Source organism: Cryptomeria japonica, chromosome 10, assembly GCF_030272615.1.
Source record: "Cryptomeria japonica chromosome 10, Sugi_1.0, whole genome shotgun sequence".
Lineage (NCBI taxonomy): Eukaryota > Viridiplantae > Streptophyta > Pinopsida > Cupressales > Cupressaceae > Cryptomeria > Cryptomeria japonica.
This window is the reverse complement of record NC_081414.1, coordinates 516821685-516893773: the sequence shown is the minus strand read 5'-3', so window position 1 is coordinate 516893773 and position 72089 is coordinate 516821685.

The window sequence follows — 72089 nt, the reverse complement described above, 5'->3', positions numbered from 1 at the left end:
AAAAATAGATGAGGTGTAGGGATCAATAATTTGGTTATGAAGAAAGCTAAAAACCTAGCTAGGTTGAATCTAGGTCCTTTGATTTAAGATTGGATTTGCATTAGGTCTTTCATAACTTAGGATAGAATAATTTCTTAAGAAAGGTTAGATACAGATAAGAGTTTCAATTGACCCTAGACAAATAAAGCCAATTAGGAATAATACTTGAGATAGATAGATTCTCAAGCACTATACTAGTTAGGGATTTTCAAAGGATAAAAGATCTAGATTAATTTTTTCAAAGTTTTGATCTTGGTTTAAGGATCAATGATGACTAGATATGATTAGGTAGATTTGGGTTGTAAGGTCAATTTTGGTTGATTTCAATCAATCCACATGGATCATGGAAGATTGGATTTAGAATATGATGGTCTACAAATGGATTGAAATCAAAAGATGATTGTGAAGGGTGACTAGTAGGTTATTTATGGATCAAGTAGATAGGACTGTGAGATGCAACAATTTCTATTTAGGTACTGATACAAGGCTATCCTTTGACCGTCGAATATTGTTCTTAAATATTTTGGTTCACACCCATTGGAAATTCCATGGAGGGAGTCATGATACTAGTGTAGGAATATGTGATGTTTTAATAGGATGTCACAATTTTTGTATAGGAAACTTCTTCACTTTTGGATGACTGTAGGACCAAGTTTCTTCTTCTTGAATTTGTGATGAATGGACTTCTTGAAGTGTTTGAGAGACATGAGGATATGATGCATTCAGGATTGAAGTGTTTCGGTCAACCTTGGACTAGGTCTCAGTGGATGGCGGTTTATCATGATTGATAATGATGTTGAATTTACAGATTTTTGGAATTCAAATCAAGGCTTAGGATTTATTTTACAGTAGAAAGATCAATGATAGAGAATCATTGAGACAAGTTGGTTGGGAGATAATTGCTCAACAGGACTAAATTGATTGGCAAGTCAACTGATTTGACTGACTTAATTAGTGGATAGATGAGTTAGTTAGAAAAAATGGTTTCGAAAAAGGTGTATTGACTAACTAGTTAGAAAAAGTGATTGATGAGTTAGAAGACAAGTCAACAATGGAATTCAGAGTTAATGGGAGTTATCCATTTTTGAAATGTGATGTAGGAAAATAGATGAAATTAGCATTTCAATTAATTTGGAGAAATTTGGTTTTTGAAATGTGAGGAAAATTAAATTAAATAAATTTAAAAAAATATTTAATTAAGAAGACATAATTAGCTATTTAAATAATTTGGGATAATTAATTAATTATAAGAACATAATAGAAATTGATTTAATTAAATAATAAAGATCATTTAATTAAATTTAATAAAGAATTAATTAAATGATAAGTATTTAATTAATATTAGAGAAAACATAGCTAATTGTATAATTTAAAATTATTTGATTATAGAGTTTGAGGTAAATCCAAATTTTGAATTTGAAATGGAAGAATAATACATTAATTTAGAAGAATAAAGTCAAATTAATTAAATAATTATAAAATATTTAATTAATAAAGAGGAATGATTAGTAAAATTAACATTCATAGGTGAGACAATTTTAGGTGTCTACAAGGGTTATAATTAGAAATAACTAGAAATAGGGGCATGGTTATAATCTTAATTGAACATTAATCCTAATCATAATCAAACCATAACATAACCTTGACCCTAACCTAACCTTAACTCCAACCCTAATTAAAGTGTAACCCTAACCATTTTTAAACATTAACCATAATTAAACCCTATTTCAAAATTTAACCCCAACCCCAACAAAACCTCATCCCTAACCCTAATCCTAACCTAGCTTTAAACTTAATTAAATGCTACCCCACTCAATCCTAACCATAATTAAATTGTAACCCTAGTTCTAATTGAACATTAATCCTAATTATAAATAAACCATAAATCCTATATTTCATTGAACCCTAAATACTAAATTTATTTGAATGCTAACCTTATCACTCACAAAATCATAACCAAACTTACCACTAACCTTAGCCCTTACTATAATTCAAGCCTAATCCTAATTGAAACCTCACCCTAATCATAACCTTAGCTCTTATTCTAATTTAACCTAAACCCTAATTCTATTTCTAACCCTAACTATAGCCTATTCATAATCTTATTTTAATACTAACCATAACCCTAATTAAATCATAATCCTAAGTATAACCTTATTAAACCCTAATCCTAACCCTAATTTAATGTCAACCATAGGTTGCCTTCGGACATGTAGTGTCGTGGTTAAAACACTTTGTTGGTGAAGTGGCCACCATGGTTCAAATCCCTATTGGGCCTTTGTGCTCGCAAGGCCTTGTGCCTTCATTGGGTCGTTGTGCTCACGGATTTGAACAAGTGAAGTGTGGGGATGAGTTCCCCCATTTGTGGCCTTTGTGGCCTCACTGGTTCATAGCTCCAGGTCAAAAAGTGTTTACCCCCTTTTTTTTTTTTTAAATGTCAACCATAGGTTAGCCTTAACCCTAACTCAAATATTTTATCTTAATTGAACCTTAACCATGCAGTGATATAAATTGTATCTGCATACAATTTCGTCCTCACCTAGACCTCACCTTGGTACTTCATCTTTTGATGTCCGATGATTGTATTGATTCTTCTCACATCACCTCAAAAACCTACAATCTCACCACTTTCCATTCTTTCTCCTTGAATATAAGTCCTAATTCTCAGGACTAGGGCCCAAATTTGGTCCTTACAATAGTCACATCAAGTGAGTGGGAAATTGCATATTGTGTCGGCCTACTCCAAAAATTCATATAATCTTCGGGCAATCAAGTATAAAAGGAGTTCTACCCCTCTCATTTGAAAGCCTAATCTAAGAACTTCTAAGAGCCTCATTCAACATTTCAAATTCAAGTGAGAAAGCAATTAGACATTTATCAATCATTGGAGAAGAAGTCAAGTCAAGTTTAAGCATTCAAGATGGCATCCATGATCAACCTTCTATGAAGACATTCTACAAGACATCCTAAAACCCTTGCATGAGGATTCAATAAAGCTTCATCAAGATATATATTTCAATTGCAAGCATTTCATTTTAGATCCATCCTTTCCCTCAAAAGGAAAGCATCTTGTTATAATTTTTCGTTACAATTACTACTTTAATTTCAAGGTTAATTCATAAACCAGGGTTTGACCTAGGGCAAACCCCTATCCATAATTTTTTTCCTCTCTTTCTATGTCCAGGGAATTGATCAAGAGCTATACTCAGATATTTTGATGGACTTGATAACGATGAATAGGTTTAGCTTTCAATAGAGTGAAAATCAAAGGACTGGGGTGAATCTCTACTACCTTGTCCCAGAAAAATAAACCCAAACTTTTGAGTACATATTTTTATTCTCTTCTTTTCACTAGATCCCTATCTATGGCTCTATTGGGTTCCCGTAGCATTTTATTTTCCTCAATTTACTTCAATTTCTCAAATACTTTCCCTAGATCCAACTATACAATTTCAATTGCATTTTCAACTTAAACAAAAGGGTAATGATACTTGAATCAACATTCAACCCTTTTCAACATTCAAAAGGGGAATGAGCCCTCCAGTTGTGATAATTGGAAAAGTGAGTGGAAAGTTTGGAGGAGACTCCATCGATATGGTTTCACACACTACATGGAAGAATTGTATGACAGAAAAAAGTCAGCATCTCGTGGCTTTGCTAAGGGATGGAACAACAACAAAGTCACTCTGTTTGGGGAGAGATGGAAGCTCGATGAGGATTTAGTGGCAGAAGTAATAGGAATATAGAAGGAAGGCACCAAGTTCTACAAAGATCGAAAGTTTACAGCTGAAGCTATTAAAAAATTCCCTAAAACTGATGATGAGAATGCTCGGCTCATCAAAAAAGACAATGTTTCGTACTACCTCCCTCATCAGGTTAAGTCCTTCTGGCAGAAGATGTTAAGGGTTTTGATGGAATTCCTAACTATTGATGGTAGATTCACAGAGGTTTATAACTATCATTTTGCTATTCTTAACCATTTCCGCCATGGGGTTAAGATCTCTTTGCCTTTCTATTTAGCTTCTTCCTTGAATGAGAGTTTGGCTGACCACACCAAAAAACCCAATTCCTATCCCATAGCTCATCAAGGGCTCATTCTTCTTATTTATGAACACTTGAAGAAAAAAGCTAGGGTTAGTAAGGATGATCATTTGGTGGCTAATGCACATATTTCAGATAGTCGCGTTGATTCTGAGTCTGATGATGATTTGTCAAATGTTCCTCCCCATGAAAAAGGAAGAGTTGATGATGTTGATAAAGAGGAAATGGAAGTTGAAGCTACAATGGAGGAGGAACAGGGGAAGGAGGCTGATTATGAAGCAGAGAGTGAGAGGAAAGAGGATGTTGGAGAAGAGGAGGAGGTGAAGAGAAAAGTTTTTGTTGAAAAGCCTGACTCAAACCCTATTGCTTCGGATAGTAGGAATGTTGCCTAGAATACCATGGAGGAATCCAACCCTAATTTTGTGAGCTCTAAGCAAGGAAGGGAAATGGCAGACTCCATTTTGAATGCAGCCAGAAACAACACGTTGGAATTTTTCAATTTCCAGAAATGGGTAATTGAAAATATTACCAATATTCAGAATAAATAGAGGGATTTGGAGTATAAGATTCAAAATTTGATTAAGGATGCCAATACTGGGAAAAAGGATGCGAAGGTGGAAACCAATGAGGCAGAGGATGAAATTGAAATGCAGGATTGGTCGGAAAAATATTTGATAAAGGGAGACTTGAAACATTTGGAAGATGTGATCAGAATTGTCAAAGATAAAGCTGAGGTTGAAAATGAAGCCATCATCAATCAGGTTGCTAAAACTAAGAAGGCTTTGAAGAATTTCATGAATCGCAGTCTTGAGGTCTGGAGGGTTTCATCCCAAAATATGAACGCCCTAGTGGATTGTCTGGAGAGGAACCAACAGAACAAAGAGATGGTGATTATTGATGATATGCCGACCTCCAGCTCTACTCCCCAAACTTCCAGGCATAGAACTAGGCAGATGCCCTTTGATTTGGAGATAAAGACTAAAGACATTAATCTAGAGCAGGAGAACAAAGACCTGAGAGAAGTCGTGAAGGCTATGATGATGATGGTCAAGGATGCAGAAGAGTCCATAAAAGTTTTTATTTGAACTGTAATTCTGGTCTTTGTTTGCCAGTCTCTTGCTGGATCTATGTTGTCCCTTTTCCTAGCTACTATTTTCTCTGCTGGTCTTTTGCAAGTTTTCTATCTTTGTTATATTTTCTCTTGCTTCTTTCATGCTTATCTTTTCTTAATGTAAGCAGGTATCGGGTCCCTTAAAACCTGATTTTCCTTAATCAAAAACATTCAACCCTTTTCCTAATAGAATTGAGATTGGATCTATTATATTCATCCTCCTTTTAATGTGACTCATGTGAAAGTTAGGTCATTTCCTAGTTTACAAAGCATAACTTGTGAAATCATAATTTTTACACCATTATATTTTGGTGAACCCGTCACTATTACATTTGCATTAATTCTTATTTGTGGTCTCAAATCTAATTTATATGCATTTTAACAGTAATTTTTGCACTCATAAATCATACTTCCAATTGAATTACATAAATTTAGTGGTTAATTTCATAAAAACCCCTAATTTATTGTTCCAAAATCAATTTTTGGGTTGCGAAAAAATTGAATTGTGTTTTTAGATCTGATTATTTTGACATGATATGTTCAAATTGAGATGCATCTAATATCCAATATCATAATTCACATTGTTTAAATTATTGGCTAATCAGTCATTTTTACAAAGAATTGCATTACTTAATCATAGTTTCCAATTCCTTGCATCCAATTTTCCCTCTTTTCTACATGATTTTTGTTACCCTTAGTCCTACATACAATATTCTAGTGAGAAAAATTTGTATACTTAAGGCTTCCCAAGGTTTAAATAATAAGGATATTGAGCCTCAGTCGGATAATGTATTCTATGTGAATGTTGATCCTTGCTTTGATCCAACAAATGACATCACTTCTCCCCATTCTCCTCATAGTTCTCATGATGTGGCTCAATCATTAACTAGGGTTGCTATTGATCAATTAGAGAATATTGATAATTAATTTGAGAATGTTCAACAATAGATGGGTTAACAATACCCAAATCGGAACAACGTTTGCATGTGGAAATTTGAAATTGGGAAATGGAGGGAACAACGAGGCTGGATCCTCTAGTTCTGAATCCACTGCAGCTCAAGGAAAAGCAATGGATGATGAGGATGGGAGATAGGATGGGGACCCATGGCTACGGGACCCTCCCCTTGACCACAAATAGTTGAAAGATTCCCAAGAATCAAGCCCCGAGGCAGTGAAAGTTGACTCAGAAAATATCAAGCAGGGGCAAGTTTCCAAACCCTGGAGTAGTCTTTTTGCAAGGAAAGCATCTGGAAAACTGACTGGTAAATCATCTTTCCCCTTTGTGAAAGATATATCAGATAATAAAATGGGTAAACTTGCTATTGAGATTCCTGATTTAGTTATCGATCATAGCATCTCTTTAATGGCTTTTTCTCTGGTGGGGAAGTTTGTTGGACCTCGACCTAATATTGAGGATGTTAGGCCTTTTATTAAGAGAAAATGGAGAATGAAAGGTCAGGTTGATGTCTCTGCCCTGCCTAGAGGCTTTTTTGTATTCTCATTCTCTTGTGGGGAAGATATGGAAGCTGCTTTAAGTGGTGGCCCCTGGATGTTTGGTAAATCTTCTTTATCTGTGAGAAAATGGTCTCCTAACATGGAACTCAATGACTCTTTCTTTGAAACTACTCTGGTTTGGGTAAGGCTGCCAGGGTTGCCATTGGAATACTAGGTGGAGGATGTTTTCTTAGGAATTGCCAACTCCTTTGGGGAGCTTGTTGCGATAGATCCAATAATAGCAGCTCGCAAGAGATTGGTTTATGCGCATATCTATGTCAACATTTCGTAGAATATGGACCTTCCTAGCACTATTGATATAAGCTCCAAACTTGGATTATGGGAATAGTCAATAGAGTTCGAATCACTCCCCTTTGTATGCTTTTCTTGCAAAAAAGTTGGTCATAGGGCTAAGGCTTGTCCCAGCAACCCTAAAAAATCTGTGATAACAAATACCCACAAAGAGGTCTGGAAAGAAAATAATAATAACAAAGAAGGTAACAAGTTAGAAGGAAAAAGATGAAGCTCTGTCAATATATCAAAACCATCAGAAGGAGATAGAATTGACCTTCCTAAGAATCCCCCTATGAAGGAGAATAAAAAGAATGAAATCAGGGAGTTTGAGATCAAAACAGTCAATACCTTTGAGGCTCTACAGACACAAGAGAAGGAAAATGAAATCAATGAAGAGATACTTGAAGATGGTGAGATTGAGAATATCACTAACTCTCATCATGAGGTCTTTCAAGATTCTATATCAAAAAAAGATGAACAGTGCCTAGATGAATTTGAAGAACATGAAATTAAACTTGGAAGGAGCAACAAATTTGGATCGCCTGAGGTAAATTTAAATGCATTATTCTAGAATATTGGAGTTGATACACCTACATCATCCCAGAAAAGAGGAGAACTATGGAGTAATATGCAAGATGAGACTAGAGCGGACCAAGAAGAAAACATAACAAGAAATGGAAAGAAAATAAAAACTAAGAAGGTAGGGGGCCTTAATGGGGTGAAAACCAGAACCAGGTCCAAGGCTGATTTTGGTGCTTCAAGATCCCCACTGGGACGTAAAAATATGAAATGGCATAGGGACCAGGAGAGCAAGAAAAACATAGCTGATGGGAGGCAGCGAACTATAAAGGAATCCTGCCCTCAGGCTTCCAAATGAAGGTAATATCTTGGAACATCAGAGGCCTAAATGGTCTCAATAAATAGGATATATTACGGAACCTCATTCGAGATCAAAATCCGGATATTATCCTGGTACAGGAAACCAAAATGAGTAAAGAGAAAGTGGAGAAATTAAACTTCTTTAAAATTGGAGGAGTTTGTGGTAGTAGCTCGAATGGAGCATCTGGAGGGGTTGCAATTTTCTAGAACAAGAAAACCATCTCAGGAGAAATGATTGATATAGATGGCAATATTTTATTCCTGAAAGATAAAAGCATCTTTGATGGAAAGGAATGTGTTATTACTAATATCTATGCCCCTAACTCCAAATCTGCTAGAAGCAAATTCTAGGATAAAATTCAGCTAAAAAGAAAATCTTTCCCTTTGAATAGCTGAGTTGTCATGGGAGATTTCAATACTCCTCTGCAAGACATTGATAAATATGGGGGTATTCATGCTCAACCAGATAGCAGATCTAACTTGATGAACTTTATTAATATCAATGCTCTCATTGATATGGATCTCAATGGGGCATCCTACACATGGTCTAACCGAAGGGATGGTGAAGATCTCATTCAGGTAAGACTTGATAGATCCCTTGTCACTAATGATTGGATTATTTCCCATAGATGCTCCCTTTCTGTTATTAATAGAATTGGTTCAGACCATTATCCCATCTCTTTTGTTGCTAAGAATTTTAAGAATAATTAGAGCTTCCCTTTTCAATTCGAAAAGATGTGGATTTCCCACCCTAATCTTGAAAAATCTATTGCTAACTGGTGGAATATTGATGTAAATGGAACTTCCATGTATAAAGTTGCCAAAAAACTTTAAAATATCAAAGTCAACATTAAGATATGGAACAAGGTCTTTGGTGATATTTTTGATTCTAAGAAAAAGCTAAAGGAGGAGCTAGATCAGATCCAAAATTCAATTCAGAAAGATGGCTATAAAAATTATTCCAAAGCCATGGAATATGATGTTCTAGTCAAACTCCACAACATTATTTCTAGGGAAGAAATCTATTGGAGGCAGAGATCCAGGGCGATCTGGCTGGAGGCTGGGGACAGAAACACTAAATTTTTCCATATGACATCTTTAAAACACAAAGCAGTGAATAGAATTTCAAAACTTATTGTAGAGGACAAAAATCTTCTTAATAAGGAGGAAATTAGGGATGAAGCTGTCAGTTTCTTCAATCAGCTCCTCACTAGTAGCAAGGACATTGATCATACCCACCAACACAATTTGGTTAATATCATTCCTAAGATCATTAATCCTATTCAGAATAAGGCCCTATCTGCTATCCCATCTGCTAGAGAAATTTAAAAAGCTGTGTTTTCATTTCAAGGGGATAAAGCCCCGAGTCCTGATGGTTTCCCTATGTTTTTCTTCCAGGAATTCTGGCATATTCTGGGAGAAGACACGGTTAATGTGGTCAAAGAATTTTTTGGAGCTAGAAGAATCCTTAAGGAACTCAACTCCACGTTTATTGCCCTAATCCCTAAAGTTGTTGGGGCGGACTCTATGGGAAAATTTAGGCCAATAAGTCTATGTAACTCTTTCTATAAGATCATATCAAAAGTTTTGACCACTAGAATTTTGGCTATTCCCCCCTTCATCATCTCTGAGGAGCAAAAAGGTTTTGTTCCTGGTAGGCAGATTTTGGACTCTATCATTCTTGTGCATGAGAACATTCATTCCCTCAATTCTACCAAACAAGAAGGCTTCTTGATAAAGTTGGATCTGGTGAAGGCTTATGATAGAGTTGAGTGGCATGTTCTTTTCAGAATCATGGAGGCTTTTGGATTTGATGAAAAGATAACCAAAATTATTAGAGAGTTGATCACCACTCCTTTGTTCTCTATTCTAATTAATGGATCTCCTACAAAATTCTTTAAAACGTCAAGGGGGCTCAAACAAGGAGATCCTATATCTCCTCTTCTCTTCACCATTTTGGTTGAGAGCATGAGCAGATTGATTCACAATCTGAAATTAAGTAAAACCATCAAAGGTCTTCAACCTTCCTCTACTAATGTTTTTTGCTCTCATCAATAGTTTGTTGATGATACTATCCTAATGGGATATTCTTCTATTAGGGAAGTTGAAGCCTTCAAAACTGCTCTTAATTCACATGCTTTGGCTACTGTTCAGCAAGTCAATTGAGACAAATCGGCTACATATTTCATGAATACTCCGGTCTTAAGACAACAGAAAATTGCTAAAATTATTGGTTGCAAGGTGGACATGCTCCCTTCCACCTATCTGGGTCTTCCCTTGGGTTTAACTCCCCCAAACTCCTTTTGGAATATGATCATTGATAAATTCAACAAAAAACTTGCTGGATGGAAAGGTTCTATTTTATCTCAAGCTGGGAAATTGCAGCTCCTTCAAGCTACTCTCCAGAACCTCCTTGTTTATGCCCTCAGTTTATTTGGTATCCCGACTAAATTTGCTGAAGCATTGGAAAGAATCCAAAAGAGATTTTTATGGTTAGGAGTTGAAGAAAAAAAGAGGATATCCTTGGTTGCTTGGGACAAAGTTTGTAGACCAAAGAACAAAGGAGGGTTGGGGATTAAAGCTCTAAAAACCTTTAACAAAGCTCTTCTAGCTAAACAATTATGGAGAGCTTATGATACCAAGAAAGATTGGAATCAAATATGGTTTGATAAATATATTCAAAATCAGCCTATCCAAGGGGTCCTTGACTTTGAAGACATTCTTGTTGGATCCTTCATTTGGAATAGAATTATCAAATCCATAAAAGTGGCCAAAGCTGGGGCTGGATGGGTCCTTGGAAAAGGTGAGAAAATAAGGTTTTGGGAGGACCCTTGGATGAATAATGAAGCTCTTTATGATCAAGACAATAGTCAAGTTATTAAGGAATGTAAAAGGAGGTTTGGGCTTATGGTGTGTGACTACTGGAAGGAGGACAAATGGGTGAGGCTTGATGTTATTCATTCTAGATTTTCCTTACTCCAGAAGGAGTTGTTGTCCTTTTCCCTTAACAAAGACTATGATGATGTTTTTCTCTGGAAAAGTAATCCTACAGGTGAATTTACAGTTGCTTCAGCCTACAAAAACACTTTTTCTCAGACTAGTAATCCCATTTGGAGTAAAGTTTGGAACAACATCCTGATCTCTAAAGTCAATATTTTCTTTTGGATTGCTTCTCACAATAGTATCCTTACTCTTGACAATTTGGCTGAAGAGGTTTTAAATTCCCTAATATATGCGAGCTATGCCAGAAAGAGGAAGAATCAGTTGATCATCTCTTTTTTCACTGCTCCTTTACCTGGGAAATTTGGTGTAAAATGTGGGAGAAATGGAAAGTTAGTTGGGTTATGAACAAGAGTATCAAGGATATTATCTGGCAATGAAATTTCCCCACTAAATGCCAGCTTATCAAGAACCTTTGGTCCTTGAACCTCCCCATGATTTGTTGGGGCATTTGGAAAGAAAGAAATAACTGAATATTTAGGGAAGCTAAGTGTAACTCTCAGGTGGTTTTTGAAAAAATCTGCAGGGCCATAAAAGAGAACATCAATATTCCTCACAAGAATAATAAGAAATGGTTTATTACTGATATGAATGATATGGAAAAAGATATCCTCACTGAATGGAACCTAATACATAAAGTCTATAGATCTAACAATAAGAATATGAGAGATAATATTATTTGGCGCTTTCCTGATCTTGATTGGATAAAGGTGAATTTCTATTGGGCGGCTAAGGGCAACCCTGGGAAGTCTGGTGGTGGAGGAGTTATCAGAAATGCTCAAGGAGTCTGCATTGCAGCTTTTGCTTCTCCTTTTGGGGTCCAAAATAATCATGTGGTTGAAGCTCTAGCCATGCTAAAATGCCTCTAGCTTGCTTAGGGATTCAAATTCAAAAAAATCTGGCTCTAAGGGGACTCCTTAAACATCATCCAAGCCCTCAAAGGTACAAGCTCTGTTTCTTGGAATATTACTAACTTAGTTAAAAGTGCTAAATATTTGTTAAATAACTATGTTAGTGTTAGCATAACTCATACTCTAAGAGAAGGCAATAAGGTAGCGGACCTCTTAGCTAATGAAGGAGTCAATTTAGAGAATGATATTAAATATATTGGAGAAACTCATTGTAAAAGGGAGGTTAAAGAGCAATTATATTTTGATCGTATCAATGGGTCTAGTTAATATCATGATTATATTTTGGGGAATGAATTCCAAAGATAGATTTTGGGGGTGGATTAACTGCCAATTAATGAGTTCTTTTTGGCATCATTTCCATGATCATATGTGTGAGGAAGATTATAATCATAAGTGTTGGGTTTGTGTGGCAATAAACATAAGTTTCAAAACAACAAAAGAGTCTATGTTCAGTAACTCCATAATTTACAAGCATTTGGGGTTTCATCTGCGGACTGTGAATTATAGTTGTTGGTTCTTCTACATGGAGCTCAAAATGGGTGGTAATTTAAACAGGAACGAGCCCCCAGATGCAAAAATTGGAAGAGTGAACGAAAAGTCTGGAGAAGACTTCACAGATATGGCTTTACTGACTATATGGAAAAGCTTCACGGAAGCAGAAATTTTGTTTCTCACGGTTTTGCCAGAGGCTGGAGTAACAACAGAGTTACCCTGTTCGGGGAGATATGGCAAATTGATGAGAACCTAGTCGCAGAGGTCACGGGTCTGCAGACGGAGGGCACCAAATTTTACAGGGATCGGAAGTATGCAGCTGAAGCATTCAAAATCTTCCTGAAATTGGAGGATGAGAAGGGCCAGCTTGTGAAGAAAGACATCATTTCCTATTACATTCCCCAGCAGGTAAAGCCCTTTTGGCAAAAAATTTTAAGGGTATTAATGGAGTATTTAACTATTGATGGTAGATTTACAAAAATTTATAACTATCACTTTGCTATTTTGAATCGCTTCCGTCATGGGGCCAAAATTTCCTTGCCTTTTTATTTAGCGTCCTCTCTGAATGAGAGTCTTGCTGACCACGCTAAAAATCCTAACTCCTACCCTATAGCCCATCAGGGGCTTATATTTCTCATTTATGAACATCTAAATAACAAGGCTAGGGTGACCAAAGATGACCCTCTAATCATGAATGCACATATCTCTAAGAGCGGCAAAGATTCGGATTCAAATGAGGAACAACCTAATGCATCTACCCACAAAAAAAGGAAAGCTGACACAGATAATGTGGACATGGAGGTGCACTGTGATGTGGAGGAGGAAAAGGGTAAGAATTTTGAAAATGATATGGAGTATGAAAAGGATGAGAACATTGGTGAAGAGGATGAAGGGGGTAACTCTGAAAACCCTCACTCTAACCCTATGGGCTTGGACAGCAGGAATGTTGCTCTGAATTCTAAGGAGGATGACAATCCTAACTCTGTGGGCATGGAATAGGGTAGGGATTATGCAAACACCATCCTGAATACCGCCCGTAACTGTGCTCTGGAGTCCTTCAACTTCCAGAAATGGGTTGTTGACAACATTACCAGCATGCAAAGTAAACAGAGGGAGTTGGAAAACAAGATTAATAAGTTGATTAAGGACTCTGGGAAAAAGAATGATGAGACAGAAACCAGTGAAGCTGAAGAGGAAATTGAGATGGAGGATTGGCTAGAAAAAGATTTGATCAAAGGGGATTTGAAACACCTAGAGGATGTTATAAGAACCTTGAAAGAACAGGCTAAAGAGGATAAAGACAACATCAACTCCAGGGTCGACCGTACCGAGAAGGCTCTAAAAAAATTCATGAACCATACTCTCCAGGTCCTCAAAGTCTCATCACAGAACATGAATAGTTTGGTGGATCATCTAGAAAGGAAAAATCAGGAAAAGAATCTGGTTGTCATTGATGATATTCCAACTTCCAGCACCACCCACCAAACTCCCAGGTGCAGAACAAGGCAGAACACTACTGGGATGGAGATCAATACGAAAGATAGCCAGCTGATAGAGGAAAACAATGACCTAAGGGAAGCGACCAAGGTGATGATGCTTTTGGTTTAAAATGTTGAGGAATCTATTAAAGTTTTCAAGTAATTTGTAATGCTGGGTTTGGAACCAGCTTCTTGTTGGCTTCTTGTTGTCTTTTTCTTAGCTGCTGGTTTTTGTGCTGGTGTTTGCAGCTATTTTGTTTCATCTCTTTAATGCTTATCTTTCGAATTGTAATAGGGTTTCGAGTCCCCTAAAACCTGTTTTTACTTAATCAAAAACAATACCCAAATAGTGAGGCAATCCCCTTGATTGAAGGAATAAAAAGAATGATGTAAAATGATAAGTTTGGATTTGTTACATGATCTTACTCATATTTTTGATACTAATATTAGGTCAATCAAAATTTTTGGTAAAGTCCTTAATTACTCTCAACCCACTAGCCAAGTTAACCATTCCATTCATATCCCTGCATCCTTGCCTAGTGTGCCTACCTTTACATCTTCTATCATGACTCCTTCCACACAAACTTTTAATCCTATACATGATAGTCATGGGGGAAATCTTATTAATCAAGATTCTTGCATACTTCCTTCTATGAGTCTTCCATTTGTTTCACTACCATCTCCGTACCAAGATACCATAGTGTTCCCCCTCCTTATTCTCAACCTCCATGTAGCTACAACAATGTTACTCCTTCATCACAATCCAATATGTCCACTTTCAATCCGTATCCACAAAAGCAAATATCAATAACCTAGCTCAAACTATTACATCCTTACAATATCTATTGGCTTCCATAACTCAATCCAAGTTCAATTTCCCACATTAAATGTAGAGAGCCCACTATCGGATGACATTGTCTGTTTAGTTCCCCCTAAGAATAAGAAAGTTCCTAAATTAGAGTTAAACAATGGAAAAGGTTACCCCTTGACTCATGTGAAGACATTTCAAACTTTGTGTACTGATTTTGCTCATGACCAAAGACTCAAGGCCAAACCATTAACTAGAACCTTCAAAAATAAATCCTTGAAATGGTATTATTATTTGCGTCCTTAATAGATTGCTTCATTGCAACATTTGGCTAATGCTTTCATTCAACAATTTCAAAATAATGTTGGCCCTAAGATTACTTTTATTGATTTGATTCATTGTAATCAATGAGTTAAAGAAAAAGTAACTGATTTTATTGGTAGATATAAATATTTGCATTCACAAATTGCTTATCTTGTGCTCGATCATTATGTTCAAAGAGTTTTTATTTCTAACCTACAAAAATATGTTAGATTCAATGACAGTCCCAAAGACACTGAGAGGGGGGGTGAATTAGTGTCTAACCAGTTGAATGAATATTTAAACTTATTTATAACTTTGCAACCCAAAACAGTGTACCAGTAAACAAGAATTAATGCAGTAAACACAAATAATAGAGAAAGCATAGAAACACACCATAACACAAGATTTTTTAACGAGGAAACCCAGTGTGGGAAAAACCTCAGTGGGATTTGTGACCCACAATATTTACTCACTGGCCAATGAATAAATACTACTTACAATAATGGCTTGCACATGCAAGAAGGCCAACTTCCTAGAGTGCACTTCTCAAAAGAGTCTCACTGACTACAATATGGATAATTAAATCCAATACAATGTACTGTTCAAAATATCATCTCTAATTCTTGGTTCAGTACCGGTTTAAGCTTAGTTAGATACCTTAACCAAAACCTTTGTTATCCACTATATCACCTCATACAATAATTACATTCTACCATTACTACCTCACACAAAATGACCTATGAGATCTCATACATATATGAGTCTATACAATATACCAAGTCGGCTTACAAATAGTTAATTTCATTTACAAAATAATTCACATAAACAAAACTTTATCCCATGTCGGTCTGAGTGTCGGTATACTTCATTTCCAATGTAAATTGGATGTTGGTGAAAGTGCATGTCGGTGTCGGTGCCTGTCGGTGTATGATATCTGTGATGCTGGTGCATGTGTAGAAACCTCTTTCTAGTTGGTTGCCAGTTGGTTGTCATCAATGACAACATCAACTATTCTCATTAGAGTGTAGAATCCCAACAAAAGATACTAGAGATAAGCCTCTATTTTTTAAGTTTTCTTATTTTATGCAATTGTGTGCAGTGCTTCATAATTATCAACTTCAAGTGAGTCAATTTGAATCATCCTCTTCAATGGCTCCAGTTGAAAAGAATGAGAGTGCTCAAGAATCATATATGGAGTTAAAAAAAATAAAGGTTTCATCAAGATAAATGACAACATCAACACTGAAGTGGCAACCATGACATCAGGTGTAGCCCCTTTATCCAAATACTTTAGAAAAGAATTAACTCATCTCTCTAAGTCTTTGCATAGTATAATGTTGAGGTTGATGAATATTAATGTGTTGCAACTTCCTCCCATCAAACCAATTAACAATTTTAAACCATTACTAGATTACCATGGTCCTAAAGCTTTTTTTCAATATCAGCATCAAAAATATTACTAGTTGAGAAATAAGATCCAATAATTTATTGATAACAATGCTATATACGTAGCTAGTGTCAATGACAAAGGGAATAAATTAGTATCTCCTACTAATTAAAATCTCCTAATATTTACCAATCCATTTCCTGCTCATTCTACCAGCGTTGTTGAGTCTGAGTCTCTTGCTTTTTCTCCTAATGACCTTGGCATCGAATCTAATAATGTAGTGAACCTTGTTGACAAACCTACACCTCTGAAAGACATGTATTACATTCGATCCTAGTTAGACTATTGTCGTACCTGATGTCCCATTATATATCACTATGAATATCAAAGACAAACTCTCATGATGGGTGCTCATTGGTCCAGTGTGTATGGTAATTGTGACTATTGAAGAGCATCTTCATACTCAACAATTACATTGAGTAACATATGATAAATATGATGTTATGGTTAAGGTGTATGATGGTTTCTCTTACCCTACTATTGTCTCCATTACTCTTCTCATTGAGGATGGTACTAAGTTCTTAGATGTCACCTTTTCTATTATTCCTACATCGGATCATTTTTGTGTGAAGTTGAGATATCCTTTGCTCTCTTCCATGAAAGTTGTCCCTTATACAATTCATAAAAGTTTGAAATTCCCTCATAATGGCACTATTGTAACAATTAATCATAGCCTTTACCAACCTACTATGAAGTGTGGAAATTTCACTCTTGATTACTTTTGGCCTAAATAAACTGAGCCTCTTAAGCCTCAAAATGGCATCCTTTTCTTATCTTATCAAAAATGGAAAATGAGATGATCATGGCCTTGAGTAAACCTAGAGACCCTACAACAATGGATATTCCTCCTCCTCATAATAGACCTATTATTCTTGCTATATGCTTTAGTCTCACCTCCAGTGATATATTCAAGAAGATATAGTGCAGAGAGAGAGAGAAACAGTGTTCAAATATTTTTGCCTTGCTTGATTTTGTTGTTCAAAGACAATTTCATATTTAGTAGATCCGTCTTGTATCAGTTCTACTATTTTTGTTGTTTTTGAATGATAGTGAGTCTTCTAATAGCTTTTTTGTATCTTACCCTGAAGCAGAGAGCCTCGATTCAGCAAGTCCTTATCTTGTATCTTATCTAGGGTTGTGCGCCTTAGTTATGCAAGTCCATTAGGTTTTGTTTCTCCTTGGTAGTGAGCCAAAAAATTTGTAATCATTGTTATTCATATTATGAGTTAGATTCTCACTATGGTTTTTCCTAGTTTAGGTTTTCCATGTAAAATATAGTGTTCATGTGTTGATGGTTAGTTAGATTTTCAATAGTGTTTTGTATGGTTGAATGATGTTTATAATTAATTTGTTTTGAAGTTTTAGACTGATTCACCCCCTATTAATCCTACCTTGGGTTCAACAAGATGATGTTAAGAAAGATTGGGAATCAGATAATTTGCTTGACTGGCTTCATTTGTGTCATGGATTCTCTTTTGTGTGTTTGCTTCCTTGTAATGTGCTTCCCCCGTGTTGTGCTATTGACATGCTTTTTGTGTTATGTTAGGTTCTCTTTGGCTGACCCTTGTTACTCTGTTGGTGGAAGATAATAAAGAGGTTGATTTTTTTATGACATTCCTCTATTTGTATCTCAATTCTTTTATATATTGTATCTATCACTAGTAGAAATATGGCAAATAAATGACTAGGTGACTAAAACTTTTAGTCACGACAAGTAAAAATGACCAAATTCAAGTCATTTTTTGCAACACAACTATAAATGACTACTACTCTATTATAACTAAACATCAAGTTTATGCTTAGACAAGAGTTATATATATATATATATATATATATATATATATATATATATATATATATATATATATATATATATATATATATATATATATATATATATATATATATATATATATATATATATATATATATATTATTGTTATATGGAGCCTAATCAGACTCGGAGGTTAAATTTTCTCCACTTTTATCGGTGCAGTTTCCCCCCAAATTATTTAACGTGAGTTTTGGGGCATCACAATTGTAGTGGATATATTATTGCAGATAATCCCAATGGCTTCAGGGGAGAAAAAGGCATTTACCTATTACAGAGATGGTGTGATTTGATATTTTTTTCTTTCTGCTTTTTCTCATTTCATAGAATGGTGGAATATTTGCAGGGTCCAGGGGTAGCACCCCTGAAAGCTTAAACGACTTTTATTATTTTATAAAGGTGTCAGGAGTTATTTTTTCATTGGTTGGCATGTGTGTGTGTGTGTGTGTAAATATATATATACATGTGTATATATACATATATATACATATGTATGTATACGTATATATATATATATATACATATGTATGTATACGTATATACATATACATATATATATATGTATATATATATATATATATGTATGTATTTATACATGCATATACATATACACATATATATGTATATGTATATGTATACATGTATGTATATGTATATATATATGTATGTATATATGTATATGTATACATGTATGTATATGTATACATATACATACATGTATACATATACATATATATACATATACATATACACATATATATATGTATATGTATATGTATACATGTATGTATATATATATATGTATGTATAAATACATACATATATATATATACATATACATGTGTATATGTGTGTGTATATATATATATATACACATGTATATGTATACATGTATGTATATGTATATGTATATATATGTGTCTGTGTATATATATATAATATATATTAATATAAATATATACATATTATATATATATATAATATATATTAATATAAATATATACATATTATATATATATATATATAATATATATTTTTAATATATATATATATAACAAAAATAATAAGGTTATATTTTATTTCTCCCTCTTCCCTTGATAACTCTTGTTTTTCTTTAAATTACATTTTCAATTGTCTCAAATAAATTAAACTTAAATAATTTCTCCCCATTAAAAAAAACTCCCAGCAATGAATCTCAACCATTAGATTGTTTTAATCTTTGTCATTGGATCTTAGGGCTCAATGGAAAACCCTAACTTCTATTATGATGAAAATAAAAGAATTTGTATCCCTGTTCTTTCATTTCCACATTTCCTCAAGCTCTCTAACCCTAGCCTCCTCCACTTTGTAGGTTTCTCAAGCTCTCTAACCCTAGCCTCCTCCATGGAATCCATTGTTGCGGGTTGATTTTATTTTTTTTCCCTCTTATTTTCGCAAAGATAACCCTTGATCTAATGCATCTTCTCCTTGAATTTTTTTTCAAATACCTTAGGTGTGGATTGGGAAAGAGTGGTAGCTACGAAAATTCTAACTCTAGCCTCCTCCATGGAAGTCATTGTTGCATGTTGATTTTCTTTTCTTTCCCTCTTGTTTTTGCAGAGATAACCCTTGATCTAATGCATCTTTTCCTTATTTTTTTTATGTAGATATCTTAGGTGTGGGCTAGGAAAAAGTGGCAACCATGAAAATTTTATAGGGTTTTGTTTCTTTTCAATGTATAGGGTTTTGTTTTTTTAATTGTTTTTTCTTTTTTTTGTAGTAACCCACCATAATTAACTCAACAAAATTGAGTATTCTTTTTTGTGTGTGTGTTTAATTTAATCATTATGTTTTATTCAATTGCATACTCTGGGCATCCATCCATTTGGATTAGGCATCCATCCATTTGGATTAGGCATCCATCCATCTGGGATGAGCATCTAACCATACGGGTTAGGCATTTGTCCATATGGAACATAAGATTTCATCTATCCAATATGGGATAGGCATCTACCCATACAGGGTAGGCATCTATCCAATCGGGATAGGAGGTGCTCTGGCCAGAGACTTAGACTCTCGGGACCATTTGGGTCCTGAGCCACTCACTAATTACTACATGCTTCTAACAGAAGTGCACCGAGGTCGTCGTCCTTAGGAGTAATTAAATAACATAATACAAGCTTGAATTCCACCTCAAAATTTGGCTTAAAGCCTCAGGAAGTCAAGCGAATCCATACGGGATTCCTTTTGAGTATGCATTGAATTACTTTTTCCAATTTAATTATCTTTATATTTCAAAATAGGATTCTTACTCAATCCTTCCTTTACCAAGCCTAGACCCCACCCACGAACACCTGAGTACAAGGGACAACTCCATCCCAAGACTGCCTACATACCCGCTTCGGCACGGGATCAAGGCGTAAAGTATGTAGTTCTATTTTCTACTCTATGGTTTGATGTAAACTGATTTGTGGGTATGCAACCCTTTCTAGGGTCAATGTCCCAGACAGTTTCTCTGCAGTTGCTACCCACGATTGTAGCACTTAAACAAAGGCTCAAGATGGCCTATTGTTTGTGGCCTAACGACTACATCCTAACACCTATCATGAGCATCACCCTTAGCCAAATTGTCAATTACCAATATCTCTTCAAGATAAAGAACAATTTCATAAAAGTGTTTTACTTAACCAACCCTAAAGGGGGTTTACTATGGTTTCTCTCAATGGATGAAAAAATCATTTAAAAATTATCTTATTAGATTATCAATCCAAGAGGGATTACTCGCCCCTTGGATTTTAACTTCCAAGTGTCCCTTATTATTCCTGACGATTTATAGGGACGATGCCACAAACGTCGTTGATGTAGCTTTATTAGGCGTTAAGTGCAGTAGTTCAACACGACGGCATTACCTGTAAGCGTGACCCAGAGGCACCGTATATACCCAACGCTACTAGGTTTTGGTTTCCATCTTCCTTTATTTAGTTTTCTAACTAAGAGCTATGAAAGCATCATGCTTGAAATAATCACGAAATGAATGTACATAATTAGACCTTTCGAAGTTAATTATTTGAATAACTATTTGATGGCAACCAAGTATCATTTGATAAAAAGAAATACCATTCTTCTACAACTCAACTAATTAATATATAATGGTATGATAAAGACAATTATGAACTCATATATTAAAACATGTAACTTGTTTGAAGAAATTGGAAAGGTAACTTGCTCATCAAAGAATGCAATTTAACATGTAAGTAATGCGCATGATGTAAAAATAGTGACATTTACATACGAGATTAAGTAATGTTTACTTCGATCATGAGAATATTTAAAATATAGAGTTACTAATTCCACATGAGTGATTAGCTTATACTTTTTGGAAATTTTGGATCGAATCGGAATAATAAGACTTTTTTTTTTTTAAGTGAGTCAAAATCACTAATCAAATAATCCAATAAATCCCTAAGGGGATTGAGACAATAATTTTTTATTTCAATCTTTTGCTAATTTATTAACTTTAAAATTTAACTAAACAATTATAGAAATTAACTTAAATTTAATTAAAGATGATTATATAGAAAAAATTAACTTAAAAATGATTATATAAAAAAAATTAACTTAAATTTTAATTAAAATAATTATTAAAAATTCCATCGCAAATTCAAAGTGTAATAATAAAAAAAAATGCATTGTTCATTAATAGTAAATAGGGGGTGGGGACCACGGGTCCCATCACCCCCTGCGGTCCTGCATGTGCAGGCCCGCAGGGGTTGAGGGGACTCCGTGGGCCCCCCCACTCCCCTGCGATCACTGCCATGACAGTGACCGTAGGGCAGTGGAGGGTACCACTGTCCCTCCCCAGCGGTTACAATAACCGCCCCTGTACACCATGCAAAACTTATTATTATTATTTTTTTGACCGCCATTTAATTTCCGACATTAATATGTATTTCTCTTTTTTTTTTAATTCGAAATGATTGTATGTGTGTGTGTGTGTGTGTGTGTGTGTGTGTGTGTGTGTGTGTGTGTGTGTGTGTGTGTGTGTGTGTGTGTGTGTGTGTGTGTGTGTGTGTGTGTGTGTGTGTGTTTATATAATTTATTTAATGATATATATAACAAAGGAGTATTGACTTATGAAAATAAAAACATGAATAAGATAGATAAACAAATAACTATTTTAGATTAGTTTTCAGTAAATAGAAGGCTAATATTTTCCAGAGAGAGAGAGAGAGTGGGTTTATTCAAGCATTCACAGGAGGATTTTATTCAACTGATATTCACAGAGAGGTCTTTGACCAACTCACAGGGAGATTCAAAATAATCACAAAGATTTAAAATAACTACAGAGATTTAAAATAATCCTAGAGATTTAAAATAACTACAAAGATTTAAAATAACTATGAAGATTTAAAATAACTACAGAGATTCAAAATAATCCCAGAGATTTAAAATAACTACAGAGATTTAAAATAATCCCAGAGAGAGATTTAGAATAACCATAGAGGAAATAATTGCAGAGGTTTAAAATAATCTCAGAGATTTAAAATAACTAATATTCATAGAGAGATTCATTTTAAGAATGAGATTCAGATTTCCAGAGAAATGAATTAGAGGGAAGAAGTAAAGATTAAGATTCAATCACACAGGGAAGAGTTTTATTTTCAGAAAAAGAGATTTTAAAAAAGGAAAATATGATTTTTGCATAGATCTAAAATCTTTGGAAAAACAAAAGGGTAAGATTATGAGCATATTTCTTAAGGAAAATAAAATAAATAATAGAACTATCTTTTACTTGCATTATGTGGAAGAAACTTATCAATAATTGCTTCTAAATAGAAGAAAAAGACTTACACTATAATAGAACTTTTAAAAGAAGATCTAGAAGCTTTTTTTTTTTTTTGATAATATAAATTTCTCATATGACAAAAGGAGAGAACCTGGTTTGCTGAAGCTTGATGTTGAATCCTCTAGCTATCCTTGATCCTTCCTTGCAACTAGAGAGAGATCTTCCAACAATAACTTAAAAATTCCTGCAACAAAATGAAACTACCAAAAAAAACTTGGGAAAATTTCCTTCAAAACAAAATCAACTCCCTTCTTTGAAACTTGCATATAATTGTATAAGAAAAATTCCCTCCATTCCACTATCTTGAAAATTTAATTAAAAAAAGAGATTCTTTCCCAATTTTGGACTTCATGCAAATTGATTAGACTTAGTGGGAGGAGTTACATGCAAGGTGGTGGAGAATCCTCTAGAAGCTTCTTATTCTTCCTACAACATGTCCCATAATTGGATGAGGAAAACTAAATAATAATTAAGAAAAATGTATATTTTCCATGTGTGTGTGTGTGTTTTATTATTTTATCCTTTTATAATATTCATTCAATCATTTAAATAGCTTATCCAAAAAATATAATAGAGTTTGAAAAGTGATAAAGGAGGGTTGTGACATTTTTGACAAGGAGGGGTTTGAAATCCCCCCCTTTTTTGGCCCTACTGTGAGGACCAATGGACTCCATAGAGGTCATAGCCCCCACCTCTAGTGGGTGTTGTGGTCTCCATGGAGGTCGCAACCCCCACAGTGGGTGCTACTGCCTCCATGGAGGTTGCAGCCCCAACCTCCAAAATTTTTATTTTTTAAAAAAAAATTTAACAAATAATATATATATACAATGACAAGATCAAAAGGACTATTTCTTTCTTTTACATGTAGTGGATAAACATATATATATTCTATAAATTTACCTATGTGTTTGACAATATAAACATCCATATGCATATAAATATAACTTCATCTTCAATTAGTTTTTTTTTTAACTCTAAATTTAATGAAAATCAGTGAATAAAAATATAAGTAAATATAGTAAATTTAATAAAAATGTAACTAAATATACTACCAATAGATAAAAGTGAATAAAAATGACTAAATATACTACCAATTGATGACAATTAATTACCAATTGGCAATAATTAATAATTACAATGACTAAATAAATGACTACCATGACTAAACAAATGATCAATTAACAACAATCAATGACTAAAAAAATGACTAAATATACTACCAAATTGATCAATCAAAACAACCAATGAATGACTAAAAATGGTCTAGTCATAAATTTTCTCGTGTTATAAATGATTGGCAATAAACTACTAATGGTCACGTGACTAAGATTTGTCATTTATATGCAATTTTTAGTAGTTTATTTAGTCATTTATTGTTGTTTTTGTACTAGTGTATGTTATGTTGTACATGTGCTATTGTTTGTAAATGTGCCTTGTGTTGTCTACTTGAGGATGATGCGAAGTGTTGAGATCTCTTTTTGATCTCTTCCATGTTGACTCAGAAAGACAATTTGTTCAATTCTCTTGTGCTCTTCTTCCATTGTGTTCGTAGTTCCACTACCTTTGGGGGATGAGGTCAACTAAATACAATTATTCTTGATATACATTATTTATCACAAGTGCATTAGTGACCCCAGAGTTAGTGGATCCCTTATGTTATTTTTCCTATATGTTTTGTGACCATTATCCTTTGATTTTTCCTTTCTTGGGTGCATCTCATTGTGGTAATGTGATTGTCTTTTGGATGCATGCTACATTAAAGAAATTGCTCCCAATGAGTCATATGCAATTGCTTTAACATGGGGGTATACACTCTGCTCAATGTTACACATTATACACACACCATTATATGTTTTTTATACACAAGATACTTTGCAATTGAGACTTTTTCTTTGTAATTTGGTATTTTTCTTTTTCATGATCCATAGTAAGAAAATCTTACTAGGCTAGTGCAGTCATGCTCTCTCTTTCATTTTCATGTGTTGTCCCTTTTATCTTGATATTAGAGTAGTTGGGGCTAAATTTAGTGTCATAAATTGTGTTAACATACACTTTTGTCCTCACCTAGACCTCACCTTAGTGCTTCATCTTTCGATTCCCAATGACTATTTGATTCTACTCACACCACCTCATAAACCTACAATTTCACCACCTTCCATGCCTTCTCCCTAAATATGAGTCCTAATTATCAGGACCAGAGCACCCAACACCCTGGTCCTCTTAATTAGGACTCAAATTTACAATGGTCATATCAAGTGAGCAAGAAAATTGGATCCCATGTTGGCCTATAATTTTCAAGAAGTCAAGTATAAACGAATGTCTACCCCTCTCATTTGAAAACCTAATATAAGAACATCTAATAGCCTCATTAAATATATTAAATTCAAGTGAGCAAGCAATTAGACATTCATCAAGCATTAGAGAAGAATTAAATTCAAGTTTAAGCATTCAAGATGACATCCATGATCAACCTTCTATGAAGACATCCTAAAACCCTTGGATGAGGATTCAAGCAAGCTTCATCAAGGTATACATTTAAATTACAAGAATTTTATTTCAAATCTAGTCTTTCCCTCAAAAGGAAAGCATCTTGTTATAATTTTCCATTATAATTTATACTTCAATTTCAAGGTCAATTCCTAAATCGAGGTTTGGCATAAGGCAAACCCATATCCATACCTGTGTACCTCTCTTTATATGTGCAAGGAATTGAATCGAGAGTTATACTCAAAGATTCCAATAGAGTTGATGATGATGAACAAGTTCAACTTTCAACAAAGTGAAAATCGGAGGACCGGGTTGGATCTCTACTACCTAGTTTGGAAAATCAACCAAAACTTTTAAGAATGGGTTATGATTCTCTTCTTCTACCTAGATCCATATCTATGGCTCTATTTTCATCAATTTACTTCAATTTCTCAAATACTTACCCTAGATTCAACTATACAATTTCAGTTTCATTTTTAACTCAAACAAAAGTAGAATAAGACTTCAATCGACATTCAACCCTTTTTCCTAATATAATTGAGGTTGGATCTAATGTATTTATCCTTCTTTAAATATGATGCATGTGATAGTTAGCTCATTCCCTAGCTTACAAAGCATAACTTATGAAACCCTATTGTTACACCATTACAAACCCTAACATAACCTGTAACCCTAACCCTAATTGAACCTGAACCCTAACCCTAATTCAAGTGTAAACCTAACCATAATTAACTCCTTTTTTTAACTTGATCCCTAACCCTAACATAATCTTAACCCTAAACCCAACCTAACCTTGACTATATCCCTAATCCAAACCTAATTGAACCCTGGCCCTAATTGAACCTTTATGCTAACATAACCCATAACTTAAACTTGACCCTAATTAACTCCTAGCTTTAACCCTAATTAAACCTTAATCCTAACCTTAAACCCAATATTTATAAAAGAAACTAACTCTAATACTATTCTTTATCCTTAAACCCTAAACCTATTTCAATCCTAACACTAACTCTAACCCTAATTTAACCCTAGTTGAATTGCAATACTAACCCTAATACAGATTAAATCTTAACCCTAACACTAATTCTAATTGAACCCTAACCCTAACCCCAAGCATTATCTTAGAATAGCAACCCTAATCAAAGCCTAACCATAACCCTTACCCTAATCTAACCCAAAATGAACCTTAAACCTATCATAATACTAAACTTAAGCCTAACCCTTAAATCCTAACTCAAACTTGAACCCTAATCTAACCATAATTGAATCATAACCCTAAACTTAACACTAAGTTTAATTGAACCCTAATCTTGATTAAATCACAGTCCAAAACCTAACCCTAATTGAACTCTAATCCTTATTAATCCCTAAGACCAATATAATTGTATACTATCCCTAATTCTAACCATGATAGAACTCTAATCCTAACCCTAACTATAATTAAGCCTTTACAATAATCAAACCCTAATTATAATCAAACCCTAACTCAAATATTTCCTTTTAATTAAACCCCATTTTTGACCTAACCTTAAATCTAACCATAACACTAATTCAACTATAACTCTATCCCTATTTGAACTCTAACCATAATTCAACCTTAACTATAAATTAAATTTTTTTTCCTCTAACCCTTATTAAACCCTAACCCTAAACCTTACTAAATCATATCCCTAACCTTAACCCTAAATGAATCTTAGCCTTAGCCCTAACGCTAACTTATCCCTAAACCTAATTAAACTCTAACCATAATTAAATTGTAACCCATACCCTAATCCTATGTGAAACCCTAATTAAATGCTAACACTAAGCCCTATTTAATGTTAACCATGGTTTAACCCTAACTCTAACCCCAACGTAACTCAAAGATTTCCCCCTAATTGAACTCTGACCTAACCTTAACCTTGACCCTAGTTAAACCTAAACCCCAACCCTTTGAAGTATAATCCTAAGCATATTTGAACCCTAACTATAATTTAACCTAAAGATAAATCAAATATTTCTTTGATAACCCTTATTGGATCCTAATCCTTACCCTAACCTTAATTGAATCCTAATCTTCAATTTAATTAAAATGTAACACTCTCTGACCCTAATACAATAAAATAGGTATTACAATACTAAACCTACACATAGATACAAATGAAGTAAGTATTGAAATGATAAGCAATGAAGATAGAAATATTTGTTAGATCTAGTGGTCACTGTGATGATAATTTTTCTATTAATATAGTTAATTTATTGAAAGTAGCATGGTTATGTTTCTATGGATATTAGATAGGAAAGGGATGATAGCACATCATTTGAATAGATGAGAATGCATATGAAGTTGGTGTAGGAGCGCCTAGGCACTAAATACCTCATGAAGGCTTTTGATGTTTTGTTTTATTTTCAATATTGTGTTACGATTGTATAATGTCCAAGGGACCATTTGAAGTCATTATAAATCATATCGTAAAGCATTAAACCATTTTTGTGCAATGTAGACCTATAAGGTCCTAAGAGGGTCAAAGGTGGTCAAAGTATACAAAAATGCTCAAAGAAGGTTGAAAATGATGTAAAAGGCTTATTTAGCCCATTTTAACATGTGTAGGGTGAAAACAATGAGGTTAGAGTCATTTGGGTGCTTTATGACAAAAGTAGTCACTTTTGACACAATGTTGTCAAATTGCAAGATTAAAACGAATGGGCGGTTAGGATGGAGGAAATATAGTTATATCTCATTGGAAGGTATGGAAAGGGTTAAAATCCCTTGTTTTATTCATTTGTGAGTGTGAAGGGTCGAATCAGGGGGGTTGGTAGATGTATTGAAGGAAAAAGATCAATAAAAATAAAGAGTTCCCTGCATTTTAACTGTTTTTATGAATGTGCAACCTGAGTTCCTTCAAATTTTCATAGTGAATTTGATTTTGTTTGGTTTGAAAACTTATTTGATGTAGTAAACCAGTGAATCTGTGTTCTTTTCCTTTTTGTAGCACTCAAATTCATAAGGTTTTGTAAAAGATATCCTAGTTTTTGTAAAATCTGTCCAAATCCTTCTTAGGGTAAACAGTGAACTTGGAAAATGTATAAAACCTCCATTACATGATGAAAAAGAGCCAAAATTGGTGGAATGGAGGGAAATATAATGTATTTTATTTTCACTTTGTTTGCAGGGTCCCATGCTTGCTTTTGTACATGCAATATGATGTCAAAATGTTGATTTGACAATGCCATAGTTTGGTAAAACTCTGATTCACGTGTGTTGTAGAGCTTAGTATGCTTTTGTATGGAAGGATTATGGTGTAAATGTTATATGGTTGGAAAGAATATTTATTCTAATTTCATTTTCTTCAAGTTTGATTTAATTTTATGCAAAAATGAGTAAGTTGTGACCATTTTTGTAAGGATAGTCTATTCAAAAAATGGTTTTCCAAATCTGTAGTTAGAAAATGTGTCAGTACAATTATGCATGGTTGATTAAGGACCTGACACTTGGTTTGTGGATAGATTATGATGTTGTGAACAAAATTTTTTCTTATCAGAAAAAATTATCTCATGATTGGAGGGGTCAAATGAGCCAATTTCTAAAAACTATCATGTCATTCCCTATGTGAGTTTCTGTCATTGCTGCTACAGGAAGGTTGCAAAAAACTATTATATGATTTTTTTATGTTCTTGGTGACCATGTGTGGTCTTTTCATGTCACATTTATCATTCCAAAAGTGTCTCAAGGTGTTGAATTGTAGGGTTTGGATTTTTTGAAGGTATGGTGAGAGTTGTTGTTGAGCATTGATCTTTGATGAATCTTTATGCTTTAGAGAAGTTGGTATCAAGAGGCCTATGTTAGAAGCCTTGTGCTAAGTTTGGTGAAGGGAATTAATCCCATTGTTGTGAAATATGCCTGATTGGCATTGAAATTTTTTCATTTTGTTGAGAGTTGAACCCGAGCCTCTACATCAGAAGTTAAATCCCCTTCTAATGAATCACTAGTACAAAAACAACAATATATGACTAAAAAAACTACCAAAAATTGCATATAAATGACAAAATTTGATCGCGTGACCATCAGTAGTTTATTGCCAGTCATTAATCATGTGACCAAATTTATGACTAAACTATTTTAGTCATTTATTGGTTGTTTTGATTGATCAATTTGGTCATCGATTTGGTCATCAATTTGGTCATTGATTTAGTCATTGATTTACTCACTAATTTAGTCATTAATTTAGTCATTGATTGTTGTTATCTGGTCATTTATTTAGTCATGATAGTCACTAATTTAGTCATATATTTAGTCACTAATTTAGTCATATATTTAGTCATTAATTTAGTCATTGATTGTTGTTATCTGGACATTTATTTAGTCATGATAGTCACTAATTTAGTCATATATTTAGTCACTAAGTCATATATTTAATCATTAATTTAGTCATTGATTGTTGTTATCTGGTCATTTATCTAGTCATATAGTGATTTATTTAGTCATATATTTAGTCATTAGTTTACTCATATATTGAGTCATTAATTTAATCATTGATTGTTATTAAATGGTCATTTATTGAATCATCATAGTCAAATATTTAGTCCTTATTTTAGTCATATATTTAGTCATTAGTTTACTCATATATTGAGTCATTAATTTAATCATTGATTGTTATTAAATGGTCATTTATTTAATCATCATAGTCAAATATTTAGTCCTTATTTTAGTCATATATTTAGTCCTTATTTTTATTTACTGGTTTCCATTAATTGGTAGTATAGTCATGATATGAATAATATATTAAATACCATAAATTTTATAATGCAAAAATAACATAATATTAAACTTGAACTAAAACATAAAAGCAAATAAAAATATTACATATACGAACAAGCTACAACATGCTAGAATTAAAAGATTGATTCAAAATTATGATAAATAAAGATAACCTACAATAAAAATATAATGCTAAAGAAAAATTTTGGCTCTTTTCTCTTTAGAAACAATACTAGGCCATCGTCAAATTATAGAACATAAATATGTTATCTTAGCTTCTTTATCCTATCTAACTCATTGGCAACTAATACAAGTGGAATTACACTCAAGATGCCACAATTTAGCATTTGACTAGCATACGATGGCAATGCACTCATATGATGTAGATATTGGAATTAGAGAAGCAACCATGGAGTTTACTACAGAGGTGTTAGAGCTGCTAATGCTACCCACCCATTGAGTTTTCAACCCGCAACTGCTAGTGACTCTTGCTTCAAGTAGCATGTTGCCACCATCAAGCTCATTCTCCATCAAAAATAACACAACTAGGGTGTTATTATTGCCTGTAAATATATCAGGCCAATATGCAACAAGTAGGCTTTTTTGACTGCACATAAGAATACATACAAAGTTGCAATGTTTTACAATATTTTGTATTTGCATGCATTCCATCCTCCCACTAAATCACTGAGACTATCCAACTGTTACCACATGTTTAGCATGGGTCTCATCTTCTTCTATTGACAAAATCTCTAAAGGGATCTCAAGGAAATATATTTGAGGAGCACTGCCAAACAAATAACTCCATACAAATACTTGTCTTCCAAAGAACATCTAGCATATCCCTATCCTCATGTCCATACAACCACAGAACCCTGAAGTATATGAAAAATATTTTGGTGTTAGCATGTATCCATAGTTAGAAATAATAAAAGTAAGCAAAACAAAGATACAAAAGAATACCTTACCTATTTATAAAATTTGTTAGTACCTATTGTGCCTAATGTAAGAGTTTTCAGCCATTCTACTTGTGCATTTCAAACCTGTTGAGGAAACTCACCTACAAGCATAGGTTGAATATGATTTATCCTACAATCCTTACCTGTTTTCTTCACTCATAGAGTTCTGAAATTCAAAGCAAGTCCTCACTAGTAATTTTTCAGGACAACCAAAAGATACATTTTTAACAACACACAAAAACCAAAAAGAGCTTCAAAAGTAGTACTCTTATTACAATTTAAGTTATGTCCTAGTCATAACAAATGTAACATTGTAGGAACACCTTGAACATTGACATAAATAACTATTGGTTTGAGCAAGGCATGTATAAATAAATAAGAGAAAAGACAGCAACAGATCAGAAAAATTGAAATAATTTTTGAAACAAACACAAACAAAAATGAAAATGCATACTTCAATGTACCTTACATATTCATTTTTAGGGCTTTGGTTGTGTTGAAGGTCCAGTTAGAAGCAGAGAAAGTAAGACACATTATAAATATATAACATATATCCTCAAGGTTAGTGGAACAAATTAGATTACATTCACAAACCTCTGTGTATTGGATGATAGGGATGGAATATCCAGGAAAAATATATAGAAAACACCCACACATATTCCCCTAGTAATGATGTATAATCTTCTAGTGGAAAGAGGCAGTATGACATGTATGCCTTATCATCTCAACAACCAAAAAGGAAATATGAAAAATAAAACTTACTCACTTTGTGCAATGATAAGTCTACAAAGAATCAAACATTTTCATATAATATACAAATTTATAGATGTATATAATAAAATAAAGAAAATAAACTAGCCCCTACTACAAAACTAATTAATCACTTGACTATGAAGACACCTTCCATATTAATCAATGCATGTCACAAAATTAAGGCATTAGAAAGTAACTGCACTCCATCCACATTATCAATCATTTACAAAAGAAACCACACAATAGACTTAACAAGCATTTACAAATGCTACTTATATCACAATCACCATGAATCTTTAAGGTAGACCTAAGACTCATAGCACAATAACAAGGTCAAAAAAGTGGCATCATTTCAAACTAGAGGTTGATAATAATGCAACCATTGATAGACAAGAAGATATGGAATGTAGATGAAAGTTATTAAAGGATAGTTTATAGGTATGATAGCCATCATAGTCTTCAAAGGCACTAGCTAGAGATGATCAAAGGACCAGCATATTGGTAGCTATAGCTTGAGGATCTGCTACAAGGTCAAGATTGATTCAAAACTTTTCAGAACAACCCAAATTATGGATAGGATGACATTGATTTACAACCAATGACTAAATAAGAGTAGTTATCAATCATGGTTCAAGGAGCATCACTTTATTCTAAAGCATAAGTCACAATAGAAATAGTAGAAACAATTGACAAAAGACAACCCTTCAAAGTTGTGACAAAGGAAAATGATAGTCAAAACATAAAAGAAGCCCTCACTAAGCACTTAGAAAAGTTCATGGATGATATCAAGAGTAGCAGATCTTCAAAGGAGTTAAATAGAATAGTAGGGGTTTATGAAGGTATCTCACTACTTCAAGAAGATTAGCATGACTGTCAAGACTGATAAGGGTAGACAATATCCTTACCAAGAATGGAATAATAGTGGTAGAAGCAAATAAGTACCAAATAATAGGTGTAGAGTCAATGACAGAGATCATTGACAAAACATAAAGATAGAGGTCTATAATAAAGATAGTGGATAAAAGAGACAATGCGCAATGAAAGGGAAAATGACTTCAAAATAGTCCTTGGATGAGAATGACAGTGGTCTTCAAAGATTTGATGTCAAGACAGCCTTTTGCAGTGACAGGGGTTACAAATATCTCAAGACAAAAATCTTGGAAGAAACTACTATAATGGAAATAGTTCTGAGATAAAGAAAAGAAAGAGATCACCATGACAAAAGAGAATAGTCACAATAAAAAAGGGCTTAAGTAAAAGACAAAAATTAGTTTTAAAGAATGGCCATAGCCCTCTCAAGAAAAGGTAGTGTGTTGAGTGCATTGTGAAAGAGGAAAATGACAGAGAAGGTCTACAACAAATAATTGAAAAGGATCATTTAACATCCTCAAGAGAAGTCATCAATGAAAGAAAAGATAGTCAATACAAAGATAGTAGAGACTTTGTTGATTTAGACATAACCATTGTATTCATTGAAGATTCAAGTTTAAAGATACAATGATATGCATAGGTTTGAAAACTCTTCTAGAACACAGTGATCAAACAAAGAAGAGAGAAGCCTATGAATGGATGTACATGATATCAAACTCCAATGGGATACACATTAACAATGAAAATAAAGGCAACCTATGATGAGCTAATACTGTAAGGTGACTGTTCTAGATCATTAGAGATTGTCTTTGACTATGAAAAGCCCTTAATGTCTTCTATGTTTGAAAACTGTGATTTTCATGGAGTTCACTCATCACTTGTCTCTTGATTCTAAGTAAAGGAGTCCTCCATGTTGTATTCTTATGATATTTGCTACCTTTATTCCTTCTTCATCTTGAGTTGCTCTGAGTGTGTCATATTGTTTTTGTTCTCTTCAAATCTGATCTTTTTGGTATTATCTAAGATGATCGTCATAGTTTCTTTGTGGCCTCCCATTATTATTTAAATTGTTCTAAAGCTTTTGACAAAGCATAAAATCTCCATTACCATTGGTCTCTTAAGTCATCATCTTCATGGGGCTGCAAACTAACATTTTTATCCTTAATGCAATAGCTTCATTGTTGCAGCTCACTATTGTATTGATATTGTTGTTCATCAAAAATGATTAACCCAAGTTCACCTGCAATCCTTCTATGAAATGGCCAATTTCAATCTATGAAACACATCAAGGCTTGGACAACATAACATACGACCCTAAATGATCCTCCTGCACTTCAAGTTCTACTAGACCTAGGGGGGACACCCTTTTGATGCACTGAATCAAACTCATTTACCCACATATGACAGCATCAATAAAGCAGATAGATCTCACAAGGCTTAACAACTAGGAGGTTACTGGAGATGGGTTAAATCCACATTGACATCTCAACTAAGTTGAAGCATGAGATGGATGAAACATTCCCACAAAACATAAAATAAAGGTACATATTATGATTTGATTTTAAATCTCTGAGAAAACCCCAAAATCTGCAAGATTAGTGCCTTATCCAAGGGCAATAGAGTCATACATCAGACTACAAATGAAAACACTCATTGCAAATCCATCTTCATTATTAAAGATTCCTGCATAAATGCTTTACTAAGATCATTTACAAAATCATCAAATCTTGAAACTATATTCCATTATTCATGATTTATTATAGAATTTAAATTCTTCCTTGAAGAATCCCTACAAATAATCACAACTATCTCCTTGAGATAACAAATTTCATCCTCCTTGAGGATCTGATTTGAATAAAATGGAAATACAAATCTAGAGGCAATCTTGTGTGAATTTATGTATGCCTTACATACATATAAATCTGCAACAGAAAACACCTATAGCATGAAAATAAGACTCCATTACTTGAAAGCAGGCATTACACTGCAAATTTGAAGGTAACCCAAAATTGGAAACCAAGAAATCTGGAGCATTTTTCACAGAATTCTAGAAACATTACAATTGAGAAGAAATGGGAATAAGAAGAGGAGGGGAAAAGATTAGATCCACATAACACACTGCCAAGTGTCCCTTCTTTCCTCACTGAAAAAATATTTCCTTTCCTTCCTATGGAAACTACTCTCAAAATATCCCATTTTTGTTAAAACTAATTCCATAACTGCATTCCTCATTCCGAGAGCTTTCTGGTGATATACAATACTTGCATATTTGGCCAAACAATACTCTCTGTGTGAATTAATCTTGAACATGGATCCATCATTTAAATTTTTCGAATTTCTCTATAGTTGAAACTATATCATTTAATTTTGATTTTTCAATCCATTTTAACTCCTAACGCCTGCCACGTGGCATCTTCTGATTGGTTGATGGGGTCCACTGGGTGCCACCTCGGATGACACCTCATCAATCTGCCACGTGTCCGCCTCATCATCGCCACCTCATTGCCACTGGACTGCTTGCTTGTCGGCCACATCATTGCCACCTCAGTGCCATGTCATTGCCATGTCAGCGGGACCCATGAGCTGGACCTCCACTTGGACGCCTCGTGATCTTTCGCTGCTTTGCAATGGGTAACGAACATGCATCTTTGGGTTCCAAAATCATGCGGGCCGTCGGATCTTCTTGAACTTGCAGGGTCTTTAACACTATTTTTCTCTCCTGAGCTTTTTGCCATTTCATGAAGGGTATTCTTCGAGCATCTTCCCTTCACGAACCAACGCACACCGTACAACTTGCTCGCTGGTTAAGTTGCCCTCTCTGCAAAACTCGTCTGCATCAAGATCCGTGCCTACGTGGGGTCCACTTGGTTGCCTCGAGAAGCATGCTCGTGCACATGGGGTCTACCTGGTCGCCCAACTGGCACCTTGTGTCAAAAGCCCAAAGCTTTGACACTATGATATGGTGGAGCCTTATATTTAAATACTAAAGATTCCCTATGCACAACCAATGTGGGATAAATATTTATGCTTGGGACTGCACTTTTTGAAGCTTTCCTGAGAGTTTTAATGGCATTTTTGCATTTGCTTGGAAGTTTTAATGCCCATTCTTGCTTTCTACGCGGGAGGAGAGGGTAGTTAATCTGCATTTGCTTAACTTGATTTTCTGTGTTGGCTGCTACCATACCTTTGTTCAAAGATTTAAATGATTCATAGCCATCTTCTATTACCACGCAGGGGAATATTGACTGTTGTTGCATTTGGCAATTGCATTAATTTGGAAGTTTCAATGCCCATTTCAACATACACCGCGCTAGAGGAGGTTAATTGTTAGCAATTCACTTGTTTTGAATTTTAATGGGCTGCTCACTATGCTACGCAAGGATGAGTTTTGCACTTCTGCCACATTGGATTTTGGTTGAAAACCATTGGCATTTGCTTTAAAGTTTCAACACCCTTTTATTTGCCACTTCCTGTATTTGCTAGAGTTAATAACCTTTTCATTTACTTAAAGTTTCCACTGGCTTTTCATTTAATTGAAAGTTTCCAAAGGCTTTTTCACCAGCTACAGCAGAGAGGGAGGAGATGGATACTACTAGTTTTACACCTGCCAATTCTACATTTTACCTTGGAAGTTTCTATGCTTCTCAAAAACCATGCAAAGGGGAGGGCACATGAGGGGAATGTTGGACTCCTGATTTGCATTTGAAGGTTTCTTTTTAACCTTGCCTCTTACCACACCACGCAGGGAGAGATGGACTGCTGATTTGCTAAGAGTTTCTACAATTTTCAATGCCATGGCAGAGAGCTTTGGCATTTGTTTTAAAACTTCCAAATTCCCCAACAGCTACCACGCAGAGGGAGGAGAATATTTTGCATGCCCATTACATTTGTTTTTCACTATGCTGCCCATGTGCATTTGTTTGCAAATTTTTATTATGCAAGATGCTGGAGATTGGCATTTATTTGCTGATTTGCCAATTTGTTTTAAAGTTTTTGAATGCCCCAACTCCACCACACAGTAGGGAGAATTTGATAAAGGTTAAGGAATTCTATTTTAAGCTTGGTAATCACATTTGCTGATACTTATAAACTCTTATCCATTTCATGCCATCTGCCAAGGAGAATGCTACCAAAATCCAAAACTTTGGTTTTACGCCCTTTCAGCTAACAAATAACCAAGCATCTGCTTCAATGTACCATTAATGTCCATATTGCTCTTATAATATTCTCTATCTTCTTCTATATCTCTTAAATCAATAAAACACATGATTTAAAAATAACAATTAAAACTTTGCCTGAAAAGATGCATGAAGCGGCAAGCCAGGTCAAGCCCCAAAGTGGGTCCGGCTAAAAAAAAAAATTGTTTTCATGCAACTGACCTCTGAAATGCCTCATGAACCTTAAACATACCTCTGGAATCGATCGGTACCATTTTCGGATCATTAAACTGAGTTTTGCAACTTTCAGGCACCTGCGCCACATTTTCGCATTTAATCGCGAAGACGTAATTTTCAAACTAGTCAAAACACCTTTCTGGACCTTGCAAACTGACAGGCGTGTACTCTGATATACAAGCATGAACTCTGCCAAGCATTTTTTCAAGATGAATCCCGAGTGAAGAGATATTAATTGTCAAAAATGACCATCTGGCTTTGTCGACACTGCGGACCTGATGAAGTCAATGCGCAGGCAACTCATGATGCCTTTCTTAAAAACATCAAACGACCTTCGTAGACCCTCAAATCTGAGACATAGGTACCTTGAAGTACATATCAAAACTTAGAATACTCATTTTGACTAAAAGGTTGACTAGGTACAAATGGTGCGCTCATGAAAATAGCTACATTAACTGATATAGCAATGAAAGTACGGATCACTAAAATAGATGGCTCAATAAATCCTTTTGAAAACCGATCAAACGGATTGGCAGGAGCTTGAAACTAGAAACGTAGCTTGTCGTTCATACCAAAAATATGTATATGTATATGTATATGTATAAGTATATGTATATGTATATGTATATGTATATATGTGTGTGTGTATATGTGTGTGTGTGTGTAATGAATTTCATATCTTTGAGAGGTTAGATTCGAAAAGGGTTAAGGGAAGTTATGGAAAGAGGACTATCTGTGAATTGATATCATTTCTACTGTGTTGCTTTTGATTCTCAAATCATTTGGGTGTTATTGTAGAAATTGGTTATTTTTTGTACAATGTAACCTCTGCCTGTGTATTTGTTGTGATCTAGTATGTGTGTGTGTGTGTGTGTGTGTGTGTGTGTGTGTGTGTGTGTGTGTGTGTGTGTGTGTGTGTGTGTGACATCAATCTACACAATTATTTTCAAAAAGAAAAAAATCAGAAAATGATAAATTTAGGTCTACTTATGATAGTCGTACATAGGGGGTTTTCAAATAGCAATTAGGGTGAATAAAAATTCAACAAAATTACAAAAAAAATATATTGATCAATCTTTGGTGTCTTACAGATCTTTTCCCAAGAGGATTTATAAAAATACTTTTATTTAGGTCAAAATATGGTGGTCATACAAGTGCATGGTATGGTCCTAAAAAGGTGACTTTTAAATTGTGGTTTTTAGACATGTATATTCAAAGTAAATATGTATCGTCTAAGTATTAAAATAAATTACATATTTAGAAAAAAGAATCCAATTATTACACTTCATATGACTAAAAAATTTTAAGTTTCAATCTTTAAGTGCTTCAAATTTTTAGATCAGTCGTGAAAAATTATGAAAAACAAGAAAAACAATTCCACTTTTTGGCCAAAAAGTCGACTCAACTTCTTGTAAATACCCACCAGTTAATATGCTCCTAGCTCTTTCCATTATGGTTTGGTTCATTCTTTCTACTAATCCAAATATTGAAGAGTATAAGGATTAATCTTCTATCAAACCCTAGAACAATATTCACCCCCATTGCCAGTTCACAACACCACCATCTTATAATTTGATTGATTTTTCACTAAGTTGTTTAATTCTTTAAACTTAGTGAAAACTTCAGATTTAGAATGCATAAAATAAATCCAAGTGTATCTTGAGAAATCATCAATGAAGGAAACATAATATTGAGATTTACCCAAAGAAACAATATCCACCAGATCATTCAATTTCGATATAGAAAGAAGATTTTGCACAAGTCCTATAATATGAAAAACATTATCAATGGTTTTTAACCTTCCATCATTGAAACACAACTTTACCTTTCCTTTACCAACAATATTCTTTGTACTGTTGTCGCCAAGAAAACATTTCCTTCATCATATCTTTTGTAGGAGGAAAACCACTCCTTGTTAGGAGTCATTTGGTAGCAAGCACCTAAATCAATAAACCAAGCATCATTAATAATAGTATTAGGTATCAAAATCATCATCAAAGGACTTTTCTATGGAAAAATTAACATTCTTTCTTTTAACTATATATTCCTTCTTCACATGCTCTCTTTTCCCACAATTCCAACACTTTTCTCTTTTAGGGGGTCTTTGATCGTCCTTTAGACTTCTCCCTCTTTTTGTCCCCTTTCGAACCTTTCTCTTTGAACCTTCCTCACACATGTAATTCAATTTGGAATCCAACATTCATATATTTGTTAGCATTATTGGCATTAGGTTGTCATTTATGTCAACTAGTTTGGCATGGTCACCGGTGAGTAAGAAGTGGTGACCAGTATAGGAGAACTAAGACATGATGATGTCAATCCATATGTATGTAAGCATATTCAAGGTAGGTTACCAGTACACATGAAATGTATCATATACTGATAAAGAAGGACCATCGCCAAGGCAAAGCAAGCAAGAGAAGAACTGAATGATGTAAACCGGTATACTCAGAGAAGATTAATACTAACGGTAAATGGACTAAGTAGTAGGACCAACATCTTTGATGGAAGGCCAAGTTGATCCATGGATAGAGAAGAGGTATGCAGGTATGAAGGCCCAACGGTGGAGTTAGGTTTTACCGGTAAGGTGAGTTGAGCCAGTAGTCAATCTTGGTCAATGAAGAATGTCAAACCGACATAGAAAAACAAACAGAGGTGGATGTTAACAAAGATGATAGGTGGAAGCCAGGTGGTGATCATGCACAGGTCAGTGAAGTGTTCATTGATGTAACAATCAGCAAGCAAGTCAGCTTTTATGAATAACCCACAAGTCATGGGAGTGTGTGGGGGAAAAAGCGAGACTAGGCTAACATGCCCTAATCCTACCTTTTGACACACATTTGTGGAATACGAAAGAGCCTAGAGGTATCACACAATTGGCTACTTCTTTTTGTGGAAGAGAGACCCACGGGCTACCTATTAGGATTTCTATTCCTTTGTTGCAAATGATATATAAAATGATGCAAGTTCAATTATTAACCCTAAAGTGTAAGTATGAACTAGTAACAAGATTGCAGAATTGAGATTAAACAATGGAAAGCTGTAAACACAAGGACAAGATAAGAATGCAGATGCGTACCCGGAGTTAAAATCTGAGTGAAAATGTTCGGGATGGGGGCGCAGGCGCCACTATCCTGATACTGCCCCTGAAACAGCTCCTGAAATTGCTGTCCTGCAACCTGAAAAGCTGTCTGAAACTTGCTATCTGTCGGAAGGACCAGGGCACCCAGCGCCCCTGTCCTGGCAGGACCAGGGCACCCCATGCCCCTGTCCTAGCTTTCTGCTCTGCAATTTAGTGTGTTGTTCTGTCTCCATCTGCTTCCGTTGGATCTGCAATTTGCGGCGTCATCCGAATCCCGAAACCTGCACTTATATCTGAAAAGGTATGGTGGGCGGCTATATAGGGTTTTGCCTTAGTCAAACCCCTGCTTTGGTGATTTCCACCTCCACGAATAGCCAAGTTGTATAGTAAAATTTGTGTGTGCAGACCTTGTGTGTGTGCAAGATCCTAAAATGCAAATAAGCAAACTAGAGCAACCTAGAAAGTAAACCCTAATTGCTTGTACATGATAATGTAAATGCTCCAAATCAAGATGCAAAGTGATCTAAAGCATGAATACAAATGATATAATGAAGCTTATGCAAAGACATGAAAACAACATGAAATCATACCCAACCCCAAGGGAGGGGTACAAGCCAATCTTTAGTCGGTGATCCCTTATTGCTCTTCAATGCCTTCAAAGCCCTAAATGGATGAATGAAATTGATGGATGCTTGATGGATGGATGTTGAATGTTGTTGAAGTCTTCAAAGATCTGCTCTTTCGCTGCATAGAAGGTCCTTAAAACCAAAATTTTCTAATCCTTTCAAATGAAGAAAGAGAGCTCTTATATATGAAACCCTAGGTCTTAATTTCAACTTTTGGCCGACCTAGAGATTGAATCTCCTGTCAATTTCTTGGGGTTAAGGTTTATTTTATGATTGGATCGTGCTCCTAAAATTTCGAGAAAAATGTCCGGGACCATGTGCACGCCGGGCGCCATGGTCCCAACAACTTTACACCAAATTTTTAGGGCCGTCGGATATGATGATTTTAGAGCGAATCCCGAAGTTACAGCTGATTTCGAGATGTTTTGACCCCCGAAATCAAGCCCCCAAGTTCAAAATAGGACCTAATTAGGGTTTTTGATTAAATGATGTATTGGAGGAATAAAATGAAAGGGGCACACTTTAATGAAAAGGGCCCAACTTTATGATGTGGAAGATGATAAAATAAGACCTTAGACCTAATTAATTTGATTAATTAAGTGCTAAAGGGGAAATGCAATGCAAAATGCAAAATGCGCCAAGGCGGGTGCTAAACTAGGTGCGAAATTGTACCACCCTAGCAAGTGCGTACAATTTAAGATGCTACATTTAGCCCCCACTTTAGCGGTCATATGAACACTATGTGCATATGCAAGCTAAAGTACAGAAAAGTAAACATTATTTGAAAAAGGATATATCCATAAGTCTGTCGAACGAAGCCCCCAGCGGTATCTACAGTACACAGTTAGGAACCACAACCTACAAAACCACATGTTAGATCACAAAATCACCTAATGCTTACTAAGGAAGGTGATGAAAATTCGAGGGTAGCTATATGCCCCCCCTGTTTCGGCTTGCTAATTTTAGTGAGTTGAAACAGGGTATCATGTTTACCACTTTGAATTGTTAAAGAATATTGATGACAAATGCTCACAAGGAGATTTGATATGAGATCAAAAACTAATGGAGAATCATTTGGTAAGAAAGAGGACTAAATCTCAATTCCAACACAACAAAGATTGTGAGGATTTGAGAGTTCTCTAACACAAGATGAAGGATGTAAATGGAAACAAAATAAAAAGAGAAGAAAAGAAAGGAAAAAAGCATGAATACACACATTGGTGATCCATGAAAAGAATAGTGAGAGAGAAAACATGGACTTCTCACCCCTAGATCTTGTCTAGGTGATCCATGGGAAAAAGGACACGGAAAACTAGCCCCTAGAGTCTGTCTAGGTGATCCATGTAAGGGAGGAGAGTGAGAAAGTCTAGCCTTACGCCGCTAGTTCCACTCAACCTCGTGCATGTGTGTGTAAGGGAGGTTAGAAGCACCTCATAGGAGTCTATTCCCGAGTATGCTACAACCTATATATGTATAGTACAAAAGCATGACATCTCGCTCTAAGAGTCTATGCTCTGGTTTCGAGAATGATCACCTTGCATAAAAGAAAAAAATGGAGACATCTCGCTCTAAGAGTCTGTGCTCTGGTTCCGAGAATGACCCATCGCTCAAAAAGTGTAATGTTTATGTCATAAGCAAAGTAGAACAAGGATACCTACCTTCATCACAAAAGAAGATACCCCAAAAATGCAACAATGTCATAGATCCCAGCAAGGGAGTTTTTTACTCTTTAAGCAAGGATAAGATAGTTGAAAAGGGATATCTTGTAGTATGTGTAAAGGAGATCCTTAGAGGAGAAGAGATCTTTGTACAAAAGATACCTATCCTCGAGAGGAATTGTCCTAGACAAAGAAGAGAATAAGAATGCAATACTTCCTCCTTTTGCGAGGTGAAAGTGATTCTTAATGAAGGATGACGCTCTTTTTAACCCAATTGGGAGAGTGAATTCATTATGGATGTATTTTACCAAGTGCAAAAGAGGTTGTAATCAAGGACTTGCACCTCTTGTAAGAGAGAATCCTTGAACAAACAACAACAAATGCATACAAGGAATAACATCAAGTAATAAAGTTCACACCATCCACGAAATAGGAAAAAGTGGATCCTTAGATAAAAATAAGGAAAGATCATTGCCTCCCAAGGATAAGGACAATGAGAAGGACTTACACAATCTTCTAGGGAGAGATTTAGACATAAGCAAAATGTACTACATACTCACATGAGTTCATGCAAGCAAGAAATTAGTGTATGTAAAATGCTCCTCACAAGAAGTGGGTAGGATAAGAAAGAGAATACACATCTTCTCCCATATCTAGGAAAAGAGGATTCTAAAGAAAAGATGATCAATATTTCCACACTATTACCCCAAAGGGAAATTTTAACCATAAAAAGAAGAGATATATGAAATCACTCGTGTCCCTATAGGAACAAGAGATAACATAGAAAATTAGGCTATTATGTTGCTTCAAAAATATGATTGCACTTGAAATTGTACCATCATGAATGACAATGAGCCCCCAGTAAATGAGCTACCAATGTCACATAATGATGAGCAACATAATAACCATTAATGTTATTTAAAGACATGATAGATTGAATGAGGTATTTGAATATGACATGCTAAATGCTCAACTATAAGTGAGATCAAAAACATGTATAAAATGATAAAAATTGAAGAAGAAAAGTCACAAGAAATCTTAGAAGAGGGATGAGTGTAATTTATTAGAGCCTTATCCTTGGAGGAAAGGACTTTATGATGAGTAGGAGATAAAGATTCATAAGTGGATTTAGAAATTTGAGGGGATTCATAAGGAGATTTGTTCATCGCCAAGATTTCCTTATGAGGGGAATGAGAGTTGATAGAAGTAGAAGATGATTTAGTTGAAGTGAGATCATCATCGCTACTAAATATAGCATTCACACTGAGAGATGGTCTTTTAGATGCTTTGGTGGGCTTAAAAAGATTATATCCAAGTCCAAATGAATATTCATGCATGTTATGTTCTGAAGGAACTTTAATTCCTTGTTAATTTGCGCCACAACCATTTCCACTATAGCCACTCTTAGCCAAAATATGAAAACCACAACCATAACGATTAGCCATTTTAGAAAGAAAAGGTGGTTTTTCATAAGACAAAGAATCAAATTCTTCAGAATTAGAGGTGTGAGGAGAAGAAGTTTGAGAAGCGGCCACAAAATTATTGCTCATAGGTTCGGGTAAGACTGATTGATCTCTAGTTTCTTCCTTCTTTTTAACTTTAAGCTCTCTAGGAGGAACCCTATACTCACCTACAAAGGTGGGATTAAAATCAAGAGATCCCCAATCGTCTTCTGCGAGAACCTTCTCAGGATCAAAAGCCTTTTCATGTGTAGATTCAAGTTGAGAAGAATCTTCTTTAGGAACTTCAGACTCACCCAAAGAATTTTGATTATCAGAGGGTGATGATTCATCCATAGGTATCTTGTTTAACGAGTCATCACTAGAAGAGGAAGGCTTAGAAGAACTCCCTTTGGAAGTAGATGTTTGCAAACAAGCTTGAAAATTAGTATCACCTATCAAGGTATATATCTTATTATTATAAATAAATTTAACTTGTCTATGCAATGTAGAGGGGACAGCTTGCATACTGTGAATCCAAGGTCTCCCTAATAACAAGTTGTATGTTAGATTTCCCGACATAACATGGATAGGAGTAGGCAAAGTAACAGGTCCCACTATGATGGGTAAGGTGATAATGCCTAATGAAGACTTAGCCACATTATCAAAGCCTCGAATGGGACGAGAGTCAGGCTCAATAAGGGATGTATCCACATTCATCTTATGCAATAGATTAATGCTACACACATTAAGGCCAAAACCATTATCTACCAGTGTTCATCTTATAGCAGTGTCATTTATGATAACCACAATCATCAAGGGATCATATTGATGTTGAATTTCATTAGTAGGCAACTCATCTTGAGTAAACACAATTTGAGTTTTAGGATTCATCACAGAGTTAACCAAAGACACTATATTACTAGATGTATTAGGTGGAGGAACATTCAAATCTTTCAAGGCATCTTGTAACATTCCATGATGAGCGGAAGAAGTTTGGATCAAATCCCAAAGGGATAGCTTAGCAGGGGTAGCTTTAAGTTGTTCTATGAGAACATATTCCATACCGAGAACTTGTGAAATACGTGGAGCTTGCGGAAGAATTGGTTGAGGATTAGGAAGAGACACTAGAGTAACAGGAGGAAGATTAGGCTGCCTATTATTTATAGTATTATAAGTATGGGCAACCACATGATAACTCTCTCTAGTCAGTTGCTTAGCATACTCATAAGGGCTCTTAGTAGAATAACCTCCTTGCACAGTAATAATAGGTTTCTTAGGAGTGCAAAAAGAATCATTAGCATAGCTGCCTTGAACCACTAAGATAGGCTTATTTAAAGGTTGAGAATTTTGAGAACAGTGAACAGAGGTTTGTTAGGTGTTTCATTCACATGTATCAAATTGATTAAGGATGGTTTAGAGGAATGAACAAAAGTATTGGAAAAATTATTGATAGTCTTCTCTTGCACTAAAATCTTATCACGAATTAAATCAATTTTAGGAGAGAGACCAGGGGTAGGCATTGATGTTCTAGTAGGAAAAGTAATACTAGGAAAGGTCATATCATCCTCTATCATCAAAGGATCTACATGGGGAATAAACTCTCTAGGAGAAGAATCAACATTACTCTCTAAAGTCTCACTTTTGAGAGGGAGATCTTTGAAAGAGATGTTAACCATCTTGCTTTGAGCTAGGGTTTCCTTATGAGTAGAACCAAGTTGAGGAGAGGGAGATGCTTTATTTTTAGAGGGAGAATAATTGAGATTCAAGGAAGGTGAGAAACTATCAAGGGAGTTATTAATCTTGATTTCATCCCCTTTGGCTAGGGTTCTCTCACAGGGTAGAGAATAATCTACACCTTCTTCTAATGGTTCATTCCAAATAGTGAAGTTGTTGAAAGGAATGTTTGAAGCATTGTCAATTTCGGGAGAGGAGATAACATTGTTTATTAATTCCTCATCCTTAGGAGGGAGAGCATAAAAAGATGTGTTAAACTCATCCTCTTTCCTCAAAATATGTTCAATATGATCTTTAGGGGAGAGAGAATTAAGGAAATTGCTTTTTATTTCATCTTCTTTCTCTAAGGGATGCTTATGGGTAAGACAAACTTTAGGAGAAGGATAAGCATTTATCATTAATTCATCATCTCTAGTGGGAATTTTGTTGGAAAAGGAAATGCCATCACTAGGAAATGTAGGGATAATGTCATCTTCTTGCACAAAAGGATCCTCATGAAGGGAGCATTTTTTAGGAGCCACAAAGTCATCAAGGGCATCATCCAACAAAGCATGATCATATCTATTAAAAGGTTTATCTTTTGATTCAAAAGGAGATATCTCTTCATAGAGGGGATCATTGAAAACAGCCATGTTACTAGATTTAGTGGAAGAGTTGATAGGAATGTATCCTTGAGAGGAATCATTCGACTTATCTTTCTCATCACAACGAAATGGCATAGTAACAATGTTTATGAGTTTTTGGTAAAATGAAGGTTTGGTATCTTTAGGTTTCAAAAACTCATCTAAAGCTTCATCTAACTCATAATCATCACAAATATGAACATCTTGCAAATAAAAATCTGAAATTTTGAAATTAAAAAAAAATTGCATAAAACTTAAACACACAATGCAAAGAAACAAAACACACTCTTTCTTTTCCTTCTTTTTTTTTTTCTTTTTTTTCCTTTATGAAACTTAAATGAAACACGTAAATCTTGATTTAGATCTAACAAATGTAATGCGAGAGAAAGCAATAATAATATTCACGTCGGGTTCACCAAAATGTGTGGGGGAAAAAGCGAGACTAGGCTAACATGCCTTAATCCTACCTTTTGACACACATTTGTGGAATACGAAAGAGCCTAGAGGTATCACACAATTGGCTACTTATTTTTGTGGAAGAGAGAGCCATGGGCTACCTATTAGGATTTCTATTCCTTTGTTTCAAATGATATATAAAATGATGCAAGTTCAATTATTAACCCTAAAGTGTAAGTATGAACTAGTAACAAGATTGCAGAATTGAGATTAAACAATGGAAAGTTGTAAACACAAGGACAAGATAAGAATGCAGATGCATACCCGGAGTTAAAATCTGAGTGAAAATGTTTGGGACAGGGGCGCAGGCGCCACTGTCCTGATACTACCCCTGAAACTGCTCCTGAAACTGTTGTTCTGCAACCTAAAAAGCTGTCTGAAACTTGTTGTCTGTCAGAAGGACCAGGGCGCCCAGCGCCCCTGTCCCAGGGACCAGGGCGCTTAGTTCCCCTGTCCTAGCAGGACCAGGGTGCCCCATGCCCCTATCCTAGCTTTTTGCTCTGCAATTTGGTGTGTTGTTCTGTCTCCGTCTGCTTCCATCGGATCTACAACTTGCAGCATCGTCTGAATCTCGAAACCTGCACTTATATCTGAAAAGGTATGGTGGGCGGCTATATAGGGTTTTGCCTTAGTCAAACCCCCGCTTTGGTGATTTCCACCTCCATGAATAGCCAAGTTGTATAGTAAAATTTATGTGTGCAGACCTTGTGTGTGTGCAAGATCCTAAAATGCAAATAAGCAAACTAGAGCAACCTAGAAAGTAAACCCTAATTGCTTGTACATGATAATGTAAATGCTCCAAATCAAGATGCAAAGTGATCTAAAGCATGAATACAAATGATATAATGAAGCTTATGCAAAGACATGAAAACAACATGAAATCATACCCAACCCCAAGGGAGGGGTACAAGCCAATCTTCAGTCGGTGATCCCTTATTGCTCTTCAATGCCTTCAAAGCCCTAAATGGATGAATGAAATTGATGGATGCTTGATGGATGGATGTTGAATGTTGTTGAAGTCTTCAAAGATCTGCTCTTTCGCTGCATAGAAGGTCCTTAAAACCAAAATTTTCTGATCCTTTCAAATGAAGAAAGAGAGCTCTTATATATGAAACCCTAGGTCTTAATTTCAACTTTTGGCCGACCTAGAGATTGAATCTCCCGTCAATTTCTTGGGGTTAAGGTTTATTTTATGATTGGATCGTGCTCCTAAAATTTCGAGAAAAATGTCCGGGACCATGTGCACGCCGGGTGCCATGGTCCCGACAACTTTTCACCAAATTTTTAGGGCCGTCGGATATGATGATTTTAGTGTGAATCCTGAAGTTACAGGTGATTTTGAGATGTTTTGACCCCCGAAATCAAGCCCCCAAGTTCAAAATAGGACCTAATTAGGGTTTTTGATTAAATGATGTATTGGAGGAATAAAATGAAAGGGGCACACTTTAATGAAAGGGCCCAACTTTATGATGTGGAAGATGATAAAATAGAACCTTAGACCTAATTAATTTAATTAATTAAGTGCTAAAGGGGAAATGCAATGCAAAATGCAAAATGCGCCAAGGCGGGTGCTAAACTAGGTGGGAAATTATACCACCCTAGCAAGTGCGTACAATTGATGATGCTACAGGGAGGATGGCAGAAGATTGCAGCTCGAGGAAGACAAGGTGACAAGAGATTGAACTAATCCTACAAGTAGATCTGATCTTCATATCCATTTGCTGAAGGAAATAGTTGAACCATTAATGGTGTGTGACAGAGAAACGCAGAAAAGCATACTGCAGACATCCAACTATATAAAATGCACATTGGAATGCGAGGTGTTGGTAGTGTTGATCGATGACATGTAGATCATCACTCTAGAAAATCAGATCAAATCAAATCTAATACGGATCAAGCTGGTGAAGGAAAAACCTAACACGACACCATTTGAATGTTGTTTTGGCAAGAACCCTATTAGATAAATATGTCAACTCTAGATTGAAACTGATTGATGCTTGATGCAAGGTGTGCGAGAGACGAGAGCCTGAGCAAGGAGAAAGATTATATTCCTTAGATTTTATTCTGAGAAAGTTGCAGTGTGAGTTAGCAGGCAAACTAGTGAGAGGGTCTAACTGGTAGAAATAGAGTAACCGGTAAACTGTTGTAGTTCTAACAATGAAGCTAGCCGGTGAGGTGTGATTGGTCAAGAAGGCATCCAAGACTGACACAGTGTGGTGTGAGGCTGAGGGAGAAAGAAGAGAGTCTAGGAGTAACCAGTGAGTGATCAAAGAGAGTAATCTAATAATCGGTAGTGTGAGAACCAGTGAAGAGGAGGAGGTTGTTAGCTGGCAGAAATCCATTGACCAGGCATTGCAGAACTCATTTACAACCAAGTGATATAACTATATCAAAATTGTATTTCATTATATAGCACCAATCTGGATCTTGGTATAGGGGTTGGTGCTCCTTAGGTTGGTGCCCTAAATTAGTAGGGGTTGGTGGTCCTTGGGTTGGTGCCCTAAATCATTATAATTTGTTGTTTCATTGTGAGGCTGGATTGGAGCAGTAGACTATAGCAGCATTTCTCACCGAGGTTTTTCCCATATTGATTTTTCCTCATACATCTAGTGTTGTGGGTTTGCCTCTTTGTGATATCCATATTTATCTTACCGGTTTGACTATTTAGTGTTTAGGTTGATAGCAAGTATTCCAAACTTTGTTAAAGAGAAAAGATTTCAAGAACCACTGATTCACCCCCCTCTCAGTGGTACATTATACTCAGCAATTGGTATTAGAACAGGCTCCCGGTTGATTAATCTTTCTCTAGCTTGGGTAGATTTTGGTCAAAGAGCATAATGGCAAGAAATGAGTCTGCCTCTTCAAAAGCCCCCATGTTTGATGGATCTAACTATGCCTTCTAGAGTAGAAGAATGGAGACCTATATTTCCTCCCTTGGTTATGACATGTGGATGTGTGTCAACAATGGGTATACTATCCCTAGTGTTCCTCCTGCTGATCCGGATGCTAAGAAGGAGTATGAGAATAATGCAAAGGCTAAACATGCTATCTTAAGTGGGCCATTAGATAATGAGTTTGTCAAGGTCATGCACTGTGCATCCACCAAGGAGACTTGGGATAAAATGCAAAGGTTATTTGAAGGAGATACCAAAGTCAAAGAGGCCAAGTTGCAATCCCTAAGGGATCAACTTGAAAGCATCAAGATGAAGGATGAAGAAAAGATTGCAAACTACCTTCACAAGATATATGAAACTGTGAACACCATCAGAGGACTTGGGGAAGAAATTTTTGATGAGATTATTGTCAAGAAGGTACTTAGTTCTCTCACATCTAAGTATGATACTAAATTTTGTGCCATAGAGGAAGCCAAGGATATGAAGACCTTCACAATGGATGAGCTATTTGGCTTTCTAATAGCCTATGAAATGAGAACAACTGGTGAAGCATCCTCAAGGAAAGAGGCAACGTTCAACTCCACCAAAAAGGGCAAGAAAGAGGTTTCTCATAAAGGATCTAGTGAAGGCTCGGATGCAGAGGTAGCAAACTTTGTCAGAAAGCTCAAGAGAGGATCTGGCAAGTATAAAGGAAAGTTACCACTCAAATGTTTCAACTATGGTAAAGTTGGACACTTTGCTCCAAAATGTCCTTATAATGAAATCGGTGGAGATGAGCAAAGAAGTTTTAGCAGATCTGTTGGTAAAGACAAAGAAAGAAATATCTACCGGCAAGTAAGAAGAGGCTACCAAAAGCAGAACAGCCTATATACTATTGAGGATGATTCCATAGATGAACAAATTGCATCAGAAGATGACTACCATGAGAATGAAAGAGAAGTTAATCTATTTATGGCACGTGATGAACTGGTTGGTGAAGAAGAGGAAGAAGAAGACATTGAGGCCAAAGTGGATCTAGAAGGTGAGCTCATAAGTTCTCTTGAGGAGCTGATTAAAACAAGAAGAGAACTCAAGAAGTTCAAGCTTTCTACAGTAGAAGAACAAGGTCCCTTGAAGCAATCCCTGGATGAGTCCAATCGAGTTATATCTGACTTAAAAATCTAGTTGGAAGAAGCCAAGTGGATATGTGAAGTTACATCCTCTGATCTTATGAAGAAGGAAAAGGAGCATCAAGATCTAGAAGAAGAAATAGTGAAGCTCAGAAAGGATCTTGAAAAGAGTAAGGAATAAATGAAAGTGAGAAGCAAATATGAAGGTGGCACTGAAGCCTTAGACAAGATGTTGAGCAAATAGAAACAATCTAAATATACTGATGCCTTAGGATTGGAAGAAGGACAAATCTCAAATAGAAAAGACACATCTGGTAAGGAGATATAGTTCACTTCTTCAAGTGAAGGTGAAGAGAAGAAGACATTCATGGTAAGAAAGGATACCAGTAAGAAGACTAATGCAGAAGCTGTTAGAAACCGCCACACAAACCGGTATACATAATCAATGAACTGGAGGCCATGCTCAATATACTAGAATTCAGATCTTAGGAGAATTGCAAGAGTTGATCATGAAGGACTCACTAGAGTTAGAAGCATGAAAGGAAGACCCTCGGTGAGACAGTCGTTTGTGGGACTGAGGCAACCTAACCGGTGTGTTCCAAACTTTCATGGTTATTGTTACCGGTGTAACGAATTTTGACATAAGTTAGTTGATTGTAGATTAAACAATAAGCCCACTAAGAGTTATGAAAGTAGGAATCCATTTAATGCACTCTAGGATATGAATATGCTATCAGTGCAATGAATTTGGTCATAGGAGTTTTGAATGTAGGAAAAGTAAACTGGTGTCTTACCAAAGTTTCAAAGATTCATCCTTCAATGAAAATGTGAAATGCTATAACTGTCAAGAGTTTGGACATATAGAAAAGTTTTGTAAGAACAAGAAAATCAAGTAGAAGAGGATAGATCCTGATCAAGAACCGGTAGTGAAACCGAAGCACAAAATTGCAGCTGACACAAACAAGGAAACTAAAACGGTATGGGTTGAGAAAGAAAAGGACAAGGTAGAATCAAGTCTAATAGTGCAGACTGCCCTACATGTTGAAAGGAAAAATCTATGGGTTGTAGATAGTGGTTGTTCCAACCACATGACCGGTGATAAAAAGAAATTTATCAAGCTTGAAGATTGGAATGGTGGTTCAGTGAGATTCAGATACAACTCATCCATCAAAATAAAGGGAAAAGGTACTCTAAACATTGATGGAAAACTGAAAGCACATGATGTGTATTATGTGGAAGGCCTAAAGAACTACTTACTTAGTGTGATTTAGATGTGTGAGAAAGGTTATAAATTCACCTTTGATTCTACCAGCTACGAGATAAAGAAGGAGAGTACCGGTCAGATTGTAGCCGAAGGTAAGAGGATAGATGGTAATGTATACAATCTGAAAGAATTCTTTGAATCCCAGTGCATGTTGGGACAAGTGGATGAAAGTTGGATGTGGCACAGAAGATTAGGCCACATAAATTTTGATAATCTAGTTGCAGTAAGCAAAACGGGATGTGTAAGAAATATTCCACCCATCATCAAACAGGTGAACACATTTTGTGATGAATGTGTGAAAGGTAAGCAAACTAAGGTGAGCTTCAGAATAAAAGAACACAACACCACAAGACCACTTGAAATAGTACATGCAGATCTATGTGGTCCAACTAGGACAAGAGCTCTTGTCGGTGAAATATATTTTATGCTCTTCATTGATGACTATTCAAGAATGACATGGGTCACTTTCCTACAAGATAAATCAAAAGCATTTGACAGATTCAAGATCTTTAGGAAGATGGTGGAGAAGGAAAGTGGGTGCAAGCTGAAATCTCTAAGATCGGACCAGGGTGGAGAGTTCACATCAAATGAGTTTGAAGATTACTATGAAAGACATGGAATCAGAAGGAAATACTCAGCCCCTAGGACACCACAACAAAATGGTGTGGTAGAAAGGAAGAATGGGACAATCAAGGAGATGGCCACAACCATGTTAAATGAGGTAAGTTTGTCGAACATGTATTGGAAGGAAGTGGTTCATGCTACTGCATATACCTTGAATTGGGTTTAACTACAAACAAATAGAAGAATGACACCTTATGAGTTGTGGTATGACCAAAAACCATCAGTCAAGTACTTCAAGGTATTTGGAAGCAAGTGTTTTATCAAGAGAGATATGGATGGTCTAGGTAGTTTTGATTCCAGGAGTGATGAAGGAATCTTCCTTGGTTACTCATCTAACAGCAAGGCCTATAAATGCTACAAAAAAAGACTAAGAAGAGTCATTGAGAGAATGCATGTAAGAGTTGATGAGGATATGCATAAAGGAAGACAATTATAGATAAATTGGTATGATGATTCTGGTGATGAAGGTGAGGAAGCTCAGTCAGACAATGAACCAAAAGAAGCATCCAAAAAGGCTCCTAACAGGTATGTACAGATGAACCACCCAGAAGAGAAGATTTTAGGTGATAAGAGTGATGGTGTGAAAACTAGGAGAAGACTTGCCCATAATGATGAACAAGTCAATTTTTGCCTTATGACTAAAGTAGAACCTAAAACATTCAATGAGGATAGCAAAAGTTAGAAATGGATGGATGCCATGGAAGAAAAGTTGTAGCAGATTGAGAAGAACAAGACTTGGGAATTATTCCCTAGACCAAAAGAAAAGAACATCATTGGCACCAAATGGGTCTACCAGAATAAGATGAATGAAGAAGGTAAAATAGTTAGGCATAAAGCTAGACTTGTGTGCAAGGGTTACTCTCAAGTAGAGGGCATTGATTTTGAAGAAACATTTACCGGTAGCTAGATTAGAAGCAATTAGAATGTTTCTAGACTTTTCTGCCTATAAGGGTTATAAAGTATATCAAATGGATGTAAAATCTGCCTTCTGGAAATTTGGAAGAAGTGTATATGGAGCAACCAGAAGGATTTATGTTACATGATGATGAAACCTTTGTGTGTCGGTTGAAGAAAGCCCTATATGGTTTAAAGAAAGCTCCTAGAGCATGGTATTAAAGGCTAGATCAGTATCTAAAGGAGAAAGGATTCAAAAAGGGGAGTGCTAACAACAATTTATACATCAAGAGAGATGGAAACCACATGATCGTTATGGTTGTGTATGTAGATGACATTATTTTTGGAGGCAACAAGGAAACCCTTTGCAAATAATTTGCTGATCAGATGTAGTCAGAATTTGAGATGTCAATGCTCAGAGAATTGACATACTTCCTTGGTTTGCAGATATCATGACAAGATAAGGGAATCTTTATCTCATAAACCAAGTATGCAAAGGATACAATAAAGAAATTTCAAATGGAGGACTACAAACCGGTGAGTACCCCAATGGTGACCCGAAGCAAATTAAGAAAGAATGATGAATCACCGGTGGTGGATCAGACATTGTACAGATCCATGATAGGTAGCTTATTGTATCTTACTGCTTCTAGACCGAATTTAGTGCAAGAAGTGTGCATGGTGGCTAGATTTCAAGCTACACCTAAGCAGTCACATATGAATGTAATAAGCAGAATTTTTAGGTACTTGCAAGGAACACTTGGTTATGGATTGTGGTACCCTAAAAAAGGGGAATTCATCTTGGAAGCATATATTGATGCTTCTTGGGTAGGTTGCATTGATGACCGAAAGAGCACACGTGGTGGTGCATTCTTCCTAGGTGACCGGTTGGTCTCATGGCATAGCAAGAAGTAGTTGGATTCAGTCTCCCTATCAACTATAGAAGAAGAATACATTGTTGTTACTATATGTTTATCTCAGGTGCTTTGGATGAAGCAAACCCTCAAGGACATATAGGTGGACATCTCTAATCCTATTTCCATCTGGCATGATAATTCAAGTGCCATAATCATACCAAATAATCTGGTGATGCATTCAAGGACAAAGCATATAGCCATCAAGTATCATTTTCTCAGAGATAAGGTTGAAGGACATGAAGTAAAGATGGAATATGTCCCTACAGGAGAACAAGTGGTGGACATCTTCACCAAACCATTGTCGGTAAGCACTTTGAGTACTTAGGACACAATTTGGGAGTTGTGTCACCTGCCTCATGCACTTAAGTTTGTTAGGAGATATATGGTTCACAGGGAGTTTATAGAAGTATTTATATCTCTTGAACCACATGTTGATCTTGGGGAATGTTCAGGGTTGTATGTCTTAGTACCAGCTGTAATCACTAAGAGAAGGTTTAACTAAGGGGGAGTATAAATTACCCTGACCCTTTGTCATTGTGTCAAAGGGGGATAAATCTATCGGTGTGAATTCTTGCAATGAGTTGACATCAATGCCAAAGGGGGAGATTGTTGGCATTATTGGCATTAGGTTGTCATTGATGTCAATTGGTTTGGCATGGTCACAGTAAAGTAAGACCACTGACTGTGTGTGTGAAAAGTGGATTTGTATATGTATGTGTATCTGAATACACAACACTTCAATTAAGTCATTAGATGCATGGTTAGTAATCAATAATCAATTAACAATAAAGCATTACAAAGTGACCTATTGCCTTCTAGTAGATGCAAGTTTAGTTTTTCTCTCAGATTTCCATATGCAATACCAGTGACTAGATGACACCTAAACGAAGGATTTAATCTATATGAGTATGAAATTGAGATAAATGGATGCAATATTAAGCTAGATATGCATGATTAATCTAACATGATTTAAGAAATATTAATGAACATTAAGCTAGATGATTTAATAAATATGCAATAACTAATATGTAATATCTCAATGCACAAATCTCAATAAGCCTAGAGCAAAAACAACATAATAACAATAATCTCTAGGTTCTTTTTTATGAGAGATGAGGGTTTGAATTTATAGAAAATATAGAGAGAGACCAACGGTCAAGATCAATCAACGATGAGCAGCAGAGATTCTCCAAGAGGAAGCACAATCCAGATGAATTGATGTGATTGGCTTCTTTTCTCAGCTTTAAAAGAAAATTCAACTAATTTTAAGATAAAATCAGAAAAACTAATTTATTTCATATTTTATATTTTGATATTCAATTTTGATTTTTAATTGATTTAATTCATTTAATTGCTTTTCTAGGATTTTTCAATTTAATTCCATTTTGATTTCTTTTCCCAATTTTAAATTCTTTTTCAAATTAATTCATTTTTTATGTTTTAATGGAAAATTGATTTATTAATTAAATATGCTAGGATATTTAATTGAATAAATAGGATAATTGATTAAAATGATTTACTTGGAATGATTAATTAATTAAATGATTATTTAATTAATATTGGGTGATTTATTTGCCATGTGACATTGATGATCGAGAATTAATTAATTAGGTGCTCATGATTGATTTAATTGCCTTTGGTTAGGACCTTGGTGATGTAGTCAAGATTAGGGGCATGTGGTTTAGATGACCATTTTTAGGGTATTGCATTTGCCCCTCTTTGAATTGATGTGCAACCAGCTAATTGGTTCAAAGAAAATTTAATGTCAAATAGATTATCAGTTCTAACTTGATGGATCACAAACTGATGAAGAGTGAGATGTTCACCTTGATTTGAAGCGATGAAGTTGAACAGGTTGATTAAAGTGACACCAATCTTGAACTTGATTGAACTCGGACCAACAAAGAATGACATACCAATCTTGAACTTGATGGATCAAGAAATGAGTATCGATCTAGAACTTGATTTAACTAGATTAAGCGAAGAGATAAAACTTCTTACGAACTTGATTGAACAAGAACTGATTAGAGAAAATGTCCATCTTGATTTGATGCAATGAAACTGAACACCTATTTGGATTGAGAGTGTGATCACTGTTAAAAAGACACTTTAAACCCTTGATTAAGTGTAAACAAATAACCAACTTGATAAGATGCGATGAAACTAATTATTGTTAAGAGTGATTCAGATGAAGACAATATCAGCTTGATTTGGTGTGATGAAACTAATATGCTCCTATAGATTGATTTGATTTTGAAGAACAATAGGGTTTTGCTTTACTAATCTTTGATTAAAAAAAAGAAATTTGCTCAGCTTAGATAAAGATTTGAAAGAAAAATCTTGACTTTTTGATAATGATAATCACTGATAATGAAAAGATGTAATGAATATACCCCCTCGGGAGCAAAATCGAAAGATAGCGAGAGCGCGGTGTTTATAGACAAGTTTGTAAAAAACAAATGTTTTATTGATGATAGTTTGAGCACAGAGATTGATGTAAGAATGAATTTGAGATCAAAGTTAAATTGAGCGCAAAATGATTTGAAAACTGACTCGAGGATGAAAGTACTAAGGGGTCAACATTGTGAAATTTTGACTAGAAAATTGACGTCAGATTTCAATTTCGATTCTGAAAATAGACTCAAGACAGTCGATTTAGCTTAGAGTACAAATTTTATGTCCATCTGAGCAAGTTTGAAAATTAGGGTTTGGGCTATTTAAGGGATTTAATGTGTCTTTGTCAATTCATTTTTACCTCTCAAAGTTCAAAATTTGAAAAACCTCTGCGAAAAAAAAAATGGCAATTCCTATTAAAGATCATCGATTCGAGAGCCAGAGATGACATAATCGACCTCGGAACTATCCCCCAATAGTAAGTGATTGATCTCAAGCCTTTTGCATTTCTTATTGTTTGAAGTTTTGTTGAATTTCTCATTTTTAATTTCGTGTTACGTTGTCTTGTGTCGTTTTATCATTCAGTTCAACAATGTTTCTCGTACGAGTATCTGGTAATTTGTGTTTTGTTGTATGGTCATGTATGGTTTATCGTATGGTGTCTACTCTTATATCATACGAGGATGTTCTTCATAGACCATTTAATCATTCTGCATGTTACTAATTGTCGTATGGGAGTGTTTACTTGTGCAGCTCGTAATGTTTTGTTGTACCAGTTGCTACTTGACTCTACTGACTTGTATGGAAAATACTGTTTGTTTTTAAGGACCAAAACATCAAATTTTTATTGTGATTTTTGTAAATTTGGATTCATTAGCACGTAGTGATGATTTGTTTGTTTGATTTTACAGGTTCAGATGCATGATATTCAGTTCAAATGTACATATCTACCTATTATGAGATTAGTTTCTGACTTATCAGACGCATAGAGAGGTCACATTGGTTGTGTGGATTTGGATACTTGTTAGAGATGCTCGATATCCATGTGAATCACGGTTTGTTAACTGCATTGGTTGAACATTTCCATTCTGAGCATAACACATTTCATTTGCTGATTGGAGAGATGACGATCACTCCAGAGGATATTTACAAGATTTTGAGGATTCCTTTTGCTAGAGATAAGGTAGATTATGATTTGAATCCACAACAGAGCATTGAGGCTCTCAAATGCATTTTCCATGAGGACACTATCCTTGATCGTTCTATCATTTGGGATGATTTGTTGAGTAGGTATGGTGCACAGTACCCTCTTGCTTGCATTTTGGTTGGCATGATTGGTTGTTTCGTGATGCCTAACAGATGATAGCAGGGATTCTTATGTGGATGGGCTAGAATGCTAGATATATTTCTTACTCATCCAATTAGATTAGGTTGGGGGTTCATGCTTACTCACACATATGTATCATGAGATGCATGAGATCACCTATAAAGGGGTGAAGAGTATGGCAGTAGGTGTTCTATTTTTAGAGATATGGGCATGGGAGCATATCCCAGTTTGTAGACCTATTGTGGATGATTCGAGGGAGGCACATCAGCCGATTGTGTGTTGATATTCAGGGTATATCACACAGCCCCACCTGGGCAAGATTGATTTTTGAAGGAGGTAGTTAGATGACTTGATAGTTGTAGTATGGAGACCATATAGGGGTCTAGAGCTATGGGATGATTGGAGGATACAACAGGGAGATATGTTTATGACTAAACCTCTCATCAGTAGATTGTCTACTATTATTGAGTATTTTGCAGTGTCTAGGGTTTTGAGGCAGTATGGGAGACCACAAAGTATATCTTGAGAGTTTACAACTTATGCTAGATTTGGGGATGAGGAGAGATGAGGATGGGCACCTAGACTCTCATATGCCTTGACCATATAGGAGTTAGCGGGTTTACAGCCATAGAGATGGGAGTACCTGGAGGATGTGGCAGATGCGGGGGTATTTCCTCAGTATAGAGATTGGTTTCAGAGACACCCCTTTCCTTGATTTATAGATCCTCGAGAGAATGTGCCTCATATAGATGAGGTTGAGGAGGTTCCTGGATGATCTCAGGGAGAGATGACACCTAGGAGGGCAGGAGGATATTTGGGTGCAAGTAGAAACAAAACACCTATGGGAGGTCGACTGAAATGGAGGGAAGAGGGTGGATCCTTGGGAGCATTTGGTGGAGATGCAAGTGGTGACAAGGGAGGATATGTTGCAATAGATGTAGAGATGGGTGAGGCAGTGGGACCTGGTGGAGATGATACTTCTAGGTAGGTACGGTGAAGGAGAGAGGAGCAGGGTGTGGAGATGAGGAGGCTGGAGCAAGAGGATAGACACCTGGAGATATTATCCATACCTTGAGGGGGAAGGTGTGTTTTTTATTCTTTTTTATATGCAATAAATGATAACAATGATGAGCTAAGGATGTAAATTATATTTTTTTAATTTTTCATGCAATAGTATGAATGCATATGCAAACTAGGACTGAGTCACTAGAGTTTAATTTGCTTTTTATCATCACTGAGAATTTTGCAATGTCAGAAATAAACATAAGCATCAAGGCACGAAGAGCTAGGATGACCTAAATGTCATGTCATTTTTAATATAGCAAGCCAACATAAGCACCAAGGCATAAAGAGCCAAGATGACCTGAATGTTACCTGTGTGCAAACACACCAAACAAAGTAGAGTTCCTTCCTTTTTATATACAATATTGATTATCAAGTCCACAATGACCCTCATATCGTTCATATCCTAGGACAAATTAAGCATGTATTCAGATTGCATAATAAAGAAATTTTCTCAAAAAAGACAAGGAAATGATTCCAACCTCCCTATAGCATACAAATAAATGGAGTCAAGGTATGTGTGGTGATTTCACCTTGATGTAAAGGCACTTATCATAGACACCCAACTTATGAGATGTTTTCAGATCATTAGAATTATTCCTACAAGCAGAAAACAAAGAAAAGTATTATGCCCCTAGTCCTTGCTCCTCTTAGTCAAGATAGACTTCCTTGAGTTACCTAGAGGGAATAATAATCGAAAACCAAGTTAAAAGATAGCATTCAAATAAAATTTCAATCAGAGCTCAAACAATTTTCAGTGTTCTTGCTTTGTGTGTTTATTCATTGGTAAAGCTCAGTAGTGGATAGGAGACATGTGACTGACTCTGATTGGATGATCTGGTACTACCGACAGAAAGATCACCTAGTTGAACTTCTTAGGACATTTAAATTAGCTATTTAATTTCCCTAAGACTATGACATTGATCGGTTTCAAGCCATGAGGGTTCCAAGAAGAACCAAGGTGTCATGAAAGAGACTAAAGGATATGTACAAGCTAAAGAGAAGATATGGAAAAGCAGGAAATAAAGCAAGAAATGCTAGATTTGCATTGATAGAAGGAGCGCTTGAGTACAAGAGGCACCTGTTTACTAGGTTTTCACCTACTTGGCAAAGATTCTTTCTATTTTTACTACCAAGGTGCCTGTTTACCAGGTTTTCACCAAGGCATTTTTTTTTATATTTTGATTTTTTCTTCTTTTTTTTTTTTTTTTTCATGACTTTTTCTGATTTTTTAGGATTTCTTTAGGACCTTTTCTGATTTTTAGAATTTCTTCAGGACCTTTTCGCTATACACATTGTTGGAGAAAAGAATGCTAGGTATAGAACTTCTTCAAGTGGATGGTGTTGATTAGTTCACAAAGTTGTTTTCCTTTCGATGTTGAGAGTTGATAAGCATCAGAGCCAAAGGTTGCAGTAACGATGTAGGGACCCAGCCAGTTGGGTTCAAACTTCCCCTTTTGTTCTTGAAACTGCTGATTTTTAGGATTCTCTCTTAAAACAAGATCGCCAACCTGAAATTCTCTATGTCGAACTTTCTTGTAATAACCTCTAGACATTCTCTTCTAATAAGCTCATAGATGATCAAATACCACTTGCCAACGTTCATCTAGAAATTTGAGTTCTTGCAACCTAGATATTATGTGATCTTCATCAGTGATAAGAACTTGTAGAGAAACTCTCAAAGAAGGGATTTTCACCTCTATAGGCAAGACTGCTTCAGCCCCATATACCAAAACAAAAGGTGTAGCTCCTATAGGTGTTTGGATACTTGTTCGATAAGCCCACAATGCTAGATTGAGCTGCAGATGCCAATCCTTTCCAGATTTGTTGACAATTATGTCTAAGATAGTTAGCAGATTTTTATTAGATGCCTTAGTGTTGTCGTTACATTAAGGGTAATATATAGAAGACCAATGATGTTTGATTTTAAACTTTTCACAGAGCTCATCTAGATCTTTGTTTTTGAACTATCCTCCATTGTCAGTTACAATCAAAGAAGGTATGCCATACCTATAGATGATATAGTTGAGGATAAACATAGCTACCTTTTTGTTGGTTGTGTTTATTAATGGAACCGCTTTAACCCACTTGGTGAAGTATTCCGTAGCAGTTATGATAAACTTATGTCCATTAGAGGATGCAGGATAGATTTGGCCGATGAGATCAAATTCTCATTGCTGAAAAGGCCAATGTGTGATAAAAGGTATCAGCCCTCTAGCTGGAGCATGTATGAGATTCCCATGTAGCTGACATTTCTCACAATTTTTAGCAAATTTAATAGCATATTTTTCCATATCTAGCCAATAGTATCCATCCCTTAGCAGTTTGCGACCTAAAGTTAGACCGTTTGAGTGAGATCCACAAATACCTTCATGGACTTCAGATAATGCATGTTGGGACTCTTCAAGTTCTAGATACCTAACTAAAGTACTATCCAAACCTCGTCTATACAAATCGTTAGCTATGATGACATACCGTGAAGCATTTTGGATTAGGTTTCTTTTCTCATTACGGGTAAAGTTGTCAGGAATAATTTGGTCACGTAAGTAAGAGTAGATATGACTATAGCGAGATGAGTCATGTCCAATAATAGAATAGACCATCTGAGATCCAAGGGAATCATAAGTAGGATAATGAAGCTCTTCCACGAGGAATTCATATCGATATTCAAATTCTTGTAGCTGTGGTATAGATGCCAATGTAGCCATAGCATCTTCTTCTTTGTTTGTTGATCTGGGAATCTGCTGAAATGATACAAAAGTAAAATGTTTCTTAAATTCATCAACCATTCTTTTCTGGGGAATCATTTTTTCATCCTGAGTTTGATATATATCATTTATCTGGTTTATTATTAGCCGAGAGTCACCATAGATGTGTAACTCAACAACCTTCCATTCAATAGCTAGCTTGATTTCATTTACCAAAGCTTCATATTCTACAATATTGTTTGTGCAAAGAAAGAGGATCTTGTAAGCCTTTGGGATTGAATATCTTTGATAAGTGATAAAAATAATTCTAGCACCAGAACATTCTTGAGTGAAAGACCCATCAAAGAACATTTTCCAGGATTGTTGAGTAAGGTGCATGATGGATTCATCTAGAAAATCTATGTGCAAAGGTTGATTGTCTTCAAGCGGAGCATCAACAAGTTCATCTACAATGACCTATCCTTTGATAGATTTGTGTTTTATATATTCAATGTCAAATTCTATAAGAATCATAACCCCCTTAGCCAATCTCCCTATAAGCATTGCCTTGCTAAGAAGATATTTGAGTGAATCTATTTTAGCCACTAGTTTGATAGAATGTGCTAGCATGTAATGTCTTAAGTTTTGTGATGTGAAGACCAATGCCAAACAAGCTTTCTCAATAATAGTATAGTTAATCTCATAGGACACCAATGTCCAGCTGATATAATATATAGCTCTTTCTTTTTTTATTCTCATCGAGTTGAGCCAAAAGTACCCCCAGTGATGTATTAGTAGCTGATATGTAGAGTATCAAGGGTTTGTTTTGAATCAGTGGCATTAACATAGGTGGATTAGAAAGATATTCATTTATTTTCTTTAGATGTTGTTTACAGTCTTCATCCTAGTTGTAGGTAACTCCTTTCCATAAAGCTTTTGTGAATGGTTGAGCTTTGTCTGCGAGCTGAGAGATGAAATATCTTATGGATTGGAGCTACCCTTGTAGAGTCCTCATTTGACTAACATTCTTCGAAGGTGGCATGTCCATGATAGCTTTAACTTTTTCTGGGTCCACTTCAATTCCTTTCACTAAAATAATGTATCCTATGAGCTTGTCATATGTGACTCTGAATCCACATTTCTTGGGATTTAATCTTAGTTTGAATTTTTCCATCCTGTCTAAGATTGGACCTAGTTCTAATAGATGTCTTAATCTTTTCATACATTTGAGTACAGTATCATCGACATAGTCCTCCATATTTTTGTGCATCATATCATGAAAAATTGTTGTTACAACTCTTTGATAAGTGTCGTTTGCATTCTTTAAGCTGAAGGGCATTACAATCCAACAAAAAGTTCCCCATGCACAGGTGAACATTATATTCTCTTGATCCTCGGGTGCAATTTTGATCTGATTGTATTTGGAAAAACCATCCATTAGAGAGTACATTTCATAACCAGTAGTCATGTCCACTATCATGTCTATGTTGGGCAGTGGAAAATCATCTTTTGGAAAAGCTTTGTTTAAATCTCTGAAATCTGTGCAAACACGTATTGATTTGTTAGGTTTGGAAATAGGTATAATATTAGATATCCACTCGGCATAATCAATTGCTCTGATGAATCCAGGTTTTAGTAATTTTTCTAGCTCAGCCTTAATAAGTAATGCAACATGAGGATGCATTTTTTGGAGTTTTTGCTTAATAGGTTTAACTCTGGGAGCGATAGAAAGATGATGCATTATGAGGTTAGGATCCAAACCCAACATATCAGCATATGTCCATGCAAAATTGATCTTTTTCTCTGTGAAGAAACTAGCAAATTCTTTTAGTTCTTTTGTTGATAAGGATTGAGCTACGTGTATGGTATGTTGAGCTTCTTTTGTTCCAATATTCACTACTTGTGTAGGTTCAATCAGCACTGATGATCGCTCTTGAAATTGATCAAGAAAAATATCAAGTAGCTCACCTTCAGGTGCCTCAAAGAGGTTTTCACCGTTAGGTACATCCTTTATTTTTACTATTTTTTATTCTGACACCACCATAGTGTGGTTTTCACCATCAGAACACTTATTTTTCTTTTTTTTCTTTTTGAGACTAAGATACTTGACATCTGCTGTTGTCATGTTCTCACTTTGTTCACTAGTGGAAGAGCCCATTTGTTCAATTGCATTAAGATAACAGGATAATGTATAGCCGTTGGCAAAGGTAGGTATACTCAAAGGTTGATCTTGGAGAGTATAGTTAATAAGCTTAGGATGTACCAGGGATAAAGATTTAACAGGTTCAAGGGAATTCATTGTATTGTAATCACAACCTCGGACCAACAAGATGAGTTCTAGAAGACTACCTTGTGTAAGCGTCCTGAGACCAGGAAGAGTTAGAACATGATTATCAAATTTTACATTAGTATTTAGGGGACATAACCCAACAGACCTACCACTAGCACCGTCCTCTACTTCATACTGGACTATATATTGTGGTTCAATAGTAATAGGGTCATTAGACAGAGTTTTGACATTCATGATGAAGTAGTCACAGTTTAGTGTCGAATAGGAAATGTCATAAATAGATCTTATTTCAGAGTGATCAAAGTTAGAAGATGAAGCCTCTAACTCCTCGTCAAGTGGCTTAGTGAAAGTATGTATAGTATCAATATCTACATCTTTGATGTTGCAAGTTCCTTCATGATTTGGTTCAATGATCACTTGTAGTTGACATGCCTGTTGACATAACCTTGATGACTATGTTAGTCTTCATCATCTTTCCCATTCAGCTCCCTCTGGACTAATGACTAGCCTTTCTTCTGTAGCCTCCAATACTTTCTTTTTAGTCCCAGACTTGATTTTCTCTATCTCATTAGAGGGAGATATAGTAGGTGAAGAATGTTCTTGTGTTTTTCCTTCTTTCAATTGTTGTTCATAATCTTCTTGTCTTTTTAGTCTGATTTCCTCTATTTCCTTTTGTAGCTTCAAGCGTATTATCTATTTTGCTTCGTCTATGATATCATTAGGTTCTTCAGGAGTTTCTTTGGTAGATGTATCTAATAGAGGCTCTGGAATCCATTCATACTCATTTGAGTCAATTTCTAAATCCCCTACTTGCATTCTTCTTGTATATGTGAGAGGAATATTTATTGGTGCAAACAGGTTTTTGATTCCTTCCACTTCTTCTCTTTGTCTTCTAGAATATCCACTTCTTGTAGTGTTATTGCTTATATGGTCAGAACTTGATTACAAGATGCTTCTTCTCTCTTGATTGCTAGTTCTTCTTGTTCTTTTTTATACTCGTCCTGAATTCGTTGAGTATTTACTTCTTGTGATGTTGGAGGTAGTATCTTTTTCCTCCACTTAGGTTGTGGATGAGAAGTATGTTTTTGATTTGATGACTCTTCTAGATGGTAGTCGAGTGCAGTTTTATCATTTGTAGACTTAGATTATAACTTGATAGGTTCAGTGATTCTATCTTGGCGCTTTCCCAAAGGAACGGTACCTGAATATCCCATGCGTTGAGTCATCTTATAGCCTGGACCATATTGGGCAAGGGAAATATCATTGTGTTGCCCTTCTCTATTTTCACTCTCTTCTTTGAAAAGCCATTTGAGGAATGTCGCCTCTTCTATTTCATCTGCAAGGGAAGTAGAGGACTGTACAAAAATACCATCATAGATGACGTTTTTATTTTAAGCTTGTGGCTTCATATCCTCTGACAGTTTTCCTGACTCTCTTGGTAATGGTGGAAGAATCATCAATGAGAGTACAGGTTCGATCTTGTATCCATCCATACCAATACCTGTGATTTTCAATTTCTGTTCTAAGTCTTTCATCAAAGTTTTTAAACTTTCAACTAAAGAGGTTTCTTTGTTATGAGGAACAACGGTATCAGCACCTTGTTTTAAAGCATTACAGGTGTAGGTTGTATCCGCAGGAACACTGAATTCAACCCCATGGTAGGGAAATTTCAAACATTGATGATAAGTAGATGAAACTGCTTGCACCTTATGAATCCATGGTCTACCCAATAAGATGTAGGAGAGAGGAAGATCAAGCACCTAACAAATAACATCTTGTTCTATAGGTCCCACCCTGATCGGCAATAGTAACAAACCCTTAGATGTTCTTTCTTCTTCATCATAAGCTTTGATTGTTATTTCCTTCATTGGATCAATGACATTATCAAAAAATCCCAGCTGTATTAGTAAATTGTAGGTATAGATATCCAACCTGGCGCCTCCATCTATTAAAACACACTTGACTCAGTGCTTATGGATCATAGCTTCAATATGCAATGGCTGGTTATGCAATTGATTCAATGAATTGTCATCTTCTTCAGAAAAAGATAGGTAGTGAGGTGAAGTCAGGTGACCAACCATAGATTGAAACTGACCCACATCTAAGTCTTTAGGGATGTTAGTAGTGAGAAAATATTTATCTAGAATCTCTTTATGAGAAGAAGAGATTTGAATTAGTTCAAGAATGGAGATTTGAGTGGTGGTTCGCTTTAATTGTTCAACAATGCTATAACCAGAAGAAGATGATGAAGCTAGCCTTTTGGATTTAGCCATGATCATATCTAGCTATTTGTTTGAAGAAGTCAGTAGATTTGATATTTTCAATAGATTTCATGATGTTTTATAAGGAGAGGAAGAGCTAACTCCTATAACCTTCTTTTGAGTGTGAGTTACGGCATTTGCAATTTGCATTTTATTTTGTTTATCTTTGACTCTAATCACGTTGCAATATTTGGATTGGGAAGATTCAATCATGTTGATCACATTATCATTGTTGGCATAGGTGTAATTGACTTTGGAACCTCTCTTGGATTTTGAGGAATCACCTCGTTCATAAGCAGGTAAAGGATCTTTGAAGGCTTTGTGATCAACATTAGTCGTATGGTTTCCAACAATAATTTTGCCAACATCGATGCGGTCTTGAATCTCATGTTTGAGTTTCATACATTTATTTGTTGTATGACCCTTGTTTCAATGATATTCATAGTACTTGTTTTCCCTCCACCATTTAGGTTTGACCTCTAGATCATATGGCTTAGAGTTATCAGGAAATGTGATCAGTTCGTTTGCCAATAGAGTTTTAAAAGCTAACTCATAGGATTCACCCAGAGGAGTAAAATCACGCTTAGGTTTTGAAACCCAAGGTTTCTCTTTAAACCACTCTTATGATTTCTTAGGCGGGTTTTCTATAGTGCTTTCAGCTGCTTTGAGGGCTTGTGTTCCACTAGTCAGGTTGAATACTATAGGTTTTGATTTTGGTTTGACATTATCAACCACTCCATCATTAACAACATTTATGTTATTATCTTTGTCATACTTCCAGTATTTGTTCATTTCTTTGGAACTAGATCCTTGATGTGTTTCTTTATAAAGTGATATATCTCCTTTCTAGACAAGCAAATCTTCCATATTGAGAGAACTATCTACCATTTTGTTGAATGAAGGGTATACTTGCATTTGGATACTATATTTCAACTCAAGAATCAGATTATTGACAAAGATGTCCATTTTCTCAGAATCAGGAATGGTCTGTGAATACCTAGAGAACCTCTTTCTCTAATGCTAAAGAAAAGTAAGAAAAGGTTCTCCTATCTTCTATTTAGTATTACAAAGCTCAATCATTGTGACCGGATGGTGAATGTTATAGGATTATTGTTGTAAAAACAATTCAATCAGTTCTTCAAAAGATTTAATTCCTATAGGAAGGCTTGAAAACCATTCCATAGCTTGTCCTCCTAATTTTCTTGGAAAGAGGCGCATGAGATAAGTCTGTTCATGCATGAACTCCATAAATAGGGCAAAAAATTCTTGGACATGGTCTTGGGGATCTGAGTTGCCATCATATTTATCAAACTTAAGAATTTTTGTTCTAGAAGGAAACGGAGGCATGTAAAGACCCTTGGCGAATGGAAATCGACAAATCATATCCAAGGAATATTTCATAGGAGATTTGTCTTTGTCTCTCATTTCCTTAATCTCAATTTGTAGTTCTTGTAGTTGTCTTGTCACCAATGCTAGTGGATTATCATCTTCTTTAGTGATAATACTTTCAACATTGCAATTAGGGGGGAGTTTAGCTCCTTGTTTGGCCAATTCTAGAAAGTATTCTTCTTTGTCTTGGGCCATGATAATCTTCATCGTCTTTCTGAAGTCTTTGTCTTTTTAACATTTTGCTATTGTTTCTTCTCTGGGTTTGGAAACTTCAAAATTGTTGGAAGATGAATCACTATCATTAGCCTGGACACTAAGTTCATCACGAGCTTTACATTTATCAGTCTCTTTTTCTTTTCTTCCTTCAAACATATTGGAAGATAAGGATTGATCCAAAAATGGTTTGTTTGAAAATGAAGGTTTGTCTGAGTATTCTTTTTCAAAAGATTCATCAAAAATTGGTTGTTCTTGGTAAAAAGGATTGGTTTGCAATGTTTTTGTCTCTTCCTTTTTCTTGTTCTTGTTCTTAGAGGAGCTCCTAGTTTGAACAGGCATTTACAACCCACATGACCAAGAGTCATATGTAATGTAGAAGTCAATATTATATCAAAGCTAGTTACGTGTTTTAACATAGTCATTGAGAGAGGTGACTAAGACTCAGTCTGGTTTTAGGAATGATCTATCCTATGTAAGACATGATCTAACCAACCTAGGTTGATTAAGTTTGATAAGCGATTTGATAAGTTTGATAATCAATTCATTTGAACTAGCTAGGAGATAATCGACAAAGTCATGCAACACAACAATGGAGGTACACTATCAAGGCTATTTATGCTCAAGATTATGATGACCAGATTTATGCTCACTACGGACTGATTAGGCAAGTATGATAGTTCTAGAAAAGTACGCAAATAGATAAGTTCTAAACTAACAAAATCAGAGATTCGTACGATAGAGGATACTGACTCAGACAATAATTTGACAGTATCCAGATGACACAGATAGTTTCTCATAGGATTTGATGTCTATACTCGAACGACAATTTAATGCTAACCAGACAATAGCTTGTCACAGACCAGAATGACTCATACGACAAAGTTTATAAGCTTGGATGGAAATCTTCAGAGACTAGAATGATAGTTTAAATAAGCCAAAATGACAAAATAGAAGACTTAGATGACAATGTAGTCAACTCATATGATGAATTAGGAAGCTTGTACACGATAATTATCCTCAGAGATAAATTTTTGACAAGGAGACCGAGTTTTTCAACCACTGAATTTTTATTTTTTTTGGTGTTTTTGAGTTTTTCCAGTTTTTTAGATTTTTAGTTTTAGCTTCAGACAAAAAACATAGAAAACATGTAAGATCCAAAGTGACATCAAACACAACATGCTAATTCTAAGGAAATTGGCTAAGAGAGAAAACCTTTTCTTGCATACTCAGGTACACACCCAATAGCTAATCAGAATACGGTCGCTAAGTCTCACACAATGGATTCTCAACATCATATTAGATGACTCCAAATGCTAATGGGAGCACGAAATTGCAAGTATCTTGGGAGAGTTACTATCTCTCTTGCACAAAGATTATCCCCCTTTCGGAGGTGAATCGGGTAGCTACTATTTCAAAGTTCGTAGTAAGGATTTTTGTTCGAAATTACCCCTTGAAGTTGCGCAAGCGTGATTGAGGCCTATAGCTCGACAAGGTACCAAAACAACTTGTATTCATGCAAGCGTGATTGAGACCGCGGGGCCCTACAAAATGCCTGATATGAGAGATCTCAAAAAGATAAAACTCAAATAATCCTGTCCCTCGAGACTTTAATCCAGAAAGGCCTATTTATTATAGTGAGCTGGAATTCTTGGGTTTAGTAGTACTCACTTGAGTTTTTCTCACAGGGTGATTACTTTTTCCCACTGTGATAGGCCCGCTAAAAGGTACACAAATCTGAAACTTAGAAAAAGCTTCAAGGGTCTAGATTTTTTATTGTCTGTGCAGACAAGAGAATACTCTCCTACCTCTTAGATTTTTCTTAAAATATAAAAGAAAGATTTGTTCATTAACCAAATAGAAATTTAAGTGCCTAAAAATGATTTAAAGAATACACAATATTTGGTTGATTCTCCTTAGGTAACCTGCAAAACCAACTCATCAGTAGTCATGTTGTTTTTTTGATTCTTTGACATGAGTGAGTTTGATTTGATAAATTATTTGACAAGCATTCTACAGAAAATGAGTTAGATTGTGAAAATCTCAGGCAGACAGAAGACAATTTAGGGTTAGCATCAATGAAATTCAAAGCCAAGTCAAGAAAACCCTAAAAAAGATATTGTTTGTAGAATGAGCAACTCAGAAATTCATACAAAAATTCCCACGGGGCAAAATGAGTATTCTCACCAGACCGAACAAATAAACCCCAAAAGAAGATGACAAAGTAGGAACTCATACGATGATTCCCACGAAGCCAAATGAGTATTCCCAGAACTCATTCTGTAATGCACAAAAACTCATACGACCTTTTGCAGAGGATGTACGGACGAAAATCTAAAAATAAAATAAGGATTTTGCAAGGAAGAAAATGAAATTCTCGAGCCCCACAATCGGCACCAAAAATGTGTGTGTGAAAAGTAGATTTGTATCTATATCTGTATCTAAATACACAACACTTCAATTAAGTCATTAGATGCATGGTTAGTAAATCAATAATCAATGAACAATAAACCATTACAAAGTGACCTATTTCCTTCTAGTAGATGTGAGTTTAGTTTTGCTCTCATATTTCCATATGAAATACCAGTGTCTAGACGACACCTAAACGAAGGATTTAATCTATATGAGTATGAAATTGAGCTAAATGGATGCAAGATTAAGCTAGATATGCATGATTTAAGCAATATTAATGAACATTAAGCTACACGATTTAATAAATATGCAATAACTAATATGTAATATCTCAATGCACAAATCTCAATAAGCCTAGAGCAAAAACAACATAATAACAATAATCTCCAGGTTCTTTTTTATGAGAGATGAGGGCCTGAAATTATAGAAAATCTAGAGAGAGACCAACAGTCAAGATCAATCAATGATGAGTGGCAGAGATTCTCCAAGAGGAAGCACAATCCAAGAAATTGATGTGACTGGTTGCTTTTCTCAACTTTAAAAGAAAATTGAACTAATTTTAAGATAAAATAAAAAAAACTGATTTATTTCATATTTTATATTTTGATATTCAATTTTGATTTTTAATTGATTTAATTCATTTAATTGCTTTCCTGAGATTTTTCAATTTAAATTCTTTTTCAAAATAATTCCTTTTTTCCAAATTAATTCATTTTTGATGTTTTAATGGCAAATTGATTTATTAATTAAATATGCTAGGATATTTGATTGAATAAATAGGATAATTGATTAAAATGATTTACTTGGAATGATTAATTAATTAAATGATTATTTAATTAATATTGAGTGATTTATTTTCCATGTGACATTAATGACTGAGAATTAATTAATTAGGTGCTCATGATTGATTTAATTGCCTTTGGTTAGGACCTTGGTGATGTAGTCGAGATTAGGGGCCTATGGTTTAGATGACCATTTTTAGGGTATTACACTGGCAAGGCAAAGCAAGCAAACAAGAGAAGAACTAAAGGATGTAAATCGGTATACTCAAAAAAGATTAATGATGTTGGTAAATGGACCGAGTAGTAGGACCAACATGTTTGATGGAAGGCCAAGTTGATCTACCGATAGAGAAGAAGTATGCACGTATGAAGGCCCACTGATGGAGTTAGGTTTTACTGGTAACGTGAGTTTAACTAGTAGTCAATCTTGGTCTATGAAGAATATCAAACTGACATAGAAAACCAAGTAGAGGTTTATGTCAACAAAGATGATAGGTGGAAGCCAAGTGGTGATCATGCACAGATCGATGAAGTGTTCATCGGTGTAACAATCAGCAAGCAAGTCAGCTTTTATAAAGAACCCGCAAGTCATGGGAGGATGGCAGAATATTGTGGCTCAAGGAAGACAAGGAGGCAAGTGATTGAACTAATCCTGCAAGAATATTTGATCTTCATACCCGTTTGCTAAAGGAAACAGTCAAGCCATTAATGCCATGTGACAGAGAAATGCTGAAAAGCATAGTGCAAACATCCAAATATTAAAAATGCACATTGGAATGTGAGGTGTTGGCAGTT